We start from the raw sequence: 68,823 nt of genomic DNA, 5'->3' as shown, positions 1-68,823 counted from the left end.
AAGGCTGTGGCAGGTGACAGGTACATGACTGCCACAAGCTCAGGGTTATGCTGTGGCCTCTTCTGCTGATGACAGCAGCAATTTTTTTGAGGGGGAAGAGACATTTTGGGGTCTTTTTAGTCTGTGCAGGTGAGGTGTCTAACCTCTTTTCCTCCCCTCGATGCTTTAAAGGTTCTTATTTAGTAGAGCTAGTGTTCATCCCTGGGGACCCTGTGTGGGCACACAGATGGTGCCTGTCCTTCAAGGAAGGTCCACAAATGCATCCCAACATCTGAATGCTCCCAGACCTTCCCCATGCATTGCCAATGCTTACACCATGTAAGTGTGACTTGCACTTTGTGGTGTCCTGCTCATGCTCTAGGAGTAGTGAATTTCAGCAAGAACAGCCTGAGCCTTCACTTCTCCATGTGCCTTCCAGCCTCTCCTCTCCCCACACTGGAGCATCTCTGCAACATTGCTGGACACAATGTGCAATGGAAGGGTTTGTGTCCCTTGCTGAGGACAGGCTTCAGGGTCAGGTGTTTGCTGCGTGCCTTGCAGGCTGCCTGTCCCTCTTCCTGGCTGACATTCCCTGCCCTGCTGCCCTTCTGTCCCCAGCCCCTGCCTGGCTCCCCACTGCTGGCCCCGGCTTGTTCCCATCCTCCACAGACAGTGCTGCCCCACTCCCATCTCTTCTGCTGCTCCCCGGGGCTGGCAGATGTTCTGCAGGCCTGGAGCTGCTGGGGCTTCTGCTGCATTTGCCCAGTGCTTATTGCTTGGTCATCTGTCTTCTGCTCCATTGCTAGACCAACATCCTTTTCTTAGCTTTACTTTTAAGTACAAAAAGTATTTGGTGCTGTGGAGTTTGTTTTTTCCTCTTGAAAGTGCCTCACATTTTTTTGGTTTTGCTATCATCTTCAAAAACCTGAAGGAAGCACGTATGGAAGCACCATTGATTAAGGTACACAGCCTGTTTTTGTGTTGCTTTGTCTCCTTTCTCTTTGCTGTGAGAGCAATGCTCTGTTTGCCTAGTATCATGTTTTAAATATGAGACCTTTTAGCATGTTGTTATTCTGGAACATCAGCCTGGCTTATTCGCCGATGCCTAAAAAATTAATTCTCATTGTAAATATTCAGAGCTGGAATCTGTGTTCCTGCCCCTGTATGTTTGAGCTCAGTTGTGTTTCTAAGCAACTTGCAGAAATGTGATGTTGGCAGCAGCTCTGCATGATGCTTCTCAGGGTGGCCATGTGCTCTGCCCCATGTCCCCTTCTGCACTGACCAAAGCTGGTGCGTGGCCACAAGCTCGGTGAGGGTTTGCTTCTGGCCGTGTCACTGCTGCTGCCAGGCTGGGGAACACCAAATCTTGTGGCAGTTCTCCCCCTTGGATCCTCTCAGATTGATTCCCTCAAGCTTGATTCCCTTGGTCAGGATTGGTTTGGTTTTTTCAGAGGGACAAAACACGAGCTCTGTTGTGTGAGTGATTCCATCTGCTGTGAATCACACTTCAGACTAATCTTGTGCCTGAAGAAATGGTGTCAGGACCAAACTTTTGGGTGTGAGTGCTCCCCAGCACAGCCTGTGTTTGCTTTTTCCTTTGTTCGGTGCCAAAAATCCTACTCTGAAAGATGAATTAATAATAAGGCCAGCTATTTCTTTTAGAGCTGGTATCAATGTAACGCTCCCAGCAGCGTTTCATAGTTAGGTGTGGTGAGAAGTGGTTTTGCCTCCCAAACTGAGCTGAGCAGAACACGTGCATGTCTGTTGTTGATGTGGCCCTTTCCAAGTGGAGAGTGCAGGTGCTGGGGAATGCTATTCAAACAGGAGCAGCTTTGCCACGGCTGAGGTTGCACTGGTGGTAGTGGCTGAACAGTGACGAGAGGAAAAAGCTCTGCTGGTGGGTGCTGGGGGAGGCGAGGGCACGTGAGGGAGAGGTCGTGCCACCCCGTCCCTGTGCCGGGGGACCCTGGCAGCAGCAGCCCCGGGCCCCGAGAGCGCACGGAACTCACGCTGATGGAGAGCACGGGCCCTGCCCGGTACATGGCGTAGCGGTCCGACCCCGCGCAGATGTCAGCCACGTCCTCGCCGGCAGCCGCCAGCCCCAGCTCCCGCTGCATGAACTGCGCAAACGCCCGCATCCTGTTGGGGCTGCCGCCGACGCAGACAAACTGGAATGAAGCACCAGCGTGTGGGTACTTGGCTACAACAGGCACCCCCAGTCAGCCCGAATGTGGGGTGGTGGCTGTGCCAGGAACATCTTCCCAGAGAAAGCAGCGGGATGCCACTTCCTCACCATCAATCAAGGGACATTGGAACACCTGAGGGTCATGAAACCCAGCTTTTCACTCTGGCAGGGTGGTGACTACCCTGGGTCCGGGCAGCCATACAGCTGCACATACTTGGGTATCAGTCCTAGGCAAGAAAATCTAAAATAATTTCACAAATTTGAGCTGGTAGTATCACTGCTGATAGCAAAGCAAACCCAGATGTTGGAGGAGCTCATTGGTTAATTTATTCTATGAACAATGCTGACTGCAATTAGTGAGCACTGCTGATGGCACAGAGGCCATAAAGTCAGGGAGTAAAAAGGACAAATTTTACATATTAAAGGAAAATATGCTCGCTGAGGGTAGGAGGAGGGTGAGAGTGCAGCTGCCAGGGCAGTGCTGATCCTGCTGCCAGGGTGCAGGGCACAGGAGCCCACGCTATGCAAGGCTGCTCGAGCCCTGGGCACTGAGGCTCTTCCCCCACATAACTAGGGAAAGACTCTGGTTTGAAATTAAAGAGGATGCCATCGTGACAAGTCAGTTTTGACAGCAAGTCTCAGCCAAAACTGATAGGACATTCTCTTTCCCTTGTCTCCAGTAGATGATGATCAAGATTCTTTGGACAAATGCCTCTTCTGTCTGTCCTCCAAGACGGGGCCAATATTAAATCAGGTTTTACAGAGCTACAGGTTTTTAAAAGGATAATTTTCTGTTGTGATTTCTGCCCCAAACAAACAAGGACAGACAACCTCCTTGCCCAGACTGCTTTGGCTGCGGAGTCCCTTAGCTGAGCAGCCAGAACCCACCCCACAGGAGCTTTGGCAGCAATGGGGCCCAGCATGGGCCGGTAACACCATGGGATGCACAGCTGCAGAGCCTGTGCAGGGGGGGAGCTGCTGCCTTGCTTTTGGACCTGCTCTTTACCTTTATGTCCCCAAACATTGCTGGCAGGTTGTGCGTCTTCGTTCCCAAGTCCAAGTGGTACAGGACATCCTCCTCCATCAGGTCCAGATGTGGGTTTTTAACAAGGACAAGCCCACTCCTGCAGGGAGACAACGAGGAGATAGGCTGGGGCACCAGGCAGTACCCACAGGGAGGGGGACAGGCAGAAGTGGGGCACAGGGCAGCCTGGAAGCTCCACAGCCCTGATGTTGGACAAGGGATGGCACAGGGACAAGGGACAAGCCAGCTGTGTGTGGTGTTTGGGCCAGCTGTCTTTCTGCTCCAGGTAACCTCTTTGACATGTCTGTTATTATATCTATGTATTTGGCAAAAAATATATCTCAGTATTTATCGATTTTTTTCAATGGCTACCTTAGCTCTTTCCTTCATAGGTTTTGCCAGCAATGCCCAGGGGTGATATACTGTGCTATTTTCTATGTGAAAGTTTATTAAGCTCTTAGCAAATCAGGATTTCACACTTGTCCCAAATAACTGCCTGGCAGGGTGAGTGCAGACACTGCAGGCAGCCAGAGGCCAGCTTGCTGTCCCTTTCCACCTGCTCTAAGAGATGAGAAGCAACTAAAAGTGCAGGCTGCTCTTATAAATGAGGCTTAAATGACACCCGGAGAACATTTTTCTTCTCTTATTAAGACAGATTCACATGTTCCCGCTACTCACCCCGAGTAACCTGTTGTTTCAGTCATAGCGGCTCCGCCAGAGTCAGCTGAAAGCGATACCCTGCCTGTAAAAAGGTAAGGAAAACACTGCCTGTGTTCTCAGCTGTCGAGGTTTAGAGCTCAGAAGAGGTTTCAAGGGGCTCTGCAGGGGGTTAAATACCTCCTGTGCTTTGTGCAGCTCCCAAGGTCAACAGTGGCCAGTCCCCACCGCCCGCTCCTGTGTGCCAAGGTTCCTCCTGGGCTGGCAAGGTTCCTCCCAGACTGGCTTTTTGGGCAGGTGCGTCACCAATAACCTTGACTGACAGCCCTGGGGCTGGGCCAGTGACCTGCTGGCCCTCTGGTGATGTTGTGCCCTCTGGCCGGTGGGGAGGGCACCGGGCACGTGGCTGCACATGTGCACCCTGGGGAGATGGTTTGTCCGAGCTGGATGTTGCCATGCTCCCACCTCGGGCTGTGTTTCCTTGGCCCTGGGGACTGAAGGACACTGACAGCCTGGCCACTGCTGCTGGCCTGGACACTTCTGCAGCTGAGCCATTCTCTGGCCCCAGTAGGTGCAAATCCAAAACGTCCCTGCATTTGTCTGGGGTGCACAAAACCGGAATTTGGCCTGTAGGCAACCTCCAGCCCTGCTCAGAACAGCTCCTGGACCACCAGGCTGGCCTGGGGAGGCTAATTTCACTCTCAGCAATGCCCAGGCAGCACTCACTGTCGGCTCTCATGGTCCACCCAGCCCTGTCTTGGCCCAGGAGCCTGTCAGAACAGTGCTCTGTGTGCCAGGGACAGCCTTGCACAGCTCCCTGGGACAGGGCAGTCCAGGGCAGCCAGAGTGCTTGTGGCACTGTGAGACGAGCGTGTGATGCTCCTGCAGGAGCAGGAGGACACTGGAGATACTGGTCCTGCTTCCTGTCCCGACGACAGGAGACACTGCCCTGGAAAATATTTCAGGCAGCTGCTGGAGGGGCAGAATCTGGCATTTGGCCAGAGGCCAGGCTGTTGGCCTCTGGGAATTGTCAATGGAAGCTCTGATAATTAGAGAAGTGATAGGTGATTAATTATTGGGTGAAAGCACATTGTGTGGGGCTCACTTGCACCCTACATTCAGGCAGTGACGCGGTCCTGCTTTCCTAATGGGGAAGGACAGAAATTGTTGTAACTGAGGAAGTCTTTCCCTGAGCAAATGCCCATTTTGCTACCCAAATTTACTTTAAATTGCAAAAGCCTGGATAAAAATAAGCAAACACTGCAAGCCAGTGGCCTGGGAACATGCAAACTGGGTACCTTGCCCAAGATAGGGTCAGGATAGCTCTGAGAAGGGGAAGGAACTGAGCTCTCAGGGATATTTCAGGCTTGCTGGAGTCATACCAAGGCCGGCTGGAAGGATTGCTCTGCTCTGATGAAGTTCTCCCTCCTTGGATGCTGTTCACATATGCCTGCCAAAAATGACTCATTACTGATGCTCCATAGCACTCCTGAAGAATGAGGATCTGGAGACTCTTCTCCCTTTCAGAAAGCACCAGATTTCTGTGAGGGGTACAGAAAAAGATTCCTTGGGGCTGCACACACTTTCTGCCTGCTGAAGTCACTTGGTGTGATTGTGCTGTGGTTTCAGGGGCACAGCAGATTGTGCAGTGGGCTCCATGCAGAGCTTCCAGTCGTGTCCAGTGAGAGTTACCTGATCTGAGGAACAGAAGCAGAAGGTTTGCTGCTGTTTGCCAGAGGTGGCTGTTAGTGCTCTGGGGGAGGTGGGATCAGGCTGAGGCTTCCTGTGGATTCTCCTCCTTCTCTGGTCTTATTTGGTTGGAGGAACATGAGGCCCTGGCCCTGCACCCACCTCCAGCACGGCTGAGCAGGGCTTTCATCAGGGATGAAAGGGTTCAGCAGAATGGTGGATGGATGTGTGGGCAGATGGACAGACAGCTGGACACCTGAGTGGCTCTGCGGCAGGGCATGAGTGTTCCCACATGCTGCCTGGGCTGGTAAAGGCAGTGCTTCCATGTCTCCCCTTTCTCTGCCTCCCTTCCATGGAAGAGTATTTCTGGGCATACGTGGAAGGTCCACACCTGCATGGTTCAAACCATCCCATGATAAAATAATTTTCCCAAGCACATGGACAAATTCTTAAATATTTTCTTATGAACAATAGTGTTCCAGCACAACCAGCTGGGACATCCCTGCCTGGTGGTGAGCAAAGCCCCTGCCCTGCTGCAGCCTCTGCCCCTGGTGTCCTCTCTGCGAGGCAGGGACCTCCCCTGTGCTGGCAAAAGGGGATGGATTTTGGAGGGTGTTCCTGCTGAGTGAGCAGGGACAGAGTCCCCTGGAGCCACAGCTCTCTCTGGAGTGTCAGGCTGAGAGCTGGTGGGCAAGCAATGTTCCTACGGTGTTTGTCCCTGCTGTGCCCAAGGTAAAAGGAGCCAGGGCGTTCTGTGTAAGTAAACATGATTGCACCAAGGGAAATGGTTGGATTGTGCTTTTGACTTCCCAGAAGTGACGTTTAAGAGAAGGGACAGCAGCCATCACCATGGCCATTCAAGTTTCAGGGCCCAGTCTGTCTGGCTCAGGTCAGCTCCCTGCCTGGCCAGTATGAGCAGTCCCTCACCTTTGGTTCCTGTGTCCGTGATTATTTTTCCCATGGTTGTTCTTCTTTGGGATGGCTTTCAGTAAATGCTAAACTGAAGTGTGGCTGTTCTTTTCCTACCTCTTCTGCTTTCCATGGCAGAGGCTGCAGAATGGAATGGAATGGAATAGAATAGAATAGAATAGAATAGAAAATAGAATAGAATAGAAAATAGAATAGAATAGAATAGAATAGAATAGAATAGAATAGAATAGAATAGAATAATGGACTAGTATAGGATAAAATACTAAAATAAAATGCTTTCAGTTGAAAGAGATCTGCAGTGCTGACCTAGCTCAGCTGCCTGCCTGTTTCTCTTCCTGTGGGGAGGTGGGGATGGTGAGAAGCAAAGAGCACTGCCCCGAGTGAGTGTTTGTGCCTGATTCAGAGCTAAATCCAGCCTCTCCAAGTGCCAGGCAGTGGAGCTGTTACCATATGTGCTAGAGGATGACAAATAAAGCACGATGAAGTATACGGCAGAATAACATATGGCAGCGTAGACAGGCTCTCGGCAAGGGAAGAGATGGGGAGAGCCAGCGCTCCCCGCGCCCATCCGACGCCTCTTGTCATGTTAAATGCTATTTTAGAACAGACAGCGATGGCAGCCTGTGCGCGGCAGGGCGCTCGCACCCGCCGTGTCCTGCCAGGCTCTGCAGCCTTGCTCCCTGCGGGCCCCGGCAGCTCCTTCTCCACTCGGCTCGTCTCTGCCTCCCTCCCGCCGTGCTGCTGCTGCTGCAGCTCCCCGAGCTGCTGCTGGATGAGATATTCCAGCAGCCCGGAGCTCAGCGCTGGCTGCGGCCGCCGGGTCGGGCTGGGCAGCAGGAGCAGGTGGTGCCCGTCGCAGGAGGGAGCTCCTCCACCGCCACCCCGGCAGGGTATGCGAGCCTGTGCTCATACAGCCTCATAGTTCTGCTGCGATAGCAGGGGGCTGAGGAACATTCACAGTCCGGGGAATGTCCTGTGCGTTCCTCTAGCGATGGGTGCTGGCAGTCGGCATGAGGGAGCAGCAGCAGCAGCACCGCGGAGTGTTTTACCTGACAGGAGGAAGGCCATGCGCCAGCAGCACAAAGATTTCCTTACCCGGCATGTTCTGTGGAGCCAGGAAAGCAAAATGTGGATTTTTATCAGCTGTTTGCTCTGGCTCCATGTTTTGCATTGTTTATTATTGGTATAAAGCTGCTCTTGGCATTGCGGGCAGACAGTAAAACACTCCCCAAAGGAAGCAGGCTCCACAAACCCTCGGGGCACTAGAGTAACTGCAGCTTGTCAGGACATGTTTCCCTTGAGGGGAGGCACTGCCGCAAAGCCATTTATTTCAGGCAGAAATCAGCTGCCTGACCTGTGTCACTATTCAGGATTTATTCAGGAGCTGCTGATCTGCCAGTCCGTGTCACTCCACAGGCGGGGCTGGGAGTGCTGTTGCTCCACTGCAGGAATGTTCCTTAGAGTTGTGGACAAGTCACTCTTCCCACCATTCCCTCTCTGCAGCCTTGCCACGGCAGGTGGGATTCACCCTGGGAACAGGCAGGGATGTGCCTGCCCTGCCCCAGGGCAGCTGGGGGGCTGTGCCCACACTCTGGGCGCCCTGCCCAGGAGGTGAGGACACTAGGCTGTCACACACGTCTGCCCTTGCAGGTTCAAGGAGCACCAGGCTGGCCCCGCACAAGCCTTGGGAAAAGGGTTCTGCTTAGGTTTAAACCCAGTTTTTGGCTGGGATTGGTGCTGGCTTGCTGCTGACTTGCTGCAGGAGCAGGGGTCCTGTCCTGGCTCTGCCTGGCTCCACATGGATTGCTGCTGCCCATCCTGGACAGACACCTTCCCTGGCCCCACATGGATCCACTTCAGCAGGAAATGTTGCTTCTGGCATCTTGCTTCTCCCAAGGCTGAGTTCCTTTTGTGCCTGCAGGCAGGATGAAATGGGTGAGAAGGAAAATGAACAGAGGGGCAGTTTGGCTACAGGGACCTCTCATCCGCTCTGGGGTAGGTTCCCCTTTGCCTTCCTCCATGCTGCTTTTCGTTCCCTTCACACTGCAGGGGTGGGTGAGCTGCTCCAACCCTTCCCACCCCACGGGGATGGGTGAGCTACTGCCTGCTGGGAGTGCGCACAGAGGTTTGTGTAAATGCCCAGTTTGCTGTGACCGAGCAGGGGTGTGGCTCCAGAGACTGGCTGTGGTGGGAGCAGACACAGAATCAGAACCTGCAACCTCTCTGCTTGCTCCCTTTCCTGCCCAGTGCTTCTCTGCTCTCCAGATGGTGCCTGGTGTTTTTTCTTCATTTTTCTTTTATTTTTCTTGCACGGGTATTTTTATCCTTTTGTCTTTCACTCTTTGGGCTTGTGGGCGCCTGTTGCAGCCGCTGGTGCCTGTGGGTGCAGGCAGGAGGGAGGGCTGGGAGGAGATTTCGGCCACAATAAGGCAAATGATGCAAGGCCTGAGCACAGTTCATGAAGCCATGCTGCTTGTCAAGCCCAATCACGTCTCAGAAACAGGACAAGGAACAATTTCTCATTAGGAAACATGTGGAGGCTTGTGTGGCTGAGCCCCAGTGCTGTGCCCCCCAAGCTGCCCTCCTTCCCGTGTGCCCCACACGGATGGAGTGCCCACAGCTGGTGCAGGGCTGGAGCATGGCAGGATGTGGTCCTCAGCCCTGGCACTGTGGGGTCTTGGTGGCAGCTGCTGCATCACCTCACGTGCTGGATTTGCCAGGATCTGAGCTCACTGAGCATGGCTGTTCAGACACTTTCCTGCACTCCATGGGGGATTAGGGGCTTCCATGCAAGGGCAGACTTACACTGGCCCCACTATTTCAAAATGAAGCATCCAGACCCTACTTTATCCAACTTTATTGTGATGGAAACAGCTAAACGGAAAAAATGCTGGTTCCAGAGGAGGCACTTAGTTCTGCTGCTGCTGGCTCTGCATCTCTGTGCCCTGTGGAGATACATGGAAGACCCCAGCAAAACCATCCCTGCCTTTCCTCCCTCTTCCCTGCACCCAGGTAAACCAAGAAGGCTTGAAGTCTGGGGTTTTTTTCCTTTTTCAAATGATTCCTTTCCTTTTCCCTGTGATTATAATATTTTTTGTCCCCGTGTCCTTTCTTCTTCTCCTCCAGGAAGGCTGGAGAGGGAGAGTTTGCTCTGCACCCCTCCCTGACGTGCTGTCATGCTCTACCAACATGGGAGACTGAGCCCCCAGGCACTGGGCCAGCACAGGGTAGACAGAGACCATGGAGCTGGAGACAGGGGGGAGAAGCCTGATAGGGGTTAAAAATAATCACGTGAAAATCAAAGTGGTCTCTTGCAGCCTTTAAGACAGTCTTCTTAAAGAAGAAGACTGCCCCTGCCTTCTCTGCAGCTCTGAGGACCAAGGACCTTGATGCAAGTAAGGGATCTGGCACCCCTTCACCAAGGTTTTTAAGGTTTAAAACCACCGTGCTCAGGTGTGCACACCGTGGGGCAGGGCTGGGTGGGATGGCACTGCTGGCTGTGCTGCCAGAGGAGATGCTCAGCAGGAGCATCTCTGTGCTGGGCCCCCTCGCTGGGCTGAGGGCTCCTGTGGGTGCCCAGTGGGCCCTGTGCAGGACAGCCCAGCTCCTTCCTTAGCCTGCCAGTGGTGGTACTGCCTCACTGCTCGATGCCACAGCTGTTCCAGCTACGCTGCATCTCTAATGTGCAATAATAGTGTGCATTTTCCTTGTGTGGAAAGGTCAGGATCAGAAGCAAAGCGCTGCAGTGGAAGGCAGGCCTCTCCAGCATCCTGCATGGGAATGCAAAAGCACTTCATGTCAGCAGTGCTTGCACTGGTCTGCAGAGTGTAGGAAGAGATTCTAAAGTACCTTAATTGTGATTTAAATTACAGGCACAGCGCATTAATCTCTGTCAGGTCTGGAGCACATAAACCTCTGCCCATCTGCAGAGGATGTGCAGTGCTGCACATGGGGCTGGGCAGGGATCCCCTTCAGCTGCCAGGCCCCTCCTGGTGCCCGGAGGCTCCGGGTGGATGTCTGTGTGTCCCCGAGCCGGGCACTCGGAGGGGAGGCAGCCGCTGTCACCCCATCCCTGCTGCCCAGCCCCAGCGCTGACTGGCAGCAATTCCTGCGGTGCCCGCCTGAGTGCCCAGTGAAAAGCGATGGCTAACGAGGGAATTAATGACGGATTCTGCATCCCGATTACCAGGAGTTAATTTTCAGAGAATATTTCCAGGCGCCTTTGAGCATCTCCGGCTCGAGACTGGAAGGAAGGAGACAGGTGCCACCTTGTGTGGAAACGTTTCTCCATGCAGCGGGCACAGACAGAATTCCTTTTCCCCTTTTCTTTTTGGTGGTGTCGTTGCAAACTCCTCCCAGAGGCAGAACGCAGCCCGCCCTCGAGCAGCCCCTGCCAGCTGTTGAAAGGCGGACAGCAGCTCAGAGCCCTCGCAGGGGGGTGGCAGAGGACGCTGCTCGCTCAGTTACAGCCAGCGAAACCCCAAGGAACAGGAGGGGCTGCCAGAGGCTGCACACGACCTGGGAACGTGTGCTGGCGCCCAGAGACCCCGGTGTCCTGGGCTGGTCCCAGTGTGGGTAGCAGGGGAGGGGGGGATTCTGCCCCTGTGCTCAGGTGAGAGCCCACCTGCAGAGCTGCCCCAGCCCTGGGCTCCCACAGCAGAGGGACCTGGAGCTGCTGCAGAGAGCCCAGAGGAGCCAGGAGCTGCTGCAGGGCTGGAGCTGCTCTGGGGCCAGGCTGGGAGAGCTGGGAATGTTCCCCTGGAGAAGGGAAGGATCCAGGGAGGGCTCAGAGCCCCTGGCAGGGCCCAAAAGGGCTTCAAGAGAGCTGGGGACAAACTTTTTAGCAGAGCCTGTTGTGATAGGACAAGGTGTAAACTAAAAGAGGAGAGAGATTCAGATTAGAGATTAGGAAGAAGTTCTTGGCTCTGAGGGTGGGGAGGCCCTGGCACAGGGTGCCCAGAGAAGCTGTGGCTGCCCCATTCCTGGAAATGTTTACACAGACATGTCCCTGCCTCCCATCCCCTCGCCCAGCTCTCCTGTGCTCTGGAGCTGAGCTGTGGCAGCGGCACCCTGCTATGTGCCACATTCCAGCCATGGCTTATCCCACAGGAGAGCTGTGCTCCCAGAAAGGACCTGCAGGTCAGCAGCCAGCTGGATCGCACTGGGCTCACCCAGGGAGGAGGACACGAGTCAGGCTGTACCTTCAGCTGTGCCAGTCTCAGAAGAGCTGAAGAAATCTGGGCCCTCCCAAAGCGTTTATTTAAATACAACAGCATCTCATGGCGCACTCTGGCTGTGCTGGGCTGTCTGCCCTCTGATACACTGCTGCGTTATTTCGGTCACTGTTCCAGTATGGACAGACATTCTCCCCTGTCCCTTTCCAGCTGTCCAGAAGCATCACAGTGAGCAGTCTTCAGTTCCCTGTCTCGAGTCAGATGATGAAATACTTGTCTTCCCTGAACCAGCCTCTTAATCGCTATGGAGAGGAAAATAAACTTGATGCCGGCTTTAGGAGAAGAAAATGCTGAGAACTGTCCTCACTACGGCTGCTGTCCTCAGCTTGTCCTCCCTACCAGCTGCTCAGGCCCTGTCTCTTGCTGCTCTGACCCCACTCCGTGTGCTGTGGAGGCATCAGAGTCCTGGTCTCTGCTGGAAGGAATCAGGCTGAGACCATGCATCCATCACCTCCCTCCTGGGTCTGCAGCCCACTCCTGTCTCCTGTGTCTGCTCTCAGGATGGAAGAGCACATGTCAAGGCTGCTCCAAAGTACTCAGTATGGTTTTCCAGCTCAGAACCTGGCCACTGTCTCCAAGCAGAAGCAGCCTGTCACAGAGAGGTGCAGGTGATGAGACCTTCCTGAGCCCACATGAGATGGGGAGTCTTGAGAGACAAGTGGAAGATGAAGATGGTGGTGGCTGAGATGGCTGCTGGCCCCTGCTTTGCTCCTGCAGAGGCTCCCTCAGTTCAACTCCAGGAAGAGAGATCTGAAGACTGGCTCAAAAATCTGCAGGCTAAAAAATGGGATTTTTTTCTGTATTGTTGGACTGAGCCTTTGGTGTCAGCATCTCGAGGTGCTTGCTGTGGCCCTAAGGGTCAGAAGCGTCTCTTCGTGTTCTGCACAGCCCCTGAGGTGTCCTGTGTGTCCAGGACCTACGGCTTTGGGATGACCCTAAGCCACTGAGGCCAGGCTGGGAGCCGCTGCTGTCCTCCTGCTGTGTCCTGGTGCAGGTGGATCAAAGCAGGCCTCTGAGGTTACCCTGGCAAAGGGCAGATAGAACCGGAGCGGGAGGAAGAGACTCCTTGGTAACAGCTGAAGGTGCTTTAAGCCTCCTCAAAAGCCAGGAACATCTTTATTGGACAGCTGTGGGGCTGGGGCTTTCTGCCCCCGAGTCCTCTCGCCCTTCTCCCTGCTGGGAGCAGGAGCACCCCCGCGCACCGCGGGCTCCGGGGAGGCGGCGAGGGACGGGCGCCGTGCGGCTCCGTGTGGGCACGGTGCGCTGTGCCTGCTCGCCACCTTTCCTCTCTTTGGGGCCGCTTTTGTGGGCTGACAGCCGGGGCTGTGGAGGCAGCGGCAGGAGCGTCCAAATGCACGCCCTGGCACAGGCGGGACTGAACCGGGCACTCGGAACCACCCTCAGCTGCTGCCGGTGGCTGGAGCCGTGGCAGGCTGGTGACAGAGCCCTGTCCTTCTCTTTCCTCCTCTCCACCACATGGAGAGTTCGACAAACTCTCCACGGCCCTTGGAGTGCCGGCACTCGGGGTGCAGCCGGCAGCGGGAGCCCTCCCGGAGCCCAGCGGGATGTGCCGGTGCCGGTGCCGGTGCCGGCCGCCCCCGAGCTCCTCCTGCTCGCCCGCTGCCGCCCAGCCGGGGACGGCGCCCGCTCGCCCGCCCGGCCCCGAGCGAGCCAGGGAAGGCTTTGGGAGCCTGCAGCTGGGGCTGGCAAGGGGACGCGAACAACATGTGTTACAAGCCCTGGAACTTAAATATTTTGCTGCTATAAATGTTAGCAACGAGAGCTCTCGTTACATTTAAATGCCAGATGACAGAAGCAGAGGCCAAAAAAAGCTCCTTCCCAGCCAAGCAGAAGGAGAGGGGGCGAGTGCGCCGCCGGGGCCGGCGGGACACAGGGCTGGCGCTGGGGACACCCGCTGTGGGCAGGAGAGGGCACGGGGACAGCCTGGCTGCCGTGCCTCGATGGAAAAGGGACTGCTGGTGCAGTGCTCAGCGTGATGGGCACGGCACCGGGCAGGGCGCTGAGAGCGGCACCGAGCTGGGGCAGAGAGCGCCCAGGGGAGTCACCAGCACCCAGGGGAGTCAGCAGCACCCAAGGGAGTCACCAGCACCCAAGGGAGTCACCAGCACCCAAGGCAGTCACCAGCACCCAGGGGAGTCAGCAGCACCCAAGGTCGGCGGGAGCCGCCACGGTGGCCCAGGGCACAGCTCCTCCGATCCCACGTTTGGCGGGTGACATGGAAATGAGCTTGCCAGCATTTCCACCCTGAACCCCCGCGCCTGGTGACTCCGGGGTGAGAGTTCCCATGGGCAGAGCCTTGGCTTGCAAAGGCTCCCCCCTCAGCTGAGGAATAGTTTTCATCGTTTATGTTTCAGCATAATTTCAATAAATTCCAGTTGGCTGTTCCTGAATAACAGCCAGAGCAGAAAGGAACTGTGCAGCCTTGTGAAGTGAATCTTTGCAATTAGAGAACTCAAGCACTTTTTGGTGGGTGTTTTGCTGAAAACAAAGCGCTCCATGTGATGGGCTTGGAAAGCACAGGACTAATTACCAGTGCTATTTTAAAAAATGGTATGAAAATAAGTTATGCTGCTAATGCTCAGATGCAAGAACATGGTCTGCTTAATTTAATAATACTGTGTAATTTGTGTAGAACCAAATTGGTAGCAATTATACATTATTGTTAATTACTCGGAGCTGGGTTCTCCTCGCTGTGCTGAATTGCACCTGGCTCCCCAATGCCCCCAAGTCCATGGGGTCTGTGATGTAAAGACGCACACGAGGAAAGGACCTGCAAAAGGAGAACTGTGGAAGGTGCTTGGGCTGAGGCCCTCTCCAGAGCTGCTGGGACAGCAGGCATGTCCCGGTGCTGTCCTCACACTCCCGGAGTGTCCTGGGGGAGTCAGTGGGAGCTGTGCATGCCGTGGAGCTGTTGGGACAGGCCTCACCGGCTGCTCCGGCAGCCCCAGCGCGGCTCCGTCTGTGACTCACACGCCTGACTCACAGACGCCTGGTGAAATACATGTACTCCCAGTCACATTCATCACAGCTAAATATTAGAACAAGCTCTTTAATTTCAAACCCGAGTGCTTCCTGGGGTTTTCTCAGCAGCTGTGCTCGGGCCAGTTGCTGCGCTGGGAGGGGCGGTGATGCAACTTCTCTATGCTGCAACTGCCAGGTTTGCTTGTTTGCATGCATATATACAGATATATATTTAGAAATTTCCTCAAGGCAGAAGAAAATAATTCATGACAAGCAGCAGCTTGGAAGGTCACCTGGATTATTATTTCTGTACCACAGCTCACCTCAAGCATATAAGCAAAGTCTTTATGCGCTGATGTTAATAATGCTGAAGAGTTAAAAACCTCAGCAGCTCTGAAGGCAATTATCAGGCTGGCTTTGTCATGCACAGCCTCATTTTGTGTGCTGCAACTAAATTGTGTTTTACTGTGTATTTTAGAAGGGATAACAGTGTTTGTTAGAGGTGTTTTTTGCTGTGGGGCTCCGTCTGTGCCCAGGGCCCTCCCCATGTGGTGCTGCTGGCCTGGGCCGGACCCCAGCCCTGCCTTTGTTGGTCTGGGGCAGTGCTCACTGCTCAGCAGAGCTGAAAAGCAGGCCAGAGTGAGATGGTTTTACCAAATGAGGGGCCTGGACTGGAGTCCAGCAGCCCCCTCTTTGAAACCTTTCCTCCATGGCATCTTTCAGCTGCGTGAGCTGTTTCTACACTCCCAGAGCATTGCGAAGTGGTCTGACTTGAAATCCCAGCTGCTCCAGAGAGAGGCAGAATTTATGAAGAACCAAGGCAGTTCAAGTTACCATGGAAATTGTTTCAAAACAGAGAAGCCTGATTTTGCTATGCTTGCTGTCTTGGGAGGGTTTTCTGTGTGGAAGGATGACAGGATGAACCTGCCCCATAGCTCAAGGTGTGCTCTGTGTGTGCTGTGTTCTGGGGCCCACAGACTTCTGAAGACCACGGTATTTGCATAACATTAATGTGTTTATTCTGATGTCTGTGGGTGGCAATTTGTGCCCGAAGTGCTCCTTTCACATGGACATGCCATTATTACACCCAATTAATGCAAACATTGTCCAGGAAGAACTTCCAGACTGTTCCCCAGCACGGAAAAAGCCACACGAGGTTCTCCTGCTGGGAACTGGAAGACCCCAAGTTTAACCCCACTCCTTGAAAAGCTGCGCAAAGTCAGCTGTGTATGAAGACCCCCATCAGATCCACTCCACCTTTCCTTGGGGGACTGTAAAATACCTGACAAGCCAGATGCTTTACCACCCTCACTGTGCCAGCACGGCATCTGAGGCACAGAGACAGCCCCGTGATCCTCCCCAGAACTGGCACTACAGGCTCTGAGATGGCACTGCCAGCCACTAACCCAAACACTTTGTCATCATATCCCTCTCAGACTGCAGCCTTGGTTTTCTCCCCAAATAACATTATTACAGATAAAATTCTACTTACAGCTGGATTTTCCTATCAACAATCATGTTACCTATAAAAAAGATAATTGAAAAAACCCTGCAGTGTTTGTAAAGCAAATTTATTTGTAGGGATGCTTATGATGATAAATAAGAAGTGGCATTCAAAAGAACAGAAAAATAGCCCTGTTTATAGATGATGCTGAGATTACTTCAGTAACTTAATTATTCCCTCTGCTTCACTATTAATTAGAAATCAGTGGCATGTAAACTGTACGTGATCCAGCTACAGGAGGCTGTGGGCAGGAGCTGCCTAATTCCAGTTCCCAGCACTGGTTCCCCTCATGGCTGTGAATGAGCACTTAGCAACAGCTGTCCCTTGGTGAGCCATGCGTGGGTTACTCAATGACAGGTTCCAAAATTCATATTCTTCTACCAGATGTAAAGCAGAAACTTCTCCATGCAAAGTGCTCCTAACCCATGCGGCTCCTCGTGTCTCCTGGGAGCCCTGCAGGCTTTAGTGAGGGGTGGCTCTCAGCCCAGCAGTGTCACCCTTTCCTGGGAGCTCGGGTAACCACATGGGCTACCACTGTCAAAAGTGCTTTAGGCTGCAAATAAGCAGGTGGGTGTTCAGAAGTGTTGGCTGCCAACACCACCTGTGGGGCCTCAAGGGAAACTTGGCACTTCTGGAAATATAGCTGTTTGGTTCAATTTTGAAAAGCTGTATTAGATACCCAATCTTTAGTCTTCTCTTTTGGAAAATGGTCCTCGTTAGAGCTGTATTTTCTCCTGAGGAACACCTACACTTGAGCTACTTGAATGTCACATTCAGCTACTTGGCAGTACACTGTGGAAAATCACTGGCCTTGTGCTGTTGAGCCAAATGTAGACCTATTTGTATTTTTAAGGGAATTAGTATTCTTTTCTCTGTTTAAAACATTCCTATTACTCATAGTGAGTCAAATCCTGGCCCCGTTTGGAGGGCTGTGCATAAATGGGCTGCATGCACAAAGGAGGTTCATTGGGAGCACCTTCCAAACCCTCTGTCCACCTGCCTTTTCCCGAGGGAACGAGCCCTGGCAGCAGCGCTGCGATTGCCGCCCGTGCTGTCCCAGCCTGACTGTGCCATGTCTCCATGGCTCCTGTTCTACCCCTCTGAGCTCCTCACCTCCTGCCTTGCAGATGCTCATTCTGCTGCTTGGGAAGCACTGCCTGTGTGGAGGAAAAGCACAGCCATGTCCCTTGGGACATGGGAGCAGAATCGGGTTGGAAAAGACCCCTGAGACCATCGAGTGGGACCTGTGCCCGATGCCCACCTTGTCACCCCAACCAGAGCACCGAGTGCCACGTCCAGCTGTGCCTGGAGCACCTCCAGGGATGGGCCTCCAAACCTCCCTGGGCAGCCCCTGCCAACGTCTAAAGGCCTTTGGAGTGGTCTCTCCTAAGGACACCCGTGCCTGGGGCTCCCCAGCTGCAGGAGGTGGTTCGGGCAGTCTTGGGGCTTGCTGCCATCCCTGGGACACCGCCTGTGGCTGTCCCTGCACAGCCCCTGCTGCCTGGCCAGGAGGAGGCCTGTGCGGTGGGTGCTGCAGCCTGCAGTGCTCATGAGCATGCACCAGAGCAGAGCAGTGCTGCAGCAGTGCCCAGGAACAGACACAGCCTGGCCCAGGGCATGGGCAGGGTGAGGCTCAGGGACTGTGAGGACAGCCCCGCTGACCCTGAGGGAACGTGACAGCTGAGAGAGAGGGGCCACCCAGGCTGACCGCTGGGCTGTGGCACTTCCCGGTGCCTCCCAGAGCCTCCCAGTGCCTCCCAGAGCCTCCCAGTGCCTCCCCAGTGCCTCCCAGAGCCTCCCAGATTCTCCCCAGAGCCTCCCAGAGCCTCCCAGTGCCTCCCAGAGCCTCCCAGTGCCTCCCCAGTGCCTCCCAGAGCCTCCCAGTGCCTCCCAGGGCTCTGTCATCCCCCAGTGCCCTGGGGAGGCACAGAGCAGTGCTGGGGGGCACAGCCTGGGCCATGGTGCTGGGCAGAACGTACGTGGAGCATCAGGTCAGTCATATTTGGGAATTTCTCATGTCATGGTCTGTTCAGGATCATTTGGACTTATTTAAAATGTAGGATGTCGTTTCCTTGATCCATCATGTCATAATGTAAGAGCTCTGTTGTCAGTAATTAGATGCAGTTATTCTGGAAATCTGCTTCCTTTTCCTGCTTAGGAAGAATCCTGTGCCTTTCCAGGAACTTCAGTGAGGTTGGCTTGGTGCAGCTGGCACAGGGACACTGGCTCCACCCCGAGTCAGTGCGTTTGCATCATGGTGACCTTAATGTGCCTGAAGGTGTCCCTGCCCATGGAACAAGACGGGCTCCAAGATCCCTCCCAACCCAAACCACTCTGGGATCCTGGGACTTGGAGTATGACTGGAGTACCACAGTTGGAAGAATAGATGATTTTGGGGAATTAATTCAGGTGGATGAGGGAGGGTTAAAACTTCAAGATGGAAGAAGACACCTTCAACTTTAAAAATTATGACGTGACAATAACTACTTTATGATTAATTTGGTGTGAAAATTGGAGTAAAATTATTTTTTTTATAAAATTTAGCACACCAGTCTTTTACCAGGATATCTGGCAGTCTGGCTCAGCCCTGGAGGCACCTCTGGGTGCTGTGTCCAGCTCTGGCTCCTCAGCACAGCAGGGCCAGGAGCTCCTGGAGCTGAGCAAGGGCCTGGAGCATCTCAGTGCCCAGGAGAGGCTGAGGGAGCTGGGGCTGCTCAGCCTGGAGAGAAGCCCCAGTGAGAGGGGCCTCAGCTCTGCCTGGGCCTGGCTGCCCCTGTGTATCCCTGTGTGTCCGTCTGTCCCCGTGTGTCCGTCTGTCCCTGTGTGTCCGTCTGTCCCTGTGTGTCGTCTGTCCCTATGTGTCTGTCTGTCCCTGTGTGTCCGTCTGTCCCCGTGTGTCCGTCTGTCCCCGTGTGTCCCCATGTGCAGGGAGGTTGGAGCAGGCCCAGGCTCTGCTCCGTGCCCAGCTCCGGCCCCAGAGCCGCGGGCAGGGCTGAACCCCGGAGCTCCCGGCACAGCAGGCAGAGCCCCTGCCCCGAGCAGAGCCCGGGCAGGGCTGGAGTCTCCTCCCGGGGCCATCCCAGAGCCAGCCGGACACAGCCCGGACACTGCTGTGCCCCGAGCTCTGGAGTGGCACCGGTGACCCCATGGGCTCTGCCGGCCCGGCCCAGCCGGGACCAGGCCCTGAGGGCCGCCCACCGTGCTTGGATACTTCTGTGCCTCAGTCCGCTGCTCGGGACGGGCTTTCCGTTCCATCAAGCCCGAGCCCGAGCCCGAGCCCGAGCCCGAACCCGAACCCGAACCCGAACCCGAACCCGAACCCGAACCCGAACCCGAACGCAACCCGAGCCCGAGCCCGCACCCGCCGTGTCCCCGCGGCGCCGGCAGGGGGCGCTGGGCGGGGCGGCGGGCGGAAGTGACGCTCGGCCATTGCCGGTGCGGGCGCTGCCCCGCCCGCGCTCCTTTGTCAGCGGAGCCGCCGCCGCCCGCGGCCGCCCCCGGCCCCGCCGGCCCGAGCGGGGCAGCGCCGCAGCACGGCCCGCGCCGCCAGCTCCCTACGGCTCCGTCCCGCCCCGTCGCGCCGGCCCAGCGGGTGAGTCCGTGCCGCCGGAGCAGGTCGGTCCCGCCGGCGGGAGGGTTGGCGGGGGCGGCGCCGCGGGGTCCCGGTCCGGGCGGGGGGCGCACAAAGGCCCCGCGGCGCCGCGGCCGCGCTCGGAGGGCGCAGCATCGCCGCGGTGCCGCGCGGCGGGCAGGGCTGCGGCTTCCCTTCTCCCCGCTCTCATTAACGTGCGGTGTTTTGGCCGGGCAGAGTGAATTTCCCTGCCCGTGGCTGCCGTGCGGCTGCGGGAGCTCCCCGGGTGGGCGGCGCGGAGCGCGGCGAGCTCCCCGTGGGTGTGCTGCCGCTGCCCACGGCAGTGCGCTGGAAGCCCGAGGGTTGATGGGCATAGCCGAGGTGCAGGCCAAAGTCCCTGTGCTGGTCATCTGCTAAAGGGGCTGCTGCCGCGGCCAGAGCCGCCGGAGCGGCTCCTGAGCCCGGGCCCGGGGGCAGGAGGGGCTGGCTCCTGCCGGGACTCGGGCTGCCCGGTAGCACGGCCCTGGGCACTCAGCCGCTCTCAGCCCGCTCAGGTGTGCGTGCTGACCTGGCGGCTCCGGACCCGCATGCTGCTCTGTGAAATCTGGCCGTGAATCTAGGAGGGGAAGCTGCCCAGGCAATTCTATTAAAAGTGCTAAAACAACTTTAGTTTCTCGCAGTATTTTTACATAAATTGAAACTAAGCCGCTTTGTTTTCCAGTAATTGAGAGAGCAGCTCAGCTTCATCCGGTTCTCCAAGAGCTGGGGTTCATGTAGGTGTGCTGGAGGCACCAGTGCCGCAGGATGGTGTTACTGGTGGGAACTTCCAGGTTCTGGACTGAGCTGCAGAACTGGCACGTTTGTACAAAACCACGTTTTACAACGATGCATTGAGTTCTCAGAAGAGAACAGATTCTTTTTCCAAATCTCGTGTGTTTTTATGGTCTGCATTGAAGCCCAGCTTCTCCTTGAAGAAGACTCCTGTGGCTATAGCAGTTAGCTGTGGGCAATGACAAGTCTATTTTTAAACTTTCACTTTTCTTTTGTTTCCTGTAATACGATCTTTGCTGTGATCCTCATACTCATCTTCAGAGGGAGGGTGGTGACCTGGAATGCAGCAGGCACTTTGCAAATACTCTCGGAGCCCTGTCCTTGAAGGGCTGGAGCTGTTTGAAGAGTGCTGGGGTGCCTTGCAATTGAAATGGGAAAGCTGGAGTCCTGGCTGTGGAGAGCTCTCAAGTGCACGGCTGGGCCCTTTGATGGCCGAAACCTTTTTTTTTTTGAGGAGGAGGTGTTAGAGATCTGTTTTAAGGGAACAAAAAGTTCCTGTATGCCCTGTGCTCTCCCCAGGAGGTGTTAAGTGTGTGCAGTGGTTTCAGAGGTTTGCCTTCCCTCGGGATTTGTTTGCTGGGATAAGGCCTGCATTCCTCTGTTTCAGGGGGCCATGTGTGCTCCTGGCCCAGTGGCACAGGACTTGGGAGTGGTTCCTGACTGTAACCCTTTGCCTCTTTGTCTCCTCACACTGGGTGAGAGGTGCGTTTTGTTCTGTCTTCGTGATGGGACAAACTTTTAGTTCACACTTCAGCCTCCTCAGTTTGTAAATAATCAGCTCTTACAGGCCTAAACCATGGTTAGGACAGAATTATATCAGGTGAATATAATTTAAACAAAACATATTAAAAAATATAATTTAAACAAAACAACTCCAGGGGAGGAAAAGCCCCTTCATATGTTTTCACTTTTAAGTCTTATAATGTGTTTCAAAGTTTCAAGCTGGGAAAGGGAAATCCTACTGACCTGGTGCTGATGATGTTTCCAGAGGTGTTGCTGATATTCACTGCCCAGGAACCATTGTTAACTGTTTTCTTATTTTTTATTAGGAAACGAATTTAGAAAATTATTTATTAGAAAAATATTTTAGTTGCAGAGCTGTGAAGTTCGTTGCCTCATGTTTATATTCTGTAGAGAGTAGGATGGCTGTGTTAGTTACTGACAAAATTGGTGAAAACGCAGATAGTGTGTGCAGAGGTTCAGCCTTGCCCTCCATGGGCACCGCTCAGAAAGTGATTTTGGGCACATCGTGTTCCTGGAGCTTGCAATTCAACACGCTTTGAGACGTGAGAATTTTATTGTATGCCTTAGTGGCTGAATGTTTGATATTCTGGTGGTTGTTCACGCTCTTCTCTTAACACGTATGAAGTTGGTTGCATTCTTTCTGCTGAGGTGACCTGCTGAAGATCACCTCTATCACTGAGTAGAAAGATCCTTTTGCAGGAGAATCCACGTGTGTGGAGGAGCTGAGGTGAAAGGGGAGGGCTAAATATAGCCATTTCCTGCAGAACTTATCTGCTTTTGAGGCTGGCTTTCCAAATGGAACTGGAGTCCTCCAAGCCCTCGGTGAGGGTAGGAAGGGAACATGGGCGGGGGAAAGAACACCCGTGGGGTGTTGTGAGTGGGTTGTGTTTGTGGTTTTTGTTTTTTTCAGCCAGCTGGTACTCTGAAGTCATGCTTAAATTTAATGAAAGCCCGATGCTAAAATAGGATCTAGGGACAGCCGTTGTGAAATAATTAGGCACCCGTTCAGCCCTTCTTGTCCCTGCCAAAAAAAAGCTACTTGAATTCATTTGAATTCTTGGTATTGAAACTCTCAAATGGGCATCTTGATACCTGATCTAGTGTGTATAAACGGGTTGAAAACTTGTCCTGCTCACCTGTGCATCTGTCAGGAGCTACAGCAGATTGCAGTGGTGGTGTTGGACATGGGTGATTGCTGCCCTGTGTGTGAGGATTCAGGGATATCAGAGCTGGGTGACGGGCTGGCCTCAGCCAGGGTGTGCACCTGGCTCAGGGGATGGATTAGTTACTTTAGGACCTGAGGGTAGTCAAGACTGAGAGTTTAAGAGCACCTTAGGTACAGAGATACCAGGTGCTATCAAGATCCTCACCTTCTGAGCACTGCTGTGGACAAGTTCTGTGGCCACATGTGAGTGTAAGGCATTTATATCCGGTACATAGCTGTAAAAAAATCAGGAATGATGGTGTTTTCTAGCAATGTTGGAAAGCTGAATTCACATGTGTTTGAAAACTGTTCTGGGATCATGAATTTATCAAATGTTGTTGACTACAAAATGTAAGGAATTCCATGGAAATGCTTTCAAGGAATTCCTTTTTTTTCCCCACTATGTTTGCAGCCAGAACATGGTTTTGGAGTAATGCTTTCAAAAGTGTAGAAGTACAGTCCAATAAGATTAAGTGGTTGTAGTGCAATAGTTTTCTGTGTTACATTGGACCATGAGTGTGCACCTGACCCAGTCTCAGGTGATGGTTATGCCCTCCTTAACACGTGGTCTTCTGGAATTGTGTGTGTACAGTGCTCGCAGGTTCCTGTTTCAGAGTGAGTTGCATCTGTGGATTGAGGTTGTTCAGAACACACTCCCAGATTTCTGCTCTGGTGAGAAGATCCACAGGGAGCGAGCTGCAGTTATGAAGCAGCGTTGGAGCACACCTTTGCCATGAAGTGCATGGTGCTGTTTCCTGGAAGGAGCCCGAGGAGTGTGCCCGTGCTCCCAGTGCAGTCAGTACGCAGCTCTTCCTTTGTGCGGGAGAAAGCAGCGCTGCAGTTCCAGTGCCCGTGTTCTCTGCTGGCAGTTCACACGCTGCCCTTCCCCTGGAGGGCCAGAGCCATGATCCATCTGCTCCTGAATACTGGGCAGTGTGGCAGGCGGTGCAGATCCCTCTTTTGCTGTGCTCCTGCCCTCCCGGCAGTGCCTCGCCCTGCTGGCTGCCCCAGTGCTGGCTGTGCCCGGCCTGTGCTGGGCTTCTTGGACACAGGGCTCTGCCAGCGCTGCTGGGAACGTGCCTTGCCTTCCTTGTGCCGCAAACTGGCGTGCTGCCAGCTCTGAAACACCTCTCAAGCCCCCCGGATCAAGGTCCCTTATCCCAAGGGATGGGCTTCTGTTTGATTACAAAGGCATCGTAAGTCCCTAAGCAATTGGGATAATCAATATCCTTCAGCTCCACAGTTTCTTCAAGCTTGGGCCCTGTTTTTGCTCTACAGGACGTTGGCTCAGCCTGGTTTTGCAAGGCTGGGTGAGGTGGTGTGTAAATAAACTGACTTGCTGAGGGGAGAAATGCTTGAAAGAAAATACTATAGAGATCTTAAAGTCACAATTGATGTGAGTAAATGGGAAGGGATGGTGTTAGGTAATTCCTTATTATGCAAGAAATGGGGAATACTGGGTGTAATCAATTGTCAGCAGCTTTAAAGTTAAAACCAATAGTTTATAGTCTAAGCTATAGACTGATTGCAGTGGGATATTCAGGAGCCTTATTCTTCTTTTGAGGAACAGCTGAATCTGTTGGTAGGCCTGTGGGGGGCCAGAAAATGCAGTGATTCAGGTGCAGCTTTGGGCTTGGGAATTTACCTTTGACTGGGAGGTGTGGGGCTGGAATGAGAGGAGCATGGAGGAATGACCCTTTTATGCTGTGTCCTTATGCTCTTTCCTGAGCATCTGCTCCTGGCCTCTTGTGGAGTCAGCTTATTGCTGGTTCGGGCTGTGTGTTGTGAGTGGTTCCTCCCTTTGGTGTGCAGAGGCAGTTCAGTGGCCTATGATGCTGCTGGAAAGATGGGTCTGAAAGTGTCTGGAGCCTGTTGTAGAGTAACTCCAGTCTGCTTTAGGGAAAGGAAGGCTTTGGCTTTGTTAAGAAAAGCTTATTAAAACCAAGACATCCATTTTGGTGATTGTCCAAGGCTGCCTTTGGAGTAATTTCTGTTGTCTGAAATGACCAAGATGGAGATAGGAGATTGTGAGGGGGAGCACCAAAAGCTGTTATCTGGGCCTTTTTACAGAAGATGTGTTGCTGCAGCACTTAAACCTTCTGTCCCGAGTGCCTGGAACGTTCCTTCTCAGCATGCTAAGCTGGTCAGGCTGTTGAATGGAAGCTGGTAGGAGGAGCTGTTCCTTGTCTTGCAGAGCAGTCGTAGTGAGCTGTGCTCACTGCAGGTCGGGACTTTGTTGTTCTGACTGCAGACCTTACCTGTGCTAATGAGCTGCAGAGGAGAGGCCAGCAAAGCCCTCTTGTAATCGCGGGTCTGCTGTTAGGCTGGCGAGGCTCCTGTGACAGCAGGAGCGGGCTGGCAGCCCCGCCAGCCCAGCCGCCTTTGGCTGCGCGGATGGCTCCCAGCCTACAAGAGGCTTCCCTTTGAAGTCCTGGAAGCTGCTGAGCCCTGCTTTCAGGAGTCGGTGTGCCCCAGCAGGCCCCTCCAGCCCTCCCCGCGAATGCCTTGGGGTTCCTGGCTCCGTGGTTTGAGGCACCTGGGGCTGTGGTTGCGCAAACCTTTTTGCCGGCTACTAATGGCAGGGGAGTGAGTAGTCCTACTTCTCCTTCTCCATGTGCTGTTCTTTTTCCTGTTCTGGCGTCTCTGGCCATCTGATACACTGGATAAGGCATTCATTTGGTTAAAACTTAAGTCTGCCTGTGCCAGGTTATTTCTAACCCAGGTTAATTCCCAGGTATTTTTCTTGTGCTGGTGCTAAGGAGGCATTTCTGAGGCGAGTGGCTGAGCAGATGCAGAGGGCTGTGAGCTGCCTCGGAGTGTTTGTGAAGGCTGCTGCCTTGCTTGGGTGCACCATGGGTGTGTTTGGTGTGCCTGGGACCTGCTGTGCTCTGCTCCCCACGGAGAGTCCCTGCGGTCTCCTTGCTGCTGGCTTGCTCTTGGCCCTGGCTGTGACACCAGGATGTGCTCGGACCCTTGGCCCTGGCTGTGACACCAGGATGTGCTCGGACCCTTGGCCCTGGCTGTGACACCAGGATGTGCTCGGACCCTTGGCCCTGGCTGTGACACCAGGATGTGCTCGGACTCTCGTTTTTGGCGGTCCCACATGCCGGCCTGGCCTCCCTTGTCCGCAGGACGGTGACAGCCGTGGCCAGCCTGTCCCCCGAGCTGCCACACGGAGCCAGAGCTGCCCACGCTGCTCAGCCGCCGGGGCGGTGGTGTCCTGTGCTGTCAGGTGCTGTGCAGCACGAGGGAGAGGAATGAGAGCAAGATCTCCCTAGGAACAAATGTAAAATTAAACAAAATGTGTGTTTGTATTAGTCAGCCTAAACCAGACTGTGCTATTTAGGGCTCTCCATTGCAATAAACTTGTCTCTTGTATTTGTGTGGGAGGACTGCAACAATTAAAGCAATTTTAAGGCTGAATTTTAAAAGTGAAAACAAAATGAAAAGGTAATGGTTTGATTTAAGAGAATATCAAGTGTATCATATTATGTTATGATACTCTTATGTTAGAGAAGAGATAGGTGATACGCTGCAGGTTGGTTATTGGTTAAAGCTGTGTCCATGCTGCAGGTTTGTACTGCACATTAAAACTCGTCTTGACTTCATAAGGAGTAATTTTATTTTTTTTAATCCATTTAATTGCAGTCCTCACTGCTGCTGGAGAGTAAACTGCTTGCTGCAGCTGCAGTTGTGGGTAGCAGCCTGCTAAAACATCAACTTTGATGCATGGGCTGGGCAAATCCCAGGCTGGAGTGATAAACAACATAGAGAATAAAAACTTTCCGTTCTCCAGAAGGTGCTGAATAGAACTTAAAGACTAACTGGCAATAAAGATAGAGATATAAAAGTATGTGCACAGGATGATAAATGTAAGTGGAACCAGTGGGGAAAAAAAAAGAAGAAGAAAAGGACAATTCCAGCTGATTTCAGGATCAGGAGGATGATTTGGCAGTGGAGTTTGTGGCAGTCAGTCTTGTAGGATTACACTGTGTTCTACTCCTCATTTTCTGTTGTCAGAGCAAAAACATGTACAACTTGTAGTGCACCAGTCTGAGTGTTAAACTAACAAATTCCTATCTCCTTAGGAGTGGAATTTACAATAAGTTGTGCATTTAAAAAAAGACTATTTTTAATTTGACTTCTAAATACTGGCTCAAGTTAAATGATAAAAAAGAGCATTTGAGAGGTACCCTTAGCACATGAAAAAAATACTGATCCTTGTGAATTTAAAAAAAAACCACAACAAAACGGAGGGGTGTGTTCTCTTTGGAATTGTGATTATAATAGAAAAATAAATACTTGAAAAACATAGGAAATTCTTTTCTGGACGTGCATTCTTACATATTGAGTGTTGATCTAAGTAACTTTTATTCCACTTGACCTTTATTTTTGGACTGAGTTGCAAAACCTGTCTAGATCCTGAGACTAAATGAAATGATGATGAAAATTGCCGTGCAAGCACCTTTTTACTCCACCCGTTTTCCTTCGTTAGGGGTGGCAAGGTGTCTATGTGGTGTGGGACCATCTCTGCTTATCTCTGGGCTCGGGAGCTGTCCTCCCTGCCAGAGGAGCACAGGATCTCTCTTTGATGTCTTGTTCCTCTCCCTTTAGCTCAGCTGGGCAGCGCTTTGTGCCCAGACCAGCTGGCAAACGCCCGTCTGTGAGAGCAGAGGTGCATCTTTGTGGTTGGGATCAAGGTTAAAGCCTTTGAGTCTTGGCTGTCCTCCAGCTTCTTTGCATAATTTGAACCCGTCTCTGTCCAGAAAGAAACATTCAAGTTATTTCAAGCCACTGGGATAGAAGAGAAAGCTCCACCTAAGAGGCTGCTCGGCAAGGTGGGCTGTGCTGGCTTCCTTGGCCTCTCCTCCATCTCTGCTCTCATGGGGCCTGCCCTTGAGCCTGAGCACTTCTTAAATTCTTCAGCGACTCCTTGGCATGGCTTTTGCTCTCCCACATTAGTTGGTTGTCAGTTGGGCCTTTACAAATGTGCCAGAAATGCCACGTAGACACTTTTGTGTGTGTTTGTGGACCTGGCATGTTTGCATCAACCTCCAGTGGAGAATAATCTGAGTAACATGTCCCAGCTTGCCGAAACAATAGGGTGTTTTTTCTGTCTTGGTGTAGATATTTTACACATTTGTAAGACTCGTGTCATACCCCTAAAGCAAACCTGGGCATGGTTGTTCTGCAAAACCTGTTCTAAAATCTGAACCTGTTTATTCCCTTCCCTCCATACAGCTTCCTTATGACACAAGTAATATTTTGAAGAATGAGTAAATCAATATGGCTGTTCCTAAATTATGGAAATAAAAACCTAAACACCATCAGAAGTCTGAAAGAAATATGGTATTTCCATGCCTGATGCAAAAATGGCATGTTTTAATGACTGGAAAAGTCCTTGACTTCATCTTTTTGGTTGGGATTTGATCCTGGACATTGTTTAGATATTCAAAGAAAATATGTATTGGACTTTCATGTGGAACAGTGTCCAGGATTTTGAGGGAACTTTGTCTTGTTTCTCCATTAGGAAAGCCAGAATGCCATGCAGTGAGGAGCCAGAACAGCAAACTGGATTTTGAAGCTCAGTTTTCTTACACAGTTGCTGGAATCTCTGGTGAGGAATTGGTGTTCCTGAGGCTGCAGTGCAGTTTTATGCCTTCTGTAACAAAGGATCTGTGAGGAGTAAAACCTACTTTATTTCCAGTCTGGGGATTTGTAAAACTTTGACATGCAGCCCAATTATAATTATGTTGGTTTAGTTCCCAAAGTGGACGCTCTTTATTCTAAAAGAGGCCCTACTGTGTGCAACCAGGAGTATTGAAGGCCCTGAAGTGTTAGCGTTTGAATGGTTTTGGCTTAGCTTTAAAATAAATATCTACTGGATATGGAGCTCTGGGGAGTGGACTAAAGCAAATGGAAAAGGTGAATTAACTGGAAGCTGTTCCACAAGGCTGAGTCCATAGAGCCACAGCACAGCAACGCAGTGGCAGATGGAGGCAGAAGAAAGGCGCTTTGAGAGTCGCTTGTATTTTGAGCCTGATGTGAAGTGGGTGCAATTCAGAGGCCGCTGTTCCCATGTACGGGGTTCTGTCACCATTGCTCTTGCTCTGCAGCATCACTCCTGTGTGGCCCCAGTGACAGCCTGCAGTGCTCCTGTGAGGAATAGTGAGAACTGTTCCTGGCAGCTTTGGAAAGTCTGCCGTGTTTGTCTCCTGGTACTTGGTGGCACTTTTGAGACCCGAGTGAAAACATCAACAGGTTCTCTCCTTGAAGACAGAGATTCACAGTTTTCCTGTCTGTGATGGAAATCTGGGAAGAGGAGCATCTTCAGGGGTGTGTGTGCCGCTGGGTGACTGAGCAAAACAAATTGGCAAATCCTTGTTTTCCTGGGGAGGGAAGGAGCCTCGTGCAGAGCTTTTGGCTGCCTCCTGGTAGGAATTCACATGCCTGTGAGCTGAAAGTGGCCCTGGGGCTGCAAGGTTTATGGGGTGAAGAGCCCCTGTGCTGGGAGCGAAGGTGGTCTCTGCTGTAGGGTCTCCTAAAGGAGAGTTCTGGAGAACCAAGATGGTGTTTGGCCCCCATTACAGGTACAAGTAACTGGGGGTGCAGTGTGGAAGAGGGGCACTCAGGGACACTCTGTGGGGCTCCATCAGAGGAGGGAATGGCAGAGGGCCCGGCGTGTGGCCAAGTGTCTGACAGCGTAAGTTACTGCTGACAGCTGGTGCTGTTCACCTCTGCACATGCCTCTTGTGCTGAGAGTGGATGAAACAGTCCTGGAAACACATCAGTGAGGTCTGGGGTGGGCTGCCTTGCTCGGGTGACCACAGCTCGCTCTCGCTGTGGTGGCAAGCTCCTTGCTGGCAGGTGAGGAGAAATGTGATGGCAAAGGATTGTGTGTCTGCCTTGGGATGGCCTGGCCTGAGAAGTTCCCAGGAGCACCTGTGATGTCTCACAGGGTGGGACTGTGGTTTCACAGCTGCCCTTGTGGGCAGCGGCAGGGCTCTGCTCCCGGGTGTGGCTTGTCCCAGTGCAGGGACAAGGGCTGGAGAGCACAGCCCTTTGTTTGTCCCTGCGCTGCTGGGACCCTCCCCAGAGGGGCATGGCTCACCCAGCCCAGCCGGAGTGGGCCTAGAAAAGCTTTGTTCTGAGCTGCTGGCCAGTGTGGACACGAAGGCATGTGAACCCAGACCAAAGCCACAAACAGCAGTGACCCAGAGGCTCTAAGTGAAGTCTCTGAGGGGTCGGTGTGCCAGCAGTGGGAAAGGATACCAAATGTGGGGCTTTCTCTCCAAGTTCTGAAATAGTCTTCCAAAAATCTTTGGGCTTTTTGACATGGTTGATCTTGTTTCAGTCCCACAGGTGTGTTTGGTTGTATATGAAAGAGGGATTCTTCTGAACTTGACTTCATAAAGGCATATTAATTAAAAAATGAATGTTGGACAAGCCAAAAATGTTGAATGTCATAATTGTTTGAAAGGCACCTGTGAGTGTGTTAGCTGACAGCTTGGTGCAGCTTGCAGGTTTTACCCAAATTGTTCTTGGGACCACAGCTGGAGGAAAAAAGTGCTTAATGTGTTACCTTCTTTTTGGGACATAATTATGGGTCTTGAGTAGCTACTGTGTCAAGAAGCAAACCAAGGCCAAAGGAAAGAGGCTTGTATGGCCAATATGAGTTAGAGGTGAGCATGGAGGTGGGTTTTCTGCTGTAATAGCTGGTCAGTTTCTTAGACACCAAGGAAATATTTGAGTATCTGATCTTACCAGGAGATTCTGTTGATTCTCTGATCTTGAAAGGCTACTTTCGTACAAAACAAACAAACAAAAAACCCATGAAGAGCATGTCTTCTCTGTTAAAGTAATTTAAGATGTTTAAATACAGTAAAGGAACAAAGTAAATATTTTCCATGTAAAACATGCAAAAAAATAGCATCTGATTTAATTCTGAGTTACAAACTAGCAAGCTAAAACTTAGACTAAATTAGTCTTAGAACAAATCTTTTTGGAAAGATTTGAGGAATCCATGAGATTTTCATTGCTGAGCTGACTCTCCCCTGAAGGCTGTGCAGGAACAGGCAGCACCTTTGGGGTTGTGCGTCTGGAGTATAAAAGTTAAAATTACTTTAAATGGCTGAACTGTTTTGGGTTGACTTTAATTTGTATTTTTGTTTACTTGTTTTTCATAAAACCCCATAGTAAATGCTAAATAAAGCCTGTTAAATGCTCAGCCCAGCTGCATCATGAGGAGTGTTTAAAGGTGGTTAAACACTCCCTCCCATCTAACAGGTCAGGGATCTTCAGAGGGTGTTTCAGACCTTCCACCCTGTCATGGCAGTGCGTGGGCAGGGGGGGCCGTGCCCAGGGCTCCCAAAAGCAGCACAGCAGATCCAGGAGCTGAGACTCAGGCTGCTCCTGTCTCCCCTGCCCCGGTCACCCCGGCACGCTCACCCTGCTGCCTCTGCCTGGGTCAGCTCGGGGGCTGCCGCTCCTGTGTCCTTGGGCTCGTAATGGGCCTGACTTGCAAAAGGCCTTGATCATTTTTCCTACATTATTAGCACAGTCAGGCCACTGAGACCTGTTCTCCAATTAAAAATAAACATTAAAGTATTGTATTTATAAGAGTGAAGAATCAAAACAAATGTATTCTTTTCCATAAAAAATGGGGACCTGAGTTTCTGGGTGTTGGAGTAGAGGGATGGAGAGGGAAACGGTCTTTTAAAGACTATTTAGTTAGTCTTAACAAGATGTTCATTTGTCTTCAACAACAATTAAACCCTTCTTACAAAAGAAAAAAAATAAGTACAAAATCAGATCTAAAATTGGTTATTTAAATTGTTCTTAACTTCCTGACTTAAATCACCTTGATCAACTTGGAAGCAGCAAAACCTGAAATGAATATTCCACCCATACCAATGTAAAATGCTGTTTTGAAAATTTCAGGTAACCAGGTAAAATTCCGAGTGTGTGGGTTGTGGGGAATTTTTTTGTTTTGTTTGTTTTAAACTTTGAATTTTGAATCATTATGCTCACACAATTACTCAGTTGGGTTTATTTTTCATTTCTGTAGCTGTTTTTTTCCTGGTAGCAGACCAAAGAGAGTTCCATCCCAAGTACATCCCTGCTCAAGTGGAGTGAAATGCTCCGAGCAGTGCTGAAGTCAGTGTGGTGCTCCTTGCTGGGAGCAGCTTGTGCAGCCTGGCTGGATTTTCGGGTGGCCAGGGGGTTGCTTTCTCCCAGGGAGCCGTGCAGACCTGCAGAGAGCTCTGGCTTGTCCAGCCCTCCCTAGAATTGCTAGTTTGGCAACTCTGCCCCTGGGAGGTTTACCACAGAATTATTTTGAAGCTGTTTGATTTCTTTGTAGCCCTGCTGTGGGAACTCAGTGTTTTTGGGGTTTTTCTGTGGCTTGTTCTGCCTGCTCCAAGGTGGTGCTGCTGGTAGCTCTCTCATGGTGCAGTGACATCTCAGGCCTTTGCAGGGGTGACAGCAGAGCTGTTCAAACATCTCCTGCCCTCTCCTCCTCACCTGGTGGCAGGTGAGCCGAGGCTGTGTTGTTTGGTCAAATACAGACCATGGAGCAGAGCCTCTGCTTGGAGTTCGTGTTCCCAGCAGTTTGCGGACAAGACCGGCCTTGTGCTCCAGGCTTACCCGTGGTGCTGAGAGCAGCCTGCCTGCCCCTGGGTGCATGGAGGTGGGACAGTGGCAGGGCTCCAGAGCTCGGGAGCAGAGCACTGAGTGCTGCACGGACATGTGGGGTTTATTGCTGCTGGAGGAGGTAATGTACAGTAGCAGGTCCAAAAATAGGTGTCTCTGAGCAGCTGCTCCTCTGAGCAGAGGAGTCATCTCTTAGCAGAGTTCTTGGCTAAAGCTCAGTTGTTAGAAGGGCTTCTTGCAGCAGTGTGTTTGTATCAGTAGGTCAGTGTTGACTGGTGCCCAGCAACCCTTGTCTTCCCCAAATGATCACTTTGAGGAGCTTGGAGTGAGTGGAAATGATCATGGTGTTAAGAATGGGAACAGAAAGAGATGAGATCGAAGTGCTTTTCTTGGTTAAGTAGTTCACTGGTGTAACTTGTGTAGGTAGCTGCAGTTCAGTTTCCTGCATGGTCATGCAATGGGTATTGGGAGAATGCTGCTGCAGTGCTCTTGGGGTTCAGGGAAGTGCTAGGCAGAGCAGATTTTGTTTGACTGCATAAATATGTCTTCATGAGAAACAAACCCGACCAATAATCAAGTTCACACAATAGCGACTCACTGGTTTTAGCTTCAAACTCTGCTAGCCCAGTTTGTGATTATCTTTGCTCTGGGAAGCCATGGGGACAGATGATGTGTCCTGAAAATGGTGACAGGGACACGTGGGAAGTCCTTGCCATCAGCCCTCAGTGGGAAAGCTCTGGTACAAAGGAACTCAGTCTTTTCCGTGTTGGTGGTGAATGTTCCCAAAGGGCTGTGCACATCAGTAGGGGTGACTTCTGTTTTTACCAGCTCATACTGTCAAGTGAGTTCATATTATTCAGTCAGTTCTGAGGGTTTTGGAGATGATTTAGTAATTTTTTTTCAGCCTACTGTCAGAAAAATAATGTATTAAAAACATCGGTAGAGAATTAGTTTATTCAGCTCAGATCTGCTTGTTTGCTGGCACTGCTCAGCTTCCTTTGGAGTGCCTGGCTGCTGCAGGGCAGGCTGGGGACCCACGGGCACAGGGGCTGGGCGGGCCAAGTGTCATTGCTGCTGAGTACTATTGCTGTGAGTTAATCCTGCTTTTCAGAGGGAAAATGGCTAATATGTGAGTAGGTGCCTTGTGAACAAGCAACAGCTGGGTGCAAAGCAAAAATCTGCTAAAACATGACTAATTTCTGAGTGTTGCACAGAGTTTCTGTCTGTATTCAGCAGCAAATTACCATTTTGAGCTTATGCTGCTGTTGCTTCACTGGAGTTGGCATGAGCTGCGTGTTTGAACTGATGGTCATTGCTATGAGACTGTCAAAGCATTGGTACAATGTGAGGTTGGCTCTCTGTCCTTCCACTTGCAACACGGCCGATTCCGTTCAACGAGAACTATTTTAATTGGGTTCTACTCTCTGTTATGTTAAAACTCTGATGCTAGGCACAGAAACCCGTGACACTTGTTTTGTTTGTTCCTGAAAACATACACTTCACTCTGCTTTGGCCATTCAAATTGGTTTTACATGATTGTCAGCTGAAAATAATACTGCGATTGGCAGCAGCATGGCAGCTTCCTGCAGCCCGGACCAGCAGTGGGGTGACTGGTCCAGGGGGGCTGGGAAATGAGAATTCCTGCTCCGAGAGCGTTGGTTGCTTAGCAGGCAGCACAGCAGCGTGGCCGTGGGGCAGGGCTGGCCCAGCAGGCTGGCCCAGGCGGGCCGCTGGGGACACGGAGCTGCTGCCAGCGGAGGAGAGCGGGACAGCGGAGCTGGGCTGCTCTGGAGAGCCACTCGGCCTCCATGGCCTGGCCCTGCTGTCCCTGATCACGGAGCTGGGCCGGGGGCAGCTGTGGCTGAGGCTGTCCCTGATCACCGAGCTGGGCCGGGGGCAGCTGTGGCTGAGGCTGTCCCTGATCACCGAGCTGGGCCGGGGGCAGCTGTGGCTGAGGCTGTCCCTGATCACCGAGCTGGGCCGGGGCAGCTGTGGGCGAGGCTGTCCCTGATCACCGAGCTGGGCCAGGGGCAGCCGTGGGCGAGGCTGTCCCTGATCACCGAGCTGGGCCGGGGAAAGCTGTGGCTGAGGCTGTCCCTGATCACCGAGCTGGGCCGGGGCAGCTGTGGGCGAGGCTGTCCCTGATCACCGAGCTGGGCCGGGGCAGCTGTGGGCGAGGCTGTCCCTGATCACCGAGCTGGGCCGGGGGCAGCTGTGGGCGAGGCTGTCCCTGATCACCGAGCTGGGCCGGGGCAGCTGTGGGCGAGGCTGTCCCTGATCACCGAGCTGGGCCGGGGGCAGCTGTGGGCGAGGCTGTCCCTGATCACCGAGCTGGGCCGGGGGCAGCTGTGGCTGAGGCTGTCCCTGATCACCGAGCTGGGCCGGGGGCAGCTGTGGGCGAGGCTGTCCCTGATCACCGAGCTGGGCCGGGGGCAGCTGTGGGCGAGGCTGTCCCTGATCACCGAGCTGGGCCGGGGGCAGCTGTGGGTGAGGCTGTCCCTGATCACCGAGCTGGGCCGGGGGCAGCCGTGGGCGAGGCTGTCCCTGATCACCGAGCTGGGCCAGGGGCAGCTGTGGGCGAGGCCGCGAGCGCCGGCAGCCGCAGGGCAGAGCTCGGGTGGTGAGCCTGGCGTGTGCAACTGCAGTGGGATGGCTGGTTAGAAAATAACCAGTAGTCATGACTTCTGTTAATTAACTACTAAGAGTTAAATAAATGTTGTTGGAAAAACTAGTCTGTGTTTATTTGGCACGACTCTCTCCAGCCGAGGCTGGTGCTAGTTGGTACACGCTCCACTGCTGAGCCTGTCTGCAGCGTGGTTTTATGTTTTCCATCTGTATTGATTTTCATGATTCATTGACCATGATCTAAGCAAAAAGCACACTTAAATGACACTGGAGACAGCTGTCTGTTAAAGAAGGACCTTTATGTAGTCTGAAATGGCGCCAGATTTTTCTTCCATTACTTTATCAAGTAACACACAAAAGTAATATTCTTTGTTTAATTTCCTTTTCTAGGTCACTGGTATGTCACCTCTCTTTTGTGCAAGGAGCAGATGGTAAATTCTTACTCTAAACTTTCCTATCAGTTTTGCTCCTGTTATTTTTCTGATAATCTGAAATGGAAGGGGCCTTACATTGTGTTTGGGAGTCTCTATGAAGGAATCAGTTCTTCTCCCTGTGGAGCTGTTTGGAAGGTACATGTGGGAAGTTGAGATAAAAGCAGAAACATATAAAGCTTGGGAAGCTGATGTGTAGCTTTTTCCAGTTATAATCTGTCTCTCTTTGTATGGCAGGCTGAAGTTCCAGATGTTGTTTTGGCTTGGAGATAGTGGATAGGGGAAAAATAAGCATTCTAATGTTAACAGAGTCAGCCTGTCTGGATCTGAGCTGACAGGAAAAGGGAGAGATAAAACCCTCATTAATGGAGTGAGCGGTGCTGAGGAGGCAGGGCTGTCCCTGGAAAGCAGTCCTGGGCTGGCAGTGCCCGGTGCCAGCTGTGGGGCACCACCGTGGCACTGAGCTCTGCCTTGAGCAGGGACAGCAGGCTTGCTTCGGGTGTGCACCCCCCCTTTTCCTGTGAAAAGTTAATTCTCACCCCTCTTGGCATCCTGCTTGCCCTCAGCAGCTGCCTCTGGGTTTTGGGGATGCAGAGCTGAGGGGCTGTTGGTCAAACACGCTTCTGGGGTTGGGTGGCTCTGTGCCTCTTACCACATTGGGCCTCTCTCTTGGAGCACCAGTGGTTCTTTGAAGCTTGTCCCTGCCAGGAGCTCCATTTATTGTGAGTTGCAGAGTGGTTTGGGCATGTGGATGTTGGATTTCTCCTGGAGGAGACTAAGCTGCAAGCTCTGTTCCTGGTGTATGGCAAATGTGCTCTGTCCTGAAATGTGGGCGTCATGTTCTCAGCCTCTGTTGGGCAGCTTGGAGCCATATGTGGTAGCACCTTCCAGTGAGGGGACCCAGGTCAATCCACTCTGAAGTGAGAGTGCTGAAATGCATGTTAGGAGTACATGTGGTGGCCAGAAAAGGGATTTCCTGGATTAGTCCATAGGTTATATGTATAATAGTCTGTCCATTTTCTGTGTTATATTAAGTGCATGAATATACTGTGTCCTGTGTCTCTTTCATACCTGTTTGTCCTGTCAGGCTTATTTCCAAAATGTATGAGCAGATTATTTTTAATTAATCACTGAAGTTCTGCTGACTTCCTCCTTAATCTTTGCTTTTTCCCCTCTTTCATTACGGAGTCTAGGCAGTAACAGTTTCTGGTCAGTGGCCCATCCCTGTCTTTCCCACCGTGGCATAGAGTCCTTTGGGGCTTTCTGGCCTCAGAGAGCAGTTCTGGTGAGAATGCTGCCTTCACTTGCCTCAATGCTGTAAAGCTGAAAGGGAATAGTGCTGACACTGACTCATTGAGGGACACAGGAGCTGAGCTGCTGCAGTCCTTCTGGTATATGAGGTCTTGGCTGTTTGCTGCTTACAGCTGGGATAATCTTGTCCTCATCAGTTTGTGTAAGTTACTGGGATGAGGGTGGGAGGGAGCAGGGGGAGCTGGTGTGTGTTGGTGTAGCAGAGTAAGGGATCCTTGGAGCATGGACAGTGTTGGCCAGCTGGACATGCGTGCCAGGGTTGGAATGGTTTAACCCTTTTTGGCCTTGTTTTTGTCTCAGAAGTGGGAATACGTGCCTGGAGCTGGCTGGCTGACCAGCTGTGGTCGTGTGTGCATTACCTGATGTCCCAGAAATACCATCCTTGGAGATCCCACTGGACTGGGATATGCAAGACATGTCAGAATAAAGGGCCTGTTGCATGTTTGGTGGAGGAAGATGCAGAAAGGGAATCTGGGTGTGGGAGACTGCTCTGCCTACCTTTGTGCTGCTCACATTCCTCACTTGGGCCCGCAGGCAGCAGTGGGGTGTCTTGCTCATGTGGTTCATGACTCAAGCCAAGCCCAGATGTTTTCATGCCTGGTCTGGCCTATTTTCTGTGAATAATTTTGGATGCCTCAGTCCATTTTATTGTGGTTTTCTTAGTGTCTAGTCCAGCTGAAGTTCAGATGGTTCCTGGCCTAACTGAATGCTCACAGGCAGACATGGCAGCTTCTGCTTTCTCTCTGCAGCTGTGTTCCTGCTAACTTCAGAGCGCTCACAATTAGAGCTACGCTGGTGAGAACCTGGGATAGAGTTTTGATGCTGCTTTGTGAGTGGAAAACTTTAGAGCATGAAACCCAGAAGAGTCTGTCTTGTGGCCAGAAGATGAGTGAAAATGCTGAAGGTTTCTGTGAAGTCAGATCTGGCCTTGTTGACCAACCTGGCTTTCCATTTTCCACTGAGCCGTGAGTGGTAGGGACATGGAAACCTTTTTGTACTCACTGTTGGTCCTTTCCTTCAGCATTATCTGGCTGACAGGTTGGTGACAGTTACTATCCAGAGTATCCAAAATTTATTTCCTCATGCCTTTGACAGCGCTTCAGTGCTTTTTGACCCTTTGTAGGAACAGTTTGTATAGCAGGTTATTTGTGGGAAGTACATTTACTCCTTTAGCTTGAGTTCTCCTCTGAGGAAAATGACTTGATGTTGTTTGAGAAAGAGTGGAATGGTCTGTGTGTGAGCAAGAGCTGCCTTGTGTCCTATTCAGAGTGATCTCTTCCTCCATCACAGCCTATGGGTGAGGAGGGCTGGTGGCCCAAAGCATGTTTGGGTGCTTACTGTGTTCAGGAGCAGTTGGTGAAGGTGGTCTTTGACTCTCTGTCCTCAGCATTTCCAGTCGTGGCTGGGTGCTCTGTGCAGAGATGTTGGGCCTTGGAAATAGCCACTGGACATGTGCCATAAGCTCCCTGGAATGGTGAGTGTGGCCTTGTTCCCAGCTGCTGGTAGGTGTGGTGCTCTCGGGCAGTCTGTGCAGAGCTCCAAAGCCAGACTGGTCCCAAAGGAGAGCTCGAGCTTTCATTGTGCTTCACATCTGCAGCTGAGTGTGTGTGGGGTCAGCCATAGGAATTTAGCTGTTAAACAGGGATGAGACTGGCTGCTGTTGGCTTCTGCAGCAATTAAACCAAAAGCCTGTATGAATCCATGGAATGGTTTTCAGAAGATCTGCGACTGCAGTCAGGCTTGTCAAGGCCATGTGAGATGTATGAGTTTGACAGCATACAGCTAAATAGGTGGAAAGGGAATTCTTGAAACAGCTCTGGAAAGAAGAGTCAGAATTGTGTATAATTGTGACACATTTGGTGTTTGGAGAGGTGACCAGGTGCCTGATGGTTGGACTGAGGGGTGCACAGCAGGCAGGGATGGACATCAGCTGGGACAGTGATGGGGAGCTCCTGTACCGGGGGAACACAAGGGTTGGTTTGCCTGAGAGCTCAAAGGAGACACAGCTGTAACAGCAGCTGAGGAATGCCAGGACAAAGTGACTTGCAAAGTTCTCGAGCTGTTTTAGGCCTGAATGTTAGATGGATCAGTGTCCCAGGTGAGGCTGCCACAGGTAAGATGTGAGCGGAACAGAGACCTGTGGTGGAGGCTGTGGTGCCGCATGAAGCCTCAGGTGAGAAAGGGGGACAGCTTGCAGGATGCTTTGAGGGAGAGGATCGTGGTGGAGACAGAGAACAGGGTAAAGCTGAGAACTGCAGCACTGAGGGTGATGTTGCTGATGTGGGAGGAACAGAAATACCACTGGAAGGTTCAAGACGGAGAAAAGCCTGAGCTGGTCTTCACCTTACTGTCTTCTTCAAGTCAGCTTTGGGTTACATTGCCCTTAATGGTGGGTGCCCCTCGCTGTTGTTGCTGGGTTTCATGAGGCTCTGTACACCCCTGCTGCTGGGAGAGGTGGGAGAGGGGAGGCTGAGGAGCACCAGGGCTGGAGCAGGACCTGCTTTGTTTGTGTGTTGGATTTAAGCACAGAATAATGTGGCTCTGGCCTGTCCAAGCAGGCAAGACCAAACTGTAGAACAGTGCTGCTAAAATTCTGGGGTGGTCTAGTATAATCTCTGAAGATTTGACTTTCTTATGCAGCAGGGTGTTTTCTTCTTGGGATTGCTAATTGCGTTCAGTTTTCTGGACTCCAGAGTAATGGTTAATGAGGTGCTCTGCTGAGAGGAAATGCTGTTTCATGACATGTGCCTATGGAGTGTCAGGAGCTGCTGTTCTCAGCCCGATTGCTCTATAAATGTTGGTTAATTTTCTTTGGCTGGCTGAGGCTAGGAGCAGTTAAGCTGTAAGTGGGGTGCAGAATGAACACCTGACTTTGCCATGTCCCTTAACCTTTCCGACTTTGTAGCAGCCCATCACTCCTGAAGAATGCTGCTCTAATGCCAGTTTAATCCCTCAGCAGTGAGCTGGAGGTGTGAAGCCAGGCTCTCCTGTCCCTCCTCAGTACCCCTGCCATGTACTGTGTTCCTCTGCACCTCTCCTGCCCCTGCCCTGCTCAGGTTTATAGATTTATGTATATACACAAATAAAAATATGTATATGTTTATAATATTTCCAGCTTTGATGGTTCTATGTTAACTAGTGGCTGTGTTTGCTGAGTCATGCTACCATTGTATTATTCTGATAATGCAATGAAATGGATTTAAAAAAAAAAGTTTTGGCTAATTGTTATTAAAATACCCCAAACTGTGCTCAGGGTAGGGTGCTTGGGCTAAAGGGAAGAAGTAGAATATTCTCGTGGTGATGACCCTGTGAAAATAACTCTGGAGGTTCAGGTTTACCCAGGGTAAATCTGCGAGATCTCTCTGGGATTATTGATGTGCAAATGAGGGTCCTCACTGGAGTGAAATACCAACACAGCTGAGGGGGCACCTGGGGAGTGCTGTGGCCCAGGGAGCGCCTTCACCTCAGCCAGAGTTTGGCTCTGAATGATCTGGCCTGATAGCGTCAGGGACTGCGAAGAAAAAGCATTTGCACCTCTCTAGGCCCCTGCATGTGTGAAAACACTGAGACTGTAGGGAGATGCTGCTTAATTAATGCATTTGTAGGAACTAGACGACGTTGTTACCTTGCAGCAGGGTGTGCCCCAGTGAGGGATGGTCTCTAAAAGCTGTGCACATCATCAGACCCAGGCTTCTCTGCAACCCGGAATAAAGAAGTGAGTTTTTAAAATTTGTGTAAAGAAAAACTGGGAGAACCAGGAAAAAAACCACAGTCTTCTTTTTTTTTTTTTTAAGGGAAAAAATAGGACTTTTGTTGGTGATAACCAAGCCAAAGATTTGTTTTTGGAAATGTTTGTTTTGGTTGGCTGGAGTGTTCTGCAGAAACTCTGAACAGGCGAGCTGTGTAATATTTAACTAGTTACTGAAAAGCATTTGAAAATGATTAGCAGTCAGTGATCTCAGTGAGTTTCTCGCAGAGATTGCGGCGCAGCTCTGGGGCAGAGCGATGTTTATTTGGAGAGCAGGGGTGCTGCGGGTTCCGGGGCTGGCGCTGGGCTCTCCCTGCGGGCTGGTGGCTTTGGGGACAGGAGCCTGTCCGGTGGCACTGGCTGTGCCCCTGCTGTGCCCGTGGGAGGGGGCCGAGTGCTGGTGCCCGCGCTCTGCTCCCCTGCCAGGACAGCCGCAGGAGCAGTGCGAGATGGGCAGCCCCGGAATGCCCGAGCTCCCTCATCACACAGGGCGCGGGTAACAGCTGGAACAGACACGCTGTTGCTGGCTGCACCAAAGCAGGCCGGGGCTCCCAGAGGCAGGCTTTGAGTAAGTCAAAAGGAAGTTACTGTTACTGGGTGCTTTTGGGTTTGTGTGCTAATTTAATCTTTTTTTACCTAAACTATTCAGAAACAACTTTTACAGGCAATTCCCAATAATCTCTCAGTTGAAAATGTTTGTGCTTTGGGACTTACTCACGGCTGCTGGATAAATCCAGGTGTTCTGTTTGGACAGAGTTTGTATCTTCATTAGCAGTTTTATTGAGATGTGAGAGTGTACTGTCCTTGGAAAGAGAACCATTCTAGGGGAAAGTGTGGCAGTCTGGCAGCAGGCTGTGCAGGGGTGCTCCCTTTGCCTCCTAAGCCCAAGGCCTCAGCACAGATAAGGTCACCAGACCCTGATGGGGATTTTCCTCACTTTGTGGGCATCTAGAGCGGCCTTGGCAGAGTGGTATTCAAAGTTGTCTATAGCTATGACTTGTGCCTAACAGGGAAAATGTCCGAGGAACTTTGCAGCTGTGTAATGGAGCCTTTTTCCTGGTAGTTACAGAATGCTCCTCTGGTAGGAGCTGTCTGTGCGCCATGTAAGAGTACCTGTACAGCAAGGAAACATGTAGCATAATAAAATAACACCTTTGTTTGTATGTGAAATATGTGAGAAGCCACAGTAATCATGTGTATCTGAGTGTCTTGAGCAGATACCTGTGCACACCTCGTTCATGTGAGGTGAAACTGAGCCTGAGCATTCCCCTGAGCAGCTCACGGGCCTGCAAACCCCCGTGTTCATTGTGTGCTGCCTCTTGCCCATGTGGAGCTGCACACCTCGCTGTGCAGGTGCTCCCAGCGGTGCTGTGAGCAGTGAGCCACAGCCAGGGACTTGGTGAGCGAGGGCTTTTAAGCGACGCTGCTGAACGCGGGCTCTGCAGGGGAAGGCTGTTCCACAGGGCAATGCTAATCCTTGCCAGTTGCCTCCCGGTGAATTTATTTACCCCGCAAGGCAGCAAACGATAGGGAAAGATACACATGTGTCTTCAAAGGCACTGGGAAGTTGCAGAGCAATTTCAAAGTGTCTGTGCTTGCTTCATTGTTTGAGTAAGCCTTCTGTCAGTGGGTTGCCCAAGACCCCTGTACTGATGCAATACCTACACACAGCCTGAGCTTTTACACTGGGGCAAGTGCCTTCTGCCTCCTGCAGCCACAGGGAGGTTCTGCTGCCCACGTGGAATCTCTGAATGGTTTGTGTTGGAAAAGCCCTCTAAGATCATGAAGTCAAATCATTCTTCCAGCAGTGCCAAGGCCACCGCTAACCCAATGTGACACATCTGCACAACTTCTAAATCTCTCCTGGGATGGGGACTCCACTACCCTGGACAGTGCCAGGCAGCCTGTGCCAAGGCTGGACAACCCTTTCTGTGAGGGAATTTTCCCCAGTGTGCAGCCTGAGCCTCCGCTGGTACAGCTTGATGCTGAATTCTCTTGTCCTGTCCCTGTTCCCTGGGAGCAGGCTGTTTTTATTTCTATATGGCACTCATGCTCTGCTACCTTTTCTTTTTCTTACAAGAACCAAGGGATTGGCTCTTTGTGAATGTGTCAGAGTTACTGACTGGGAGAAACTTCCAGGACACTTTACACTGTGTAGTTGCCTTTCATGTAGTGTTTTCATTCTTACTCAGCAGTGCTGTGATTTTGCTTTGTACACGAGTACAGAAGAGCCGGTATCCCGTCCTTCACTCTTTCTGTATTGTGGTCACTTGAATCTTAGACATTTGGTCTTTCTGGGTGGCACTTTGACAGATTTTTGGAGCTGCAAAGCATGGATGTGTCCCTTGTGCATTTGCAGGTGGGTACCAAATGGAGTTGGTGGCTGGTTTCCATCTTTTGAATTCTGGCAACCAGGTTTAGACCATAAGAAAGGGCTGCCCAAGGTTGTCGCTCTCTGATGCAAGGAATGCCTTTGTGGGGCTGCTTGGGGGCTGCACCTCCTTTGTGTGAGATTCAATTAAAGAGCAAGCTGTGAATTATTGCCTTTAAATGCACATTGCTCCTTCTGAAGACACAGCTGTGGATGAATTCAGCTCGTGTGTGGCTGTTGTGGATGGCACAAGTGTGATCCAGTATTATGGATGTTTTCTTTTGATAGGAATCTGGTGAGGTACATGCAAAATATGTACAGCCCTTGGGCTCTTGGCTGGGGGCCACTGGGACTGTCAGCGATATCTGGGTGCTTCTGATCTCATCTGGAAAGTCTGAGTGCTCTCATGTTCGTGTTCCCATGTCTGTGTCATATGGAGATGAAATGCAACCTGAAGTTCCTGCATTAGTGGCTCAGTGTCTGCTGTGGTCTGTGCTCAGCACTGGCTCTGGGGACTAAAGGCCACTTCCCAGCAGCCAGTGCCTGCAGGGCTCCTTGTGGTGTTTCAGGTTGTCTGGACTGGTTCTTCTCTCCCCTCTGGCTTCTTGCAGCCGCTGTCCCGACAGTCCCAGTACAGAACTGCAGCACACATTGCTGTAAGGCCATGCAGGAATGATTTGGCAGGACACAGTTTTCTTAGGAAGAAAGGAGAGAGCAATATTAGCTGTGAAGGTGGAACAAGCATTGGGGTTTCAGGGTGGATTTTGCAGTGTTGGGACTTTATGACTAGAGAGCATAATGATTCTGTAGACTCTGTTACCTGAACCAGTTGTGTGTTATGTTGGGTGTCCTCACCAAGCATCTGATCCGCCTTGCCCTTGGCTTATTGTTCATTTGGGCTTCCAAAGCCAGTTTAAAGGACTTCTCCAGACTCTTCTGCCTTGGAGCAGATGCTGGCCTGCCCAGGAGCCAGGGTCCCTTCCTTGCCTGCACTGCATGGCAGGTTTGTTTGGAAATCTGGGAGCTGCCACTTTGAAAGAGACTTTTCTACCAATAGCAAGTTCTAGTTTTCCAATAATAATGTGCTTTTGCAGGAGGAGGTTAAACCCAAATGATCCACATTTCCCTGTGTGTGGCTGAGGCTCAGACACAGTGTCCTGCCTCCAGCTCTGCCTTGTGGTGTCCAGTACTGCTGCATCTGGAGTGTGGCATGGGATGCTGGGATCCCTGCATCCCTGTGTGGGTATGGAGTGTGGCACAGGGCACTGGGATCCCTGTGTGGGTATGGGGTGTGGCACAGGGCACTGGGATCCCTGTGTGGGTATGGGGTGTGGGTATGGGGTGTGGCACAGGGCACTGGGATCCCTGTGTGGGTATGGGGTGTGGCACAGGGCACTGGGATCCCTGTGTGGGTATGGGGTGTGGCACAGGGCACTGGGATCCCTGCATCCCTGTGTGGGTATGGAGTGGGGCACAGGGCACTGGGATCCCTGCATCCCTCTGTGGGTATGGAGTGTGGCACAGGGCACTGGGATCCCTGCATCCCTCTCTGGGTATGGAGTGTGGCACAGGGCACTGGGATCCCTGCATCCCTGTGTGGGTATGGAGTGGGGCACAGGGCACTGGGATCCCTGCATCCCTGTGTGGGTATGGAGTGTGGCACAGGGCACTGGGATCCCTGTGTGGGTATGGAGTGTGGCACAGGGCACTGGGATCCCTCTGTGGGTATGGGGTATGTCAGGGAGTGCTGGCAGCTCCATCCATGCCGCGCTGGGATGGCTGGATCCCCGCATCCCGAGCGCTGGGATCCCTGCCCATGTTCCCGATGCCCTCTAGTGGCTCTTGCTGCTGTGCTGCGGTTCCACAGGGCACGGCCTGAAGCTCCAATCAAATGGCAAAAGGAAAACACCTTTTGTGTATTTTTGCTGGTTGCTTGTTAATTCCTCTTCATTTATCTGGGTTTAATCCCAACTCTTCCCTTGGGAAAAAAGTTCCTGTGAATTCAGGTACCAGATCGTAACTGGATATCTCATTGATCTTTAAATCCATAGCTATTTTCTGTGGGGATTTATTAAAGAATATTTTGTTCCTTACATTAAAATGTATATTTTTTTTCTCTCTAAAAGCAGTAACTGGAAGGGGTGTGCTTGCTGGTGTCACTAGAACCAGGCTTTGGTGCTTATGTACATCCATTAATTGCTTTGGGAAAGTAATTTTTTTTAAGCAGTGAGAACAAGATCTTTGAACTCATGCTCTCAAATAATTTTTGAGGGAAAATGAGTGTTTTGTAAAGGTCAGAGGCTCCCTCCCGGCTCCTTCCCTCCTCCAGTCCCCCAGCACAGCTGACCCGGTGTGGCTGGGCTGTGCTGAGGGCTGTGAGCCAAAAGCCCGGAGTGTCCCGGGCTGCCCAGACGGGTGCAGCCCTTGGTTTGGTGGTGAGGACACTGGGTGGGTGTGTTACAGGCTGCTGCACATGTGCACAGCTCTTCTCAGCAAAGGCAGATGAGATATGCCTTGAGCCTTTTGGGAAAATGAACAGCTGGAAGAGCAGCTTCATAGAAGCAGGGTTTAAATGGAAGTATTGGGCTTTTTTTTTCTCCTTGGGAGGACCATGCGTGGTATGAATGCATAAAATCTCTTAAAATTCCAGTATGGTTTGTTTGCCTCTTTGGGGGCGTCGGTCTGATTGCCATCCTCATCTTCCCCCTGAGACATACAGGGCAGGGGCTTACGTGTACAAATATACTTGTGCATATTTGTTTCTTTGGTAATTCCAGTAAACTGGTTGAAAAGACACCAGGTAAGTCCGTGTAGCAGCAGAGTTTTCCAGGTGTTTGGCCTGGTGTGTGCTTCCCGTGGCTTCAGTCCCACACCGTGGCCAGCTCCCGGTCCGTGTGCTCAGCCTCCTTCCCTGGAGAGCAGAGCTGGGCTCCCCCTCGGCCAGCTCTGGCAGGAGAGGGGCTGGAGCGGCCAAGGGGGATGCCCTGGTGAGGAGGGTGGAGGCATGGGGCTCTCGGGGCCGCCCCGGGTGTGTCAGAGGCGGGGCAGCTCCCACCAGCACCAAACAACCCATGCTGGTTTTACCTGGGCCCGGGGCTGCAGCCCTGAGTTACCTGGGAGAGCTGGCTGTGCCCGAGAGCTGCCGGCGCTGCTGGCTAAGCTCTGGAGCTGCCCAGCAGTGCTGAACTCAGGGTTTGTGTTTTTAAAGCAGCTTTTCCTTGAGCTGGGTGTCGCTGCAGTCTGAAGGGCTCTCCAGAGGGACCTGTCCCCCGCTGCCATCCATGCAGCCCCTGGGGTGGCTTTGGCTCTTTGAGGTGCCCTGTGTGCAAAGGAGGAGGCAGGTGCCAGGAGCCGCCTCTGTCTGGGCTTGCTGAGCTGAGTGAGCGGGCACAGGGCCAGGGCTGCTCCAGGCTGTTCTGCCCGAGGCAGAGCAGGGATCCCGACACCAGCCTGCCTCGGGAGCAGGGCACTGACCCCTTTGAGCTGATCTGGAGCACTGGGCCGCTGATGGTTCCTTGGGAGAGCTGTCCTCTGCTTCAGACTGCCTCCATGGATTGCTCCTGCCCCTGCTCTTAGCCCTGTCTGATCGTGTTCAGCTCGAGTGTTGAGGGTCAGGTATCAGCAGGGGTTACGGGTACCTGGCTGCATCAAGGACAAGGGGGGAGCTTCCTTGGGGAATGGGTCTTTGGAAGGGAGAGTGTTGTTCTGGGAGGTGAGGTGGTCAGTACTGCCTGGGCCTTTCTGTGAAGGTGAAAACTGAGTACTTGGGTCAGAAATCTCTGATCATTTAACTGATGACAAATCAATTACTGGAAATAAATACAGAAGTAATGGCTTGGCTGTCATCACTGAGCACTTAAGAAGTGCTGATGATTTGAAAAGGCACAACAGAAGAGATCTGAAAGGAAAATGGCAATATCAGATTTATTTTCAATTTTCATCTGCTTCAATTAGAATTCAATCTGAAAAATGAAGACAAATACCTGCACATAAGGAGCATTTTGTTTCATGTGACTAGGCCAGAGAGTCCCTGCAGGAGCCAGCCAGCACAGGACAGACAAACCATTTTGAGTCACCAGCCCTGTCTGTTGGGCTAAATCCTAAGAAACTGCAGAAGAGTTTCTTTTCAGAAGCCTTGTTTCACAGTAAAAAGTGGAGTAAAGAGTGGTCTGTATTTTCTTGTGAAGACCAAGTATCCTGGCAAAGATTGGAAATAAAAAGGCAAATTCACTCCTTTATTTCCTGTTTTAGAGGGAGCATGTGCCTCTGCTTTATGCTGGAATCAGCCAGGACTGTTGCACAAGGTGTAGTTACCTGTCTTCAGCAGCAGGGAAATGGACTTGAGCCATTGAAAGGAAAATCCTGGGAGAGGCAACTTAAACTGGGATATTGCTCTTCAGAGAGCAGCATCTTCCTTAAATACATCTCAGTCTTTTTTTTTGCCATCCAGCAATGGTTTTTGCTGGTTAATAGAAGTTATTCTGAGTGGAGATCTTCTGTTTCCCTTCAAAGCCCAGATAATACAGTTTTACAGACCACCTTCTCAGTTTAACAATAATTTAACTTTCTAGGAACTGGTTCAAAGAATATATGATCTGTATTGCATGTCTGCTTGATACTGGAGAGTTCATATTTCCCTATTACAAGCTTCTGTACCTACATGGTAGTTGCATGTGATGTTTCTGTGAATCTAAAAAGACATTGCAGTAAATGCATGAATTTTATAAGTGAAGGAAATTATTTAGGAAACAAGAGTTAAAAAGGAGTCCAATCAACGTTGGGTTGTGTTTTGTGTAAGGAACTGATGAAAGGCTAAACACTGCTTTTGGGGTGGCTGCACTTTTAGACAGCAGTGGAAGCATTCAGAACTCTCTTGTCTCTCCTTTCTGCAGCTCCAGGGTGGTTGATGGAGTTATGATTCTCCCTGTACTGATGGTGATGGCGTTCCCATCTCCGAGCTGGCAAGGTGAGTGTTGTGTGGGGTCAGAATTTCCAGTGTGGTGTTTGGTAACTCTTCCATGGTTGCTCCAGTGAGCCGTTGGCTTTGGAAAGTGACTTCTGTAACTGGTTTACACTGCTGTGTGCACGTGGAGCTTTTGTGACATGCAGTGTGTTTAAGGTTTGCTTCAGGAAAAGGAAATACTATTTCCACTGCCATGGAAAGGAAGGAATGGTTCATTTGAAGATCTCTTGGTTGTTCTCTTCACAAGCAGCCTTTGGAAAACATTGAGTAAAGGCTTTCTGGGAGTCACTTGGTTTTCTCAGTTTTATATTTTAATTTACTCGAGAGAGATCTCTGTGTCTGCTGTGGCATATCTTTGTCATGCTGAAATAGCTGAATTGGAATCGTTACCTCCTACTTAGTGGTTCTTCAGCACAACCTGAAAACAATATCACTTCCCTTAAGCAGATTTTATTGTCTTATGATTTCGTTACCTCTAACTGAAGCTATTAAGAGCAGGATGATGTTTTTTCCTGGGCTCTTCCCTTTTGCAGATGATGAACGGAAGCTCAAGATGGTCCCCTACGAATGTGTGTGTGAAGGCATCTCCTGTGGGAACGGGGATCGGTGCCAAGGCCAGCGCTGCTTCGCTTCCCTGAGCATTAATGACGGGGCCAAGGTCTACCAGAAGGGCTGCTTCCAGGTCTATGAGCAAAGGAAAATGACCTGCAAAACACCCCCGTCCCCCAACCAGGCCGTGGAGTGCTGCCAGGGGCACCTGTGCAACATGAACATCACTGCCCAGCTGCCCTCTTCCAAAGGTGAGAGCTGAATTCTGCAGGCGTGCATGCTGACACATGAGGGGGGTTGGCTTTGATCTGCCGTGCTGGGAGAGAGATGGCTCCAGTGCTGGCTGAAGGAGGGCACAGGGTGCCTTTGTGCCCTGCTCCCCACCCTGGGGCCACCACAGCTGATGCCCACGGGTGGACTGGTCCGTGTGGTGGGGCAGTGAGGGGGTGGCACTGTGGGGTTGAGGTCAGGATGGAGGCACTGCCTGTGAGAAGTGGCTCGGTGCAGGTGGGGGCTGTGCTGTTCCCAGGCAGGGCATCCTCCATGCAGATGTGCTCACACCTGGCTGTGGCACAGCCTCTCTGTCACACTGGGTGGGCACCAGGGTCAGGGTTGGTGCCAGTCCTAATGGGTTTAAAGACTTTCTCTGGGAATCTGCAAAATTATTTTTTCTCTCTTTTCACACTTTGTCCCTTCCCCCCTTTTTTTCCAAGGGCAAACCTTTCAAGGAGAGGCTGCAGGTTACAGCATGGAAACACTAATCATCGTTATCCTGGCTCCTGTGGTAGTGTTGGTAGTTTTTTCTGCAGTAGCTGTGCTGATCATACGGAGAATACAGAAGAACCACATGGAGAGGCTCAATTCTAGGGATGCAGAGTATGGCACAATCGAGGGCCTCATTGCCTCGAACGTGGGGGACAGCACACTGGCAGTAAGTGACCCACCTGTGTGCAAGGTGTGAGTTTTCCTCTCTCCCAAACTCCCCTTTCCTCCTTCTGTGTGGCCACAGCACTAAGAGCATGTTTTGCTGCCATGGATGCCACTTGGCCTCAGGACTTGAGTGGTGCCTCTGCTGTGCTCCCAAAACTGTAGGATTGATGATTTTTAATCAAAAGATGGGTTTGGCAAGTATGGGTCCTTTGACCTGGGGAATGGCTCTGTACTGTTGGTGTTCCTGGAAACAGTGTCAGCACATCCAAACAGCGTGCCTGGCTGTTGGGTGGCCTCAAGTGATGGGAGAGGTGAAGAACTGTGCTGCATGTGTGATGCACAACAGCCTGAAGGGTTGGAAAAGATGTGATGCTAGGTGAGAAGGAAAATACAAATAATTTTGATGTTTAAAACCTTCAGGCCTGACTGCCATGATCTCAGTAGCAGGACTCTGGGATGGCTGGGAGATCAGTGACGTTTTGCTGATGGAGAGCAGCGGGAGTTCTAAGAAACGTGCAATTCTTACTCAAAGCTCAGTTTTCAAAATATGCTCTTGCTCATGTGGTCTCAGGAAAATATAATGAGCTGAGAAGTGTTCCCTTTCTGCAGGGTGACTGTCCTTTCCCCCTTCCCTGAGGCCAGAGCACAAATGTCCCAGCAGCTGTCCCTCCCTTTATCTGAGCAGAGCAAGTAAACCTTCGGGCAGATGGAGTGTGTTTCTGAAGCAAGGCAGAGTTTTCTTCTCCTTGCATTGCTGAGATAAAATGCCCCCAACATTAAGAGGCTGGAAAACATTTTCTATTTTGGTGCTGTCCCACTGTAATGTGCTTTCCCTGCAAGGCTGAAGAGTGCCCTGTGTCTGTTGATATTTGTTTTTCCTTTTTTTTTTTTGGCTCAGTTTAATGAGCCCACAAAGCTTGATTCCATGTTACTGGTTTGAAACAGCCAGTCTTGATGTATCCACCATGGCCCAGGCATGTGTGCAGCTGGTGATCTGTCCTTAAGCACTGACTTCCAGCTTTTACCACCTCCTCTGTCTTATCTGTGCAAGACCATTTCAAGCCATTTGCAGACCTTTTGTACTTCTAGTTATTTAATGTTACTTGGAAATGGTGATAAAACCTGTGAAGAAAAAAATCAAAATTCTGTTTCAAAGAGCTGGAGAAGCTGGGAGCTGTCAGACCCTGTGAGCCAGTGCTGAACGGTGCCAGCTCTGCTGCTCTGCCTCCCAGTATGGCTGAGGCACAGAATGTAATTGATAGCTCCTGTGCCTAAACGTTCATCTAAGCAGCAAGTCTTCTAGATTCCAGATTTTTCTTGTCCATTGTGTTTTAAGTCACTGGTTTTGTCACACATTAGATAAGTTTACATTTAGGATTAGTCTCTGCAGTGTAGCAAGTGCTTAAAGCCCTAAGCTGCTTAGTGGAAGGAGCTCTGGCCTCTTCAAATCTTGTTTTTACAGTTGCTGTAGATAAGTTTGGGGATGTTTTTTTGTTTTTGTTGCTTTTGTTTTGCCTCTGATGCAAGCAGGAAGGAAAATGAGCCCTTAGTTTGGGTTAAAAAGTAAAGTAGTCTCTGTCACTCCCAGATTCTTTTTCTTGAGCACTCGTTAAGAGGTTCGTAGAAGAAATGAGATTTCATGGATATCTGGTCCAAGCGCTGCAATGCAGTTTTCTGGAAATAATAGAAAGTAGATTACACTTAGGCTTTTTTATCCTATTTTCCTTTGTAAATAAAGAGTCCAGCAATAGTTAATGCTTTGAACTAATACAAAACTCCTGGCTGTAAAAGTAGCTGGGCATTAGCATTTTACAAGGCTAATGGGATTTTAACATTCTATCAGTATCTTATTCATGTTTATTATAAGCTTACAGCCCAAAGTCTGCTTTCTATGCACTAAAAATACCAGAAACTGATAAAGCTTTTAAGAAAGATTTGTTACAGAATTTTTTTCTGGAGTATCAATGGCAGATCTTGTGTAGGTGATGCTGGAAAATCCCTTCACCTCATTTATTTGAAAACTGGTTTTGGTTTTAAATGCCAGCACCAAGCTGGAATAGGTATCAGAAACAGAACTGAGAGGACATAAGGTAAGTAAAAGAAGAGTGAAGTGCTGAAAAAGGGCAGAATCTCATGACAGAGGATAGCTGCTATGCCAGGAGTGGGCTTCCAGTGCACAGACAGCTGTTGTCATATATTTATTCCACTTATTAGAGAAATAATGACTGACTAAACAAATGCTCTGACCCTGAGTGACCAAATGGCATCCCCAGAGCCACAGAGATACCCCTGAGCTTTAACCTAACCTGTCCTTGGTGCATGTAAACAGGGAAAAATGGGGTTTCTCATGGGTCCTAAACTTGTGGTTTTCCTTCTGCACAGGATTTGTTGGACCATTCCTGCACATCTGGAAGTGGCTCTGGACTTCCCTTCTTGGTGCAAAGAACGGTGGCTCGCCAGATCACACTTGTGGAGTGTGTAGGTCAGTGTCTTCTGCCTCTTTAGTTTTTTGTAGAGCTTTAGTGTTTGTTACTTTTAAGGATTCATTACATTTTTCTTCAGCATATTTCTATTATTAATTGAGTAGTGTTAATTGAGTTTAGGAGGCATTTGGGTCAAAGATACCTGGGGGCATTGACATTGAGCCAAGATGCTGTGCAGGCACTGAAGAGGTGAGGAAGCTATTGGGGTAAAAAGCTTGGCTTGCAGACAGTATGTCCTGCTCTCCACAGGAAAGGGCTTGGTTTTGGTGGGGCTGGTGGTTTTTATTCCTTTTTTTGTTTGTGGATGGGTTTGGGTTTTTGTTTTCTTTAAATCATCATTTTGCAAGGAGTGATGATGGAACAGAAATGTAAGGGCTGTATCCCCAGCATTACATTTCCTTCCTGTCCTCCTTGCTGCAGAATTCACAGCTCTGTGTTGTGCACACTGACCTTGCCACGTGCTGCCTAAGTCCCTTCAGCTGCAAAAGCACTTTGATTGCTGGTGGTGAATGGTGACACCTCCCAGTTCAAACCCCTCGTGCTGCACTGGTGTGCAGGGAGGGGAGATCCACACTCCCAGGGCTTGCAGGCAAAGCAGCCAGGGAAAATGAGGGGTGCTGGAGCACAGCTGGCTCCAGTGGCAAGAAGTGCAGGCAGGGGAGATCAGACACCAGGTGTGGTGCTTGGTTCATGACAGTCGCGTTCTGCCTGCTGAAGGCTGTTTGTTAGTTCACAGCTTCTCCTGTGTTTTTCCCCCACCAGGAAAGGGCCGTTATGGAGAAGTTTGGAGGGGTCAGTGGCAAGGAGAAAATGTTGCTGTGAAGATCTTCTCTTCTAGGGATGAAAAGTCCTGGTTCAGGGAAACTGAGCTGTACAACACTGTACTGCTGCGGCATGAGAATATTTTAGGTAAGTAGGACAAGCACATTCTGTATCCTGGTGTGTCTGGTGTAAAGGTGAGTCACCTGGACAGGTCACCTGTGAAGCACTGCACGCTCACCAGGCAGCTCACAGTCTCTGGGTTCTTGTGAGAAATGGCTGAAGAGAAATTCTCAGGGAGAGACTTGCAGGAGGGGCTGAGTCTCAAATGGGGAATGTGTCGTAGCAGCTGTGACTGGCTGCTCTGCAGTATTCCAGCAGGAAGCACTTAATCAGCCAGATGAGCCAGGTGTTGGCAGCTGAGCACACAGAAAGCAGTGGAGGTGCCACAGAGCCCTGTGGAAGGGACTGACTCCTGCTCTCATGGCAGAGTCCTGCCCAGTGTGTCAGTTCTGGACGCTCTGGTGGAGCTGTGTCCGGTTGTAATCTCAGTTTCCCTGCAGAAATGGAGGGAGAAAAGGTGGGGAGGAGTTTATAATGAGATTTAGGGATTTGAATACTTCTCCTTATGGCTAAGTACAGCGTAATACGAATCCAGCATTCTCTTCTGTTTAACTGTTCTGCTCAGGGTGAGAGTAAGCTCTTTTGGTGTTTAAACTTCAGTTATAGCTGCATGATGTATCTTTTTCCCTGTAAATAGGAAAGTAAATGAACCTTGTGCATCACTCATACCTCATGTGCTTGGTTCTGAGAACTGGGAAAGTGGCTTTGTTGTGTTGAGCCATGTCTGAGGTTTAAGCAGCCCTTTGATTCCTGATAGACGTGCCCTTCTGTCACTGGTGTGCCACCTCTGCAAATAAAAGCAGCAGCGCATTTTGAGTGCTGACGCTGCCTCACCCAAGATCTGTCTTCAATCAATTTTCCTTTGGCTCCTTATTCTTGCTTCCTGTCAGAGAACGTTCCCTGGCTCTCTAGCTCACCCTGCTAGACATCTGTGTGTTTCCTGAAGCAGTTCCTTTGTTACTACAAAAATAATTTGGTGGCCTCCTGAAATGTGAATTATTGAACTTCCCTTCCCAAGAGAGCAAGTGACTTGGCTGAAATTACATTGCATATTTTCCTTGGTGCTCTGCCTGTGTTTAGACTTTCTTGATGACTGTCAAATTTGTTGGCTATTTTAGGGACTTTTTTAGATGCAGTATTAAACAATATCACAGATTACAGAAATGTCACATTGAGCACAAGGCAGTGGATATTCTTTCTGACAAATGTATGTGAGCTTTTCATAAGCATGATTTGCTCCTTTGACTTGGGAATAAAACTTTTGTTGTTCCCAGCTAAAGCTGTTGAGGTCACTGTGTGGATATATGCAGAGGTGACAGGAAGGGAGCTTGTCCTGAATTTGGGGTTCAGTTTTAAGACGTGACGTTTTTGAAGGCAGTTCTTAAGGTCATGAGTTTTGAACAGGAAATTTTCTCTGTTTCTTCATAGAAGATCATTGTGGTTGGGCCACACATTTGACCCTTTTCTCAGCAGCCTGCACTAGCTGCCTGTGGACTCTAAAAATGGAAATGGTTATTCCTGGCTTGAGGTTTGAGGTATTTCTGCTTTCCAGTGTGACCCTCTCAAGTGGGCAGCAGCAAATGTGCTACGACTTGGGGTCTTTCTGCTTGACTGGGAACTTCCCCACCCCCAGGTCCTTCAAAAAGAAGGAAAAATAAAAATATTTTTAAAGTGTGTGGTCCTAACAAGTAGTTTTTTGATGTGACTGACAAATATGTAAATGGATTCTTGTGAATAGATGTGAGTTGGAGTTCCAGTATTTGCTTCCAGCACAGTGGTACCTGCAGCTGTCCGCAGTACAGCTGTAATTAAACAGGCTGTGCATTGCAAGAGGGTCCAGCAGCACTGATCCACCTTGTCACAAATACTGGGTGGATGGGCTGTACGGGTCACACCCACCACCTTGGCATTATCAGCACCTGCTCTGCCTAGCTGAGCTGCTTTCCTCGGGGAGTCTTGAAGGAGCTCTGTCCGTTCATTTTCTTGTTTCTCCTTCTTCCTCTCCCTGTAGGTTTTATTGCATCCGATATGACTTCCAGGAACTCGAGCACGCAGCTGTGGCTGATCACACACTACCACGAGATGGGCTCTCTGTATGACTACCTGCAGCTGACCACGCTGGACACAGTGAGCTGCCTGCGCATCGTGCTGTCCATCGCCAGCGGCCTGGCGCACCTGCACATCGAGATCTTTGGCACGCAGGGCAAGCCGGCCATCTCCCACCGCGACCTCAAGAGCAAGAACATCCTCGTCAAGAAGAACGGGCAGTGCTGCATCGCCGACCTGGGTGAGTGCAGCCCTGCTCCTGCCCAGCCAGGGGCCTGGGTGGCTGCGGCTGAGGGAGCGAGGGGTGCTGTGGGCCTGGGGGCAGTGTGTCCGTGTGCCCGCAGTGACCCCTGTCCTGTCCCTGTCCGCTGCCCCGCCCGTGTCCCCTGTCCTGTCCCTGTCTGCTGCCCTGTCTGTGATCCACAGCGATCCCGGCCCGTGTCCCCTGTCCGTGTCCCCTGTCCGTGTCCCCTGTCCGTGACCCCCGTCCTGTCCCCCGGCGCTGCCGCTCCCTCGCGGGTGCTCCCCGCAGCGCCCGCCGCGGCCGCCAGGTGGCGCTGCAGCCCAGCCACGCTTTTGGGGCCATTTCCCGGGTTTCCGTTGTTCGATCCCATTCCCGGATCCCTGAGGATGCAGGGGTTAGACCTCATCTCTGAGACGGTGTGTGTGCTCCCACAGACAGGCTGAGCCGTGTGCTCGCTGTGCCCTCACCTCTGAGACGGTGTGTGTGCTCCCACAGACAGGCTGAGCCGTGTGCTCCCACAGACAGGCTGAGCCGTGTGCTCGCTGTGCCCGTAGCTCTGTCAGCTCGAGTCGTGCAGAGCGTTCTGTGGGCCCAGAAGCTGGTTTGGAGTTGAAGCACGATGCACGGGTGCTGAGGAGCAGTCACAGCAGGGTGGCTTGTTCCCTTGGAGGGATGTCTGACAGTAACATTTTTTTGCTTTTCTTTGCAGACAAGGGAGGAAATAGTGGTAGAACTGTATTGGGGCACCATTGCCTAGGCAAAAAGTGTATCAGGAGATGGGAATTTTTATATAATAATTCTACTGCATAGTTTCTGTCACTTGTGCCTGAGGGACTTGAGATGTACAGACAGGGAAAACATGAAAGCCACATACTTGGGCCTCTGGAAGTTTGCTGTGGGAATACTAACAAATGCAGCAGTAAATTGAAAATACAAAGTGTCAGAGACTGGCTTTTAAATAAATTTGTAGTTCACTCTGAGGAGGTGTAGCATGTCCAGGCATTGATTGACATGGCACTGGTACAGTGAAATATATTACACTATTTATCTAGAGGTTTCAGAGGTCTGAGAGATTTTTCTAAGAGAGCACAGCAGTAAACACCTCCTAATTAGTTTTTATGGTGGTTAAAATAGCTATTTTTTAAAATGTGAACTCCTCAGACGTATACCTGTCACATTTTTCCTATCTTCCCCCTTCATAAGGGAAACTGAACAAAGAATTTGTTGCTTCTGGCACGCATTCCTGCCCTTCCTTCTATGAGGCTCTGTCTTGTTTCCACCCCCTGGTCCCTTCCTGTGAGGATCCAGAGCCGGGGGCTGCTGTGGCACCGCAGGGTCAGGAGCTGCAGGAGCAGCAGTGGCTGGCTCAGAGTGCTGTGTGACAGAGCCCAGGAGTGGATGTCACTCATTCCTGCCCAGTTCTGCCTTTGTCCTCCCAAAGCCGTGCAGGTGCCTGGCTGGGCCTGAGCTGGGCAGCTCTGTGGGACAGCACGCAGGGCTGGCTGCTCCACGGGCCCTGTCACAGCACTGGGTCCCTGTTTAGGGCTGGTTCTGACAGCAGGAGCTGCTCCACGGGCCCTGTCACAGCACTGGGTCCCTGTTTCTGGCAGCAGGAGCTGCTCCACGGGCCCTGTCACGCACTGGGTCCCTGTTTAGGGCTGGCTCTGGCAGCAGGAGCTGCTCCACGGGCCCTGTCACACCCTGGGTCCCTGTTTAGGGCTGGCTCTGGCAGCAGGAGCTGCTCCACGGGCCCTGTCACGCACTGGGTCCCTGTTTAGGGCCTGGTGTCTGACAGCAGGAGCTGCTCCACGGGCCCTGTCACAGCACTGGGTTCCTGTTTCTGACAGCAGGAGCTGCTCCACGGGCCCTGTCACACACTGGGCCCCTGTTTAGGGCTGGTTCTGACAGCAGGAGCTGCTCCACAGGCCCTGTCACAGCACTGGGCCCCTGTTTCTGACAGCAGGAGCTGCTCCACGGGCCCTGTCACAGCACTGGGCCCCTGTTTAGGGCTGGTTCTGACAGCAGGAGCTGCTCCAGGGGCCCTGTCACACCCTGGGCTCCTGTTTAGGGCTGGTTCTGACAGCAGGAGCTGCTCCACAGGCCCTGTCACACCCTGGGTTCCTGTTTAGGGCTGGCTCTGACAGCAGGAGCTGCTCCACGGGCCCTGTCACAGCACTGGGCCCCTGTTTAGGGCCTGGTGTCTGACAGTAGGAGCTGCTCCACAGGCCCTGTCACTCCCTGGGTTCCTGTTTAGGGCTGGCTCTGACAGCAGGAGCTGCTCCACGGGCCCTGTCACAGCACTGGGCCCCTGTTTAGGGCTGGCTCTGGCAGCAGGAGCTGCTCTGCCATGGGCTCAGTGCCCCCAGGCCTGGAGAGCCCCTGGTGGGCAGGCTCTGCTCCCCAGCTCCCACGCAGCAGGGATGCCCTGTGATGGTCACAGCACTCTGTACTGGCCCCCCTGCTTGCCCTGGGTCTGTGGGGTGCTGACTGGCCTCCCTCAGCTGCAAACCTTGACCTGTCAGCCTCTGCAGTCTGTTTTGCTCAGTTTGGGTGAAGTTTTATGATTTTTATCAAAGTGTTCCAGAAGTCCTGATGTTTTCAGAGTTGGCCAGGAAATGTGGGTTCTGACCTTTGTTTGCTGTTGCAAGCTTTTTTTTAAGGAAAAACTATAAACCATACATACTGTATAATATAATCTAATATGAATTTAAAATAGCACATAAAAGTGTGTGTGGCAGTATTTGACAGAAATACTTGAATCTGGGAGCAGACTTCTCATCAGTCTGGGGTCATGAGATGGTACATAAGGTGTCCCTAAGAAGGGTGGGGACAAACATTTCAGCAGTGCTCGTGATAGGCCAAGGGGAGGTGGTTTGAAACTGGAAGAGGGTCAGTTTACATTAAATGTAGGCAGTGTTTTACAGTGGGGATGGGCAGGCCCTGGCACAGGTGCCCAGAGCAGCTGGGGCTGCCCCTGGATCCCTGGCAGTGCCCCAGGCCAGGCTGGACACCGGGGCTGGGAGCACCTGGGACAGGGGAAGGTGTCCCTGCCATGGCAGGGTGGAACTGGATGAACTCTAAGATCCCTTCCAACCCAAAGTATTCTGTGATCTTTCTAGAGGGGCCATAAGCATATTCTTATCAGCTTGAAATATCTTGAAGTGCATTTGAATAGTAGAAAAGTGTTTTTCAAATTTTTATTATGTTAAAGAACAGACTGTTCTTTGGAAAGAAAGGCAAATGAATGATCTGGTGATAGGTTAGTTTTTGTGGGACTGAGGTAAAAAGCCTTTTAAGGTTCACCTAAAATAAACTCCTGTTAAATGTAAATAGTATATGTCATTCTTAGAAGATTTGTTGAGGAAATTAGGGAGAGTTTGCATTGCCCTCCCTGTCGCTTGGCTCTGCCATGCACCCACTGCTCCTCAATTTGCAGTGCTCTCTGTTTACCGTGGCCAAATGAGTGCTCTGTGTGTTTCCAAATTTACAGTAATTTGGTCCCTCACATAATGTTCTCTGCTTAAATGTTTAGTAATTAGTAGAAACCAGGTAGAGTGGTTTTGTCTGACTCATTTTAGATCTGCTTGAGGATGTTTATTTTTCAAGCTGCTGCAAATACAGTGTTTTTGTTTTCCAGCTTTATTTTTTTAACTTGTGTGTATCCTTCGTGCAGTGTTTTTCTCCTCCTTTCCCCACAGTTCGGGTGCATCCACCTACCCAAAAGGTCTATAAATAAACTTGAATGCTGTGTAAAATTGTTTTGTTCTAAGCAGCAGCTGTTTGGCCTCTGTGTATCCGTGCCCGGAGTGCTGGGGACATCCAGTGGCTGCAAAACACTTCATGACAAGGTTTTGCAAGAGTGCAATAAAATGCTTGATGATAATCCCTTAGGAGATAACGGGCCTGTCTGTGGCCCCAGGGGCTGGTTTTGCTGGCAAGTTTGGAGCTGACCCTGCTGGTCTTTGGCCAGCTGGGCCCTTGGCTCCTCTTTCCCAAACCCTCTGACGGGGTCGCTGCTGCCGGGCCTTCGGGCGTGTGCTGCTGCAGCTGAAGGGGACCTAACAGTGCCTTGTTTTTCCTGTCCTTCAGGCCTTGCAGTGATGCATTCCCAAAGCACAAACCAGCTGGACGTGGGGAACAATCCCCGCGTGGGCACCAAGCGCTACATGGCCCCGGAGGTGCTGGACGAGTCCATCCAGGCCGACTGCTTTGACTCCTACAAGCGCGTGGACATCTGGGCCTTCGGGCTGGTGCTCTGGGAGGTGGCCAGGCGCATGGTCAGCAACGGTGAGTGCTGGGCTGCTGCCCTTGGCTCTGGGAGAGCTCCCCAAGGGGCAGTGCACAGCCAGGCACCTGCCCAGGGCGCACAGGAACGGGCCCCACAGTGCTTCCTTCCCTGAAACGCTGGGGAAGCTCTTGCTGTGTTGGGTGCAGTGAGGATTCCAGCTCCCACTGCTCTCAAGGCAGAGAACAGAGTGCCCTGCTCATTCTAAGGCCTGGTGAGACATAATTCGTATCAAATAGCTAAGTTAAAATTTTAGATCACCAGGTCTCTATCCTTCCTTGTGTCATTAAACCATAGTGAATATTTGTAGGTGTTAGTTTCTCATGACAAGCCCTATAAAAGACAGAAAGAAAGGCAGTGCAGAAGGTATCAGAATTCAGGATTGCTTTTGCTTTACCGAGTTGGAAAGTAGCACTGGCCTGTGCACAGGTACAGTTCTGGTACTGGACACAGGCACTGCTGTGGCAGCTGCAGCTGGCAGAGGCTTTACCTGAGTTGCTCTTGAACAAGGAATGGTGGATGGTGCTGGCAGCTTCACCAGGTTGGTATGGAGCTCATGGGACTGCAGACCTACCTGCTGATAGGCACATGCTCTGGGAATTTGATTCTGAGTGAGCTCTGTGCCACCATGGACACACTTAAGGTGGTGCAGATCTGTCCCTGCATTGGTCACATCAGGACAGCTGAAGTTTCAGGTGACACTAATTGCACAGAACCAGTTGCTCTGTACTCCTGGCTGTTGCTGTAAGTAATTCAGTGCCCTTGCACTGGTTGGGATGGAGTCAACATCTTCCCTGGCCTCTGTGTGTTGAGCTGTGTGGGAATCATTGCTGGTCACTCTGATAACCCTGTTTGCTTTGCAGTGAGACTTTGGCATTGGGAGTGGGCCTGCAGGAGCAAGGCAGGGTGGTGTCTTAGGGGGCCAGAGGCACTCATCAGCTCCCTGTGCTCTCCTGGGCTCGTGGACAGCCTTCCAGTGATTCAGCCTGATTTAGTGCTTCAGCTCACAGAGACCTTGAAGTTGTTCTAATGTGACTGCTAAGTCTGGTAGTTCTTACTTTTTATTTATTTATATTCTAATTTAATTTTTTTATTTTTAAAAACTTACCCAATGATCTTCCAGGTGACGCAGTGGTTCTTGGTATTTTCTTGTTTAGTATGAGGAGGAAAATGTGAAAGGAAACTCCTTTGGCACATAGAAGTACTTGTGTGTTGTCTGTGTGCTGCAGTAGGCGCCAGCCAGCATTTTCTCTGTACTCAGAATGTGATTTCAGTCCCCAAAGCTGAGTTTGCCTCTCTTCACATGGAGCAGTGCTGGTTCCCTGGAGAGTGTCCCCTGCTCTGGGAATGTGCTCCCTTGGTTTAGCACTTACCTGGTGCCTGGCACTCACAGCTCACATCCTTGGGAGTTGTCATGGTTGTTCCCAGGGCTCTGCTCTTGTTCCACAGTGACACCAGAAGCTCAGAGGTGTTCCTCCTGCTCAGAGGAACCCTGATCATTGTTCCCTGTGCGAGGCTGGAGCTGCTGCTGTGCTTTGTGTTGGGTTCAGCAGCAGGATTTGTGCATGCACAGGACAAGCTGGGCTTAAAGTCACCTCAGGGCTGGAGCCCCTCTGCTCTGGAGCCAGGCTGGGGGCTGGGGTGCTCACCTGGAGAAGGATCCAGGGAGAGCTCAGAGCCCCTGCCAGGGCCTGAAGGGGCTCCAGGAGGGCAGGAGGGTGCTGGGAGGGACAGCAGTCACCTCCAGGCTGTGAGCTGTGCCCAGGCTGTGGGCTGTGCTGTGGGCTGTGCTGTGGGCTGTGCTGTGGGCTGTGCTGTGGGCTGTGCTGTGGGCTGTGCCCAGGCTGTGGGCTGTGCCCAGGCTGTGAGCTGTGCCCAGGCTGTGAGCTGTGCCCAGGCTGTGAGCTGTGCCCAGGCTGTGAGCTGTGCCCAGGCTGTGAGCTGTGCCCAGGCTGTGAGCTGTGCCCAGGCTGTGGGCTGTGCTGTGGGCTGTGCTGTGGGCTGTGCTGTGGGCTGTGCCCAGGCTGTGAGCTGTGCCCAGGCTGTGAGCTATGCCCAGGCTGTGGGCTGTGCCCAGGCTGTGCTGTGAGCTGTGCCCAGGCTGTGAGCTATGCCCAGGCTGTGCTGTGGGCTGTGCCCAGGCTGTGAGCTGTGCCCAGGCTGTGGGCTGTGCCCAGGCTGTGCCCAGGCCGTGGGCTGTGCTGGGGGAGCCGGGTGTCCCCGGCAGCAGGCCAGGGCAGCGTGTCACGGGGCAGGGACACACTGTGGGACAGAGGTTAAGTGGCCCCTGGCACCGCCGAGGGCTCCCGCCAGGCTGGACAGAGCTCAGGGACTCCACAGGCAGCACTGGAGTAAAGGCCAGCCTGCTTCCTTTGTCTTCAGTACTGCGTGTCTCTGCAGCAGCCAGCTGTGTGCCCCGTGCTTGGGAAAGAGCACATGACAATGGTGACTGAGAGCCAGAAGAGAGAAAGTTCATCTGTGATATCCTCGTGCCCTGGGAGTGTGTTCAGAGCTCTGTGACAGCCAGATCTGGGTGTTGGTCTCCTGCCAGGCCCTGGCCTTACCTGCAGGACAGGTGTGGCAGCAAGGGCACACTGGGGGTTGTGTTCATGAGGTCTCACACTAGAGTGGATGCTTAAGATAGGAATTCAGCCCAGCAGGTGATATTTGGTAGCTGCAGTTGGGAAGTGCTCTGAGGAGGAGGGTGGGCGATGCTGCTTTACGCAGCACATGTCACTTGTCCTGTGTCCATGTCAGAATAGCACCAGGCAAACTGCAGCCTGGGAACTTGCTTGGGTAGCCAGGTCTCCAAATTACCCACTGTTCTCCAAGGCACTTGTAATCTCCTGTTTCCCTTTTACAGACTTTTACAGACTTTTGCAGGGTATGCACAGGAATATCTATGGGACTTTGATCTTCATCTCCAATAGAACAGGAAAACTAAAATTCAACTGCTGTAGGAAAGATTGAGAACCTCTTTTCAGTTTCAGGGTATCCAAAGCAGCAGAGATTCTTCTGGATTTCATGTCTGGCCGTGGGACAGCAGATTTCAGTCTGTGGAATTTCTGTCAGCAGCAGCTATTTGATGTTCCTGCTGGACACAGAGGGCCTCATTAGCTCCGGCTTTTTCCACACTGCTGACCCAGATGCCTGTCTTTGAACACCAGTTTGTAAATTGGCTTCCTGAGAAGGCTGGGCTCCCTGCAGATGGCTGGTGAGCCTGATCCAGTGAGGAATCAGAGCTGCACGTGTGTCCTGGGGAGCAGGCAGAGGGGCTCCAGCCTGGCAGTGTTCTGTGGGTGGGTGACGGGCTGGGGCAGCACACACACACAAACTCTGGTTTCAGTGCCAAACCCCAGGACATGGCCAGGTTGTGGGTTTCAAGACCAGGCTGGATGGGGCTTGGAGCAACCTGGGACAGTGGAAGGTGTCCCTGCCTATGGGGATGGAGATGGGCTGGAGGGTGCCTCCAACCCAAACCAGTTTGTGATTTTATGAAGATGCATTGAACTCCTGAGTGCCACAGGCTCTTGGGTGCTTGGTTTTGTGATGGCATGTGGTGCCAGTTACCCTGGGGATTTTACTGTTTTCATAGCAGGGAATGAAATGCTTTGAAGCACCAACTTGAGGGTCTGTGGATGCTGACATGCTTACTGGACTCCTTCAGGAATTACAGAAGCACCAAAGTGTGTGTTGAGCCTGTTAGAAACCCCAGTGCAGACCGTACATTTTTTCATCTGTAGAAATCCCAGTTTTTGGTAGGCAGGAAAGCTACATGCATGGCCTTTTGGCAAGGGATTTACTTCTCCTCCTTTCAGCTCCAGCATCTACAAAGTGGGTATAGCCCATACTTTGTGGACTTGCAATATGAGCCAATTAATTAACATTTCGAGTAGAAAAAGCTGTTCCTGGGGCAGTGAGGGTTGTCCTGTTGTTCGGAGGCTGCATGACACTGTAGGGTTGAGTTCTAAAGTATTTTTGTGCCTTTTAGGTGGGTTTTGTGTTCCCTCTGTCCCTGCAGAAGTGCTGTTCACTGTCACAGTCATTGAGTGATGTCTGTTTGTGTCTCACCAGGAATCGTGGAAGACTACAAGCCACCCTTTTATGACTTGGTTCCGAACGACCCCAGTTTTGAAGACATGAGGAAAGTGGTCTGTGTGGATCAGCAGAGGCCCAACATTCCCAACAGATGGTTCTCAGACCCGGTCAGTGTGTGCTGGTCTCTCTGGCATTGTCACGGAAGCTTTCCCAGTTGTCAGTCCCTGGGGAGGATCTCAATGGCCTCGTCAGCAGTGTCACCTGGGCAGGGTGGGATGTGCTTGGGGGGCACTGGGCAAACTGACTGCTGCCAGCTCTGAGCCACTCACAGACTGGCCTTTTAGGAACATGGTTTACAAAAAACTTAGAGCTGATTTTCCCAGTGGCTCTTCTCCCTCCAAGGGGAGGTGAAGGGGAGAGAAGCTGGTCCAGGGCTTTCTGTGGCCTACAAGCACAGACAACAGAATGCTGGCCTTTCCTGCCTACAAGATAGAGGCTGTTGCTCTTTTTGAAAGACTGATGCTCAAGTTAATTTTTCTTCATCAGTATCAGCCTGGCCTCTCCAGGCTGCCCTTGGAGCTGTGGAAGTCAGTTTGAAATCTGTAGAGTTGGGCAGGCAGAGTGCCCATCTCTGAGGTTTGGGTGTGGAACTGTGCCCTGTAGCCCTGTACTGGGAGCCCAGCCCATTAAATCTTGCTGGGCATGATGAAATCACAGTCAGAACTTCTGTACCTTCTCAGCTGCCTTCATGGATCTGCAGGAGTTGGTTTCATTGAAGAGAAATTCTGTGTAGTGTTTGCTTAATTAGAAAAAAACCCCAACGCTGTTGTTTAAAGTTGCACTAGTTGGTCACTCCAGTCAGCCCACGGGCCTGTTGTGCTCTTGGTTTAATCAAGTTATCAGACTTGAGGAGCTTTTCAAAACATGTAAGCTCTGTGTTTGATAACTAGTGTGAAGCCCTGAAGGTGGAGTGTTCATTAGGCAGTCAGACCTCTCTGTGTGGCTGCTTGGCCCAGCCAGTGGTTCCTTGGCTTGTTACCTGTGAGTGACCCCTGTGCTGTGTGGTTTCTGTTCCTCCCCAGACGTTGACGTCCCTTGCCAAGCTGATGAAGGAGTGCTGGTACCAGAACCCCTCGGCCAGACTGACAGCCCTGCGCATCAAAAAGACTTTGACCAAAATTGACAATTCCTTAGACAAACTGAAAGCTGACTGTTGACCTCTCCTCGTGGTGCTCTCCCGGCAGGAAGGCACCTGGCTGGCCCGGAGGGCTCTGGCCAGGCAGTTCCCAGCCCTGGTCCCCGTGGCTGCTCGGAGCAGGAGCTCTGGGGAGCAGCTGGGGACCCCGGGCCCTGCCCGGGCCACGCCGGGGCGGCGCTGGGGACTCAGCCGGACGGGCTGTGGCTGAGCTGGTGGCCTGAAGGAAGACAGAGAAATCCTAAGACAAGATCAGGGCATTAAACAATGGCTTTGAACAGCTTCTTTCTTTTTTCTTTTCTTTTTTTTTTTTTCTTCTTTTTTTTTTCCCTTTTTTTTTTAATTTTTAATATTTTATTTTAATTCTCCTAATCACTCCCAAGGTGAACACATGGAAGTGGTAAATTTTAATCAGCAATATTGCCTGTGCTTCTCTTCTTTATTGCACTAGGAATTCTTTGCATTCCTTACTTGCACTGTCACTGTTAATTTTAACGACATGACTTGCCAAAAATATGATTGGCTGTATCCTGCATTGATCTATGCCTGAGTAATAGGAAAAGAATTCGGTAAACTGAAAATGTAACTGTCAGACTTTAGCTGCATTTTACATGTGTACTGATGTTTACAATAATGCTGAACATTAGGAATTTCTTGTTTATCCAAAACTTGCAAATTATTTATTACTAGTGCACTTGCCAGTTTTTTAAACTGTAAAATAAGTGCATAAAGTTAAAGCTTATTTTTATGTGGCCTCTTTCATGATTTCTTACACAGACGTTTTTGTAACACAATATAACCTGAAACATGAATTGTTTTCTGTATTATCATATTACAACTTGATAGTCACATTTTAAGTGCTTCACATTTGTAGGTGTGTGGTCTGTACCATATTTTCAGTTGGAATATGGAACGTATATATAGCCATTTCCCACAGGACCTTGCGTCTGGCATCTCACTGATCTGGGAAAGGAAAGCAATGGAGGAGTTAACTAGAATATTAGGTCATGAATGCTGTGGGGAAAATGCATTTTATTTCTTCTAAGCTATATAATATGCATTTAAACTCTGCCAGAAAAATAACTATTTTGTTTTAATCTACTTTTTCTATTTAGTAGTTATTTGTATAAATTAAATAGAATGTTTTCAAGTCAAACGTGGGAGTGTTTTAGTTGTGTTACTGCCTGTCAGTGATCAGGTGTCCCTGTGTGGAGCCTGGGCTGCACCTGCAGGCTCCTGGGGGCTGCTCGTGCCATGCTGAGGTGCTGAGGCTCCAGAGGGGCAGCAGGAGGTGCTGGGCTCTCCCTGTCCCCCTGTTCCTTGGTCAGGATCCCCAGAGGGGCAGCAGGAGGTGCTGGGCTCTCCCTGGCCACGTCCCTGTCCCCCTGTTCCTTGGTCAGGATCCCCAGAGGGGCAGCAGGAGGTGCTGGGCTCTCCCTGGCCATGTCCCTGTCCCCCTGTCCCTTGGTCAGGATCCCCAGAGGGGCAGCAGGAGGTGCTGGGCTCTCCCTGGACATGGCCCTGGCCACGTCCCTGTCCCCCACCCTCCTGTGGTCAGGATCCCCAGCCCTGGGAGGCAGTTGGCTCAGTGGGCACCAAGGCTTCCCTCTGCCTGGACTCTCCATCCACTCCTCTCCTTCCTTACACCCCGTGGAGGAGCCCAGGAGTTCCCTCTCGCCCTTGGAAAAGAGCTCCTTTATTCACAGGCTTGGGATGCCCCAGGTGATCCAAGGCTCTGGGCAGGGATCAGCCTCTCCACGCTTCCTCTCTGGGGTGAAACACTTCCCTGAGGTTCCCTTCAGCATTTCAGGTCTACCAGGTTCTGCTCCGCTGCCCCTCTGTAACTGTTCCTGCTCAGCCCCGTGCTCCCTGTCCCATTGCAGCCAGGTGCAATGCCTCATTCCCAGGGCAGGAGGAGCAGCAGCAGCCAAGTGTGCGGGGTAGGTGCTACCTGGGGCTGCGAGACAGCTCTGCAGAGCAGCCTGAGCTGGCACCAGCTGCCAGGTCTCTAATTATATGTGATGAGAAGAAACCAGGAAAAGTGGGATGCAGTGAGTTTTTCTCTTAGTTTGTAACAGGAATTCAAATGCCTGAATGTGTTTTGGTTTAAATTGGTGTGTGTGTGAGCCGTGCCCTGGGCTGGCTGGGACACGGCTGCCAGTGCCACAGGGGAGCCAGGGCTGCACTGGAGCTGGGGAAGGGGAGTCAGCAGTGCTGGGAGCTGACAGTGGGCACTGCCTGCAGCTCTGCAGTGCCCCGTGCCTGCTGGGACACCTGCCTTTCTCTAGCAGCTGATGGAACAGGCAGCAGCACTTGAGCCTGCCTTGCTTCCCACCTGGTTTTGTGGCGGTGCTTGGGGTGAGGCCAGCAGGGGTGTCTGGACAGGCCGGGGTGACAGGAGGTGGCACTGCAGAGTGGGGACAGGGCAGAGGTGGCAGTTCAGTGTGCAGTGTGTGGTCAGGTTTTTGGTTGGAGTTTTCACCTCTCCAGTGTTTTCTAGTGCAGCCTGTTGTGAGTGCTGAGGGTTGGTGACAGCTCTGGCCAGGCTGGTGGAGGCTGGGCTGGGTCCCTCCAGCCCTGCCACTCTGGGTCACAGCATCTTACTGGGCATTAGGTCCTGTTAAATACCTGCTCCAGCTCTTCTTTGCCCTGCAGCATCCTCTGCAAAGTGCTCTGTCCTGGAACAGCACTGACTGCAGGCTGGGAGCAGCTCTGGGTCGGGTTTGGGTTCCCAGCCCCAGCGCTGGGTACTGGCTGTGAGCTGTGCTGGGGCTGCTTGGGATGCTGCAGGGTATGGGGCCTGCAGCAGGAACACCACGGTTCTCTCTCCACCCCCTGTCAGGGAGTTGTGCAGAGCCATAAGTTTCCCCCTGAGCCTCCTTTTCTCCAGACTGAGCCCCTTTCCAGCCCCCTCAGCTGCTCCTGGGGCTCCGTTCCCTTCTCTGAACACACAGGGGATAACCGACAAAGGGATAAAACCACAAGCCATAGGAACACCCCAGTAATACTCTTTATCCTGTGTTAGGTAAAGGAGATTGTCTGGAGAAGCCACTGGCAGAGTAACAGAGTCTGTCAGTGCTGGGAGTCCTGGGCACTCCTGGGTGTGCAGGGCAAGGTCACGGTCACTGCTGCTGCTCCAAGGAGTGCCTTCTGCATAGCAAAGCATCCAGGGTTTATTTTAAACATACTTCACTTTCATCCCTGCTACTGAAGTGCTTTTGTTCCAGGCATTGACTGAACTATTTGAAGTGTTAGCCAGTGTATATGTTGGAACTGGGTCGCTTTTTGGCAAATGTGAATCAAGAAGGTGAAGAGGAAAGTAATCATTGGGAATTAGTTCTTAGCAAGTTCTGGTCCCTTGGTTGGGATAAGTCGTGCACCACTGTGCTGTCCTGATGTGCAGTTACTGCTGAGGGCAGTCAGGCTCTGTGCTGCCCAAAGTCAGCGGGCATAGCTGGGCTCCCCTTGGGAGCTGGAGTGGGGCAGAGAAAGGAGAACTCAGTGACAGCCAGGGAGGTGTTACCTGTGTGCTTTAGGCTCGTCTCCAGGTGTCTGCTCGTCTCCAGGGCAGTCACAGGAGAGCATCCCTTGCTGCTTTTCCCTGGAGGCGTCAGGCCTTGGGCAGTGCGGGAGGTTCCATGTGAGGGAACACCCCAGCCTCCCATGCGACTTTCCAGCGTGTTCAGTAATCAGTGTTCCTCTAGTACAAAAATCTAATCTTCTAAAGAGATTTGGAATCCTTATACATAATCTGCTGCAGTGAGGGTGTCGCTGCGTTTATTACTATGGCGATGGCACCGGCAGTCCCTGCTGCTGCTGAATTATTCATGTGTCTGGCGGGTTTGCACTGCACCAGCCAGGACAGAGCTGGGATCTGAGCCTGCTGAGGGGAGGCCCTGCCTGGAAGAAGGGCTCTGATGAGCAGCACTGCCTGTGGGCTTCAGCTGTCCTGCTGGTGGGGACAATCCCCAGCAGTTACACCAGGAAGACTGGATGGATCCAAGGGTGTGTCAAATTTTGAGGGGTATGGGAAATGTAGATTTTTGTTTGGATTTCTCTGTTGCCCAGAGAGGCTGTGGCTACCCCTGGATCCCTGGAAGTGTCCAAGACCAGGTTCAATGGGGTTTGAAGCAGCCTGGGATAGTGGAAGGTGTCCCTGCCCATGGCAGGGGAATGGGAATGGGATGGGCCTTCCAACCCAAACCATCCCGTGATTCTACGATAAGCAGAAGGCTGGTTTGTTACTGGTCAGGAATGTGGGGCACTCCAGGGTGTCCTGGGGATGGAGAGCTGCTGGGAGCAGCCTGAGGCCAGGCACTCCAGCTAGTGTTGCTGTAGGGAAGTCACTGAAGGCTTCCTCCCCCTCAGCTGGAACTTCCCTTGTGGGCCTTCTGGGTTGGAATTATCCATCAAAAATCCAAATGAAGCCTTCCAGAATTTTATTTACCTGAATTAAACTGTTTTGATAGGGACAGTTCTCTTCCCTGTGAGGCAAAATGTCTGCTGTACAAAGTGCTAAGCCTTGGCGCAGTGGTTG

The 68,823-nt window shown here is 51.5% G+C and overlaps 2 protein-coding genes across 4 annotated transcripts in view; one reads left to right on the top strand and one right to left on the bottom strand.

The window, feature by feature from the left end:
- Window positions 1-3,980, bottom strand: part of UPP2 (uridine phosphorylase 2) — a 6,888-nt gene extending 2,908 nt beyond the window's left edge. The window contains exons 1-3 of the mRNA XM_054636568.2: window positions 3,867-3,980; window positions 3,171-3,288; window positions 1,989-2,147 (exon numbers count right to left, since the gene is read on the bottom strand). Of these exons, the coding sequence (XP_054492543.1) occupies window positions 1,989-2,147; window positions 3,171-3,288; window positions 3,867-3,892 (303 nt within the window). The 5' untranslated portion in view covers window positions 3,893-3,980. The remainder of the gene's footprint in view (window positions 1-1,988; window positions 2,148-3,170; window positions 3,289-3,866) is intronic.
- A 15,637-nt stretch (window positions 3,981-19,617) lies between these two features.
- On the top strand, window positions 19,618-65,442 carry ACVR1 (activin A receptor type 1). Of its 3 annotated transcripts, none has more exons than XM_054636371.2 (10): window positions 19,618-19,776; window positions 47,564-47,637; window positions 48,168-48,434; window positions 48,897-49,114; window positions 51,496-51,595; window positions 52,359-52,505; window positions 54,490-54,765; window positions 58,858-59,055; window positions 63,128-63,258; window positions 64,174-65,442. In XM_054636371.2, the coding sequence occupies exons 2-10, from the start codon at window positions 47,586-47,588 to the stop codon at window positions 64,306-64,308; spliced, it is 1,524 nt and encodes a 507-aa protein (XP_054492346.2). In that variant the 5' UTR covers window positions 19,618-19,776; window positions 47,564-47,585; the 3' UTR covers window positions 64,309-65,442. The 3 variants fall into 3 exon arrangements, with proteins under 3 accessions (XP_054492346.2, XP_054492345.2, XP_054492344.2); XM_054636370.2 differs by having other exon boundaries at window positions 19,624-19,799; XM_054636369.2 differs by lacking the exon at window positions 19,618-19,776 and adding an exon at window positions 35,195-35,241.
- The last annotated feature ends 3,381 nt before the right edge of the window (window positions 65,443-68,823 follow it).

This window comes from Agelaius phoeniceus, chromosome 7 (assembly GCF_051311805.1).
Source record: "Agelaius phoeniceus isolate bAgePho1 chromosome 7, bAgePho1.hap1, whole genome shotgun sequence".
In the NCBI taxonomy this organism is placed as follows: domain Eukaryota; kingdom Metazoa; phylum Chordata; class Aves; order Passeriformes; family Icteridae; genus Agelaius; species Agelaius phoeniceus.
The sequence above is the reverse complement of the archived record's forward strand: the minus strand, read 5'-3'. Positions and strand labels throughout refer to the sequence as shown.

Coding starts and splice junctions, on each gene's coding strand:
- ACVR1 (XM_054636369.2), top strand. CDS start 35,210: ATGTCACCTCTCTTTTGTGCAAGGAGCAGATG. Junction 51,596..52,358: donor CACACTTGTGGAGTGTGTAG/GTCAGTGTCTTC, acceptor TTCCCCCACCAG/GAAAGGGCCGTTATGGAGAA. Junction 63,259..64,173: donor ACAGATGGTTCTCAGACCCG/GTCAGTGTGTGC, acceptor GTTCCTCCCCAG/ACGTTGACGTCCCTTGCCAA.